The 71,921-nt window shown below is 43.4% G+C and overlaps 1 protein-coding gene across 7 annotated transcripts; it reads left to right on the top strand.

Moving 5' to 3' along the window:
* The first annotated feature begins 34,581 nt into the window (after nt 1–34,581).
* On the top strand, nt 34,582–59,476 carry PGLYRP3 (peptidoglycan recognition protein 3). 7 transcript variants are annotated; one of them, XM_045479318.1, is made up of 11 exons: nt 34,582–34,668; nt 37,097–37,251; nt 45,501–45,742; nt 45,977–46,072; nt 47,222–47,329; nt 48,157–48,358; nt 51,177–51,295; nt 52,468–52,620; nt 53,889–54,087; nt 57,274–57,392; nt 58,059–59,476. In XM_045479318.1, exons 4-11 carry the CDS (start codon nt 46,018–46,020, stop codon nt 58,235–58,237), a joined length of 1,134 nt encoding a protein of 377 aa, XP_045335274.1. In that variant the 5' UTR covers nt 34,582–34,668; nt 37,097–37,251; nt 45,501–45,742; nt 45,977–46,017; the 3' UTR covers nt 58,238–59,476. The 7 variants fall into 7 exon arrangements, with proteins under 7 accessions (XP_045335274.1, XP_045335279.1, XP_045335280.1 ...); XM_045479320.1 differs by lacking the exon at nt 34,582–34,668 and adding an exon at nt 34,728–35,767; XM_045479319.1 differs by lacking the exon at nt 34,582–34,668 and adding an exon at nt 35,823–35,930 and having other exon boundaries at nt 45,504–45,742.
* Nucleotides 59,477–71,921: the final 12,445 nt, after the last annotated feature.

Here is a 71,921-nt window from a genome sequence, read left to right as displayed (position 1 = left end):
GAGCAGGAACCCCTTGCCTCTGAATCACTGCTGCATCTATTTCCTGGTGGGAAGGTCAAGAAAAACAGCCAAAACCAATTCTCCTTCTCTGAAGGAAGAATACAGACCGCCTCTGCAGATTTCACTCTCAGATGTAGCCACTGGAGGTTTCCTTGGACAACAGCCCTCAGGCTGTTAACTGATTTCCTTAACAGCCAACTCTCCAGACAGCCAGCCTGCCAGGCAGTAAGAGTAGGAACTTAATTTAAAATAAGCCCATTCTCGGGCGCCTGGGTGGCGCAGTCGGTTAAGCGTCCGACTTCAGCCAGGTCACGATCTCGCGGTCCGTGAGTTCGAGCCCCGCGTCGGGCTCTGGGCTGATGGCTCAGAGCCTGGAGCCTGTTTCCGATTCTGTGTCTCCCTCTCTCTCTGACCCTCCCCCGTTCATGCTCTGTCTCTCTCTGTCCCAAAAATAAATAAATGTTGAAAAAAAAATTAAAAAAAAAAAAATAAGCCCATTCTCTTCTCTAATGAAGAACTTTTGTCCTTCAGGTGCTTATCTGGACTTTATTGCTTTTTTTCAAACAAGAGTCATTCAGAGCAAGAACCTCAGAAGAATATACTCTGTTTAAACTAGCACATTCTAGGATCCCTGGGGCTGTGTCTGATACACAGCTCAGGTTCAAACATAGGTCTGGAGTTCACAGTCAGTTCCTGAGCCAATTTACAGTTCTCAGTTTCTAGTATAACAGAGGAAAGCTGGCCCCTCTCTCCCTTGGGTCTTTGTGTTTAGCCAGCTAGGGTAATTGCGGGGAAGGGTAGCCAGCTGGCCTCCGTTCCCTGGCTGAGGAGCCTTCATCCTGCAGAGCAGATGGTTCATGCATGCATATCATGCTCCAGGTCCTAGTCAGGGCACAAAGAGACTTTTAAGGGAATAGTGCACCTAGGCCATGTTCTAACCACTTGACCAGTAGCCAGGAGCCCCAAACAGCCGCAGGTGAATCACTGATGCCCGTCTACTAATAGGAAGCACAAGAGACACACCCAAAGCCAGGGCTTTCTTTCTCTATCTGAAGGAAGAATGTAGGCCCCTTGCTGACAGGGCTCCCACGTGTAGCCTGTAGGGGCTCTCTTCACCAAAGCCCACAAAAGTGCACAGCTTGCTAGGAGATGGCACTAGTCACTTCATTCTCTACATCATCTCATTCTCATTCCTAATGAAGAAATCTCGCCCTCCATGGATCCATTTTCACCTCTTTGCTCTATTTTCAAACTAGATCCTCTCTGGGGTTCGTTCCACATAGTCTCTCAGATGAATATCAGCATTCAGCTGGGGATCCTATTCCAGTCCTTGTGACTGTGGGATAGGTTTGGCCACAGGACCCCTGACAAGTTGGTGTCAAAACCATGCAGGCAGTCAGAGACCTAGGGCATTGGAAGGGCCCAGAAGAGAACATTGCACTTAAGCTGGGCCAGAAGGCTGGGAAGGGAGCTGGCCTCCTTTCTTGGGCTGAGGGGACATGAAGTTACACAGTCCTTTTCCAGCTTGATCCCCTTCCCATTAGAAATATTGAACTTTGGCCCTCCTTATGGCCATTCCCTTCCCATGGCTGTATGTCTAACTATGCCCCCATTGAGACTGAGGAGCCATGGAGCGGTCAGTCACTCAGCCGATGACCAGGGATACATTTTCACACAAGCCTATGCATGTTGGAGGTGGGCATGATGCAAGGCAGCCCAGCCCCTGCTAATGGCAGCACTTGCACTTAGACTTGGATTTACCTTCCAGCTGGGACACAGAGGGGACAATGGGACCATGGGCATCAGTGGTGAGTGCAGGCCATGGCCACAAGGAGGTTTCTGGGTCAGGTGCCAAGGTATAAACATCCCTGTTCACCAGGCAGTGTCATAGCAGCTTCAGTGGCCCAGCGATGCCACTCTGTGGTCATGGAGTGGCAACCATGGCATTGGCCTGTGCAGCACTGTCCTCCTTCAGCATACCTAGCAGTAGCAACAGTGACAGTTCTGGCTGTCCATAACAGCCCCAAGGACAGTGGCAGAAGGCAGAGATTGGCAGATAGGGTAGAACCCATTCGGGAAGCACCTGGTGTTTGCCTCCTACTCAGTTCACTTCTCCCAGCCCATGTTTGGGGGATTAAAGTGCCCTCACATGTGTACCCTCACATGAAATGGTTATGCATGATGTGATGTGTCACACACACACAAAAAGCCACGAATAACCTATAATGAGAATATACTGAGTCAAGATACTGGCCAGTGTGCAATATGCCTGGAAGAAATGCAGAGGGAGGTACTAGAGCAGGGTTACCTTGTCTAGTTATATATCATTAAGGTTGCACTCATTTAAAATAAATAGACCTTGTCCTGAACAATATTCGGATATTGTAACAACGTCCAATTTTACAGTTTTTCTTATCTTTTCTGGGTGCTTGAAAACCTGAGGTATCTGAGGTTCTGTCTCTGGAAAAACAAAAACAAAAACACAGGCCTACTGTGCCAGAAATATGAGTTCTTCAAGGCTCATGCAGAGATGAACAATCATACAGGGAAAACTCTCCTGCTGAAGAGTCAGGGGCTCTTTGGCCAACATATGCCACAGTCACAAGGAATGGACCAGAATCTCCAGTTGAGGTCCGATGATGACTCTGAACAATTACATGAATGGACCCCAAGGAGGGCTTACAGTGAACATAGAGCAAAGGGCTGAAAATAGATACAGGGAGGGCCAGAGTTATGCATCAGGTATAAGAATGAGATAATGTAGAGAGTGACAGGAATAGCACAGTCTTCTTCAGCTAGCTGGCTGATACAGGAATAAGAAACACCTGTGGACTTTGACACCTGGGAGTCCTGTCAGCAAGAAGCTTACATAGATTCTTCCTTCAGAATCAGAGGGAAAGTCATGGCTTTGGATATGTGTCCTGCCCTTGCCATCAGTACATAGGGGCAGCAGTGATACAGCTGTAGCAGGGATAAACTTCGGAGGAAGGGAAAGTGGTTAGAAGCATGCCTTGGTGCAGTATTCCATCCAAAGGTACCTCCTGTGCTGACCAGGCTCTGGGGTATCTTTCTCACATGCAAACCTGCTGCTCTTTAGAGTGTAAGCATCTCCATTTGTGAGTGGAGCAAGGCCAACTGACTACCCTAGCCAGCTAAGCATCACCGTCTGCTCAGGGACAGAAAGGCCAGCTTTCCTCTGGACATCAGACCTTGTGAGCCTTCAATTTGCTCAGGAACTGACTAGGAACCAGACACCAGTCATACAACTATGGCTGTGAAACTGAAAGCACCATGGTCCTGGAATGTGAACTGAGACCTAGCTAGAAATGCAACAATGGGATGGAGATGAGTAAAAGAAGGCCCAAAGTTCTGCATCTCCAATGGTAATGGCATCTATCTGGGAAGGAGATAGATTTCTTAATTTCCTCTCACCCCAGACAGGCCAGCTTCCTCCCTAAACTGCTGGATTGACTTACACACAAATCTCTTCCACTGGGCTACTGCAGATGCCCAGGCCTGGTGATGTCCACAAATTCTGAAACCCAACCGCAAGGGGCCCTGTGCCCAAACCTCTCATGCACTCATCAGATTCCCAGATTCCCACTTAATAGCAAGATTATGAATCCAAGACACTGGATCTGAATGGAATCTGGGGAGAATCTTGTGTACAATTATTCACAATTGCACTAATAGCCTGCTAAGCACCAAGGACTCAGGGATTCAAGGACTCAACTGTTCTTGGGTGCTAAGTCCTTAGGGATTGGAATCAACTCAAAAAGGAGATGTCTTCCTTCATTTACCCTCAGGTCAGAAGGAGGCCAGCTCCTTCCCCAAATCTCTGGTCCAACTTACACTCAAACGCCCTCTGCTGCACATCTTCAAATGCTCTGGGCCTCAGGATGGTCACATACTTCTGAAACCCAATTAATTAATTGAGGGAGCTCTGTGGGAAAAATCTCTCCCACAGACACAAGACTGGACCAGACTCCCAGGTTGAAGGCAGAGGATATGACTCTGAGACACTGACTTAGATTGGATTCCAGGAAGAACCTTGTTCTAAAAATTAGCAAAGATGTTTAAAGGTGTCGAAGGAGGTCCAGATATCTTCAGAGATTGGAAGGGGGTTATATGGAGAAGGAAGTGCCCAGCACCAGCTCCTGGTAACCTGGCTCTCCAAAGAAGAACACCTGAGGGCTTAGGCAAAAGAGCCCTCTACAGTCTCCATTTGAGAACTCAGCAAGAGGGCTGCCTTCTTCCTTCAGAAGGACCTGGAAAGTCCTGGGGCTTTGTCTGTTTTTCTTGCTTTTCCCATCAGGAAATGGAGTGAGCAGTACTGAGATGTAGCTGTGAGGTGCCACCAGCTGTTGCTCAAAAGTGTGGACATTGGCCTTGGTGCCATTTTCCTGTAAAGGGCTCTTTCTGTGCTGGCCAGCTTGTGGAACCTACTGCTCCTGTGTGAACTGTCTGTTTTTCAGCATTAAGTCACCTCAATCAGGCAGGGCAATGAGGGAATCTAGCTCCACTTCACAACCCCTCACATTCCACAAAGAGCCAAGCACCAAGTTCATAGATAGGAAGGCTATTCTCCTTTGGGATATGAGATGCTGATGGCTGTCACTGAGTGTGGGACTGTGTGAAAACCTGCCACCGATCCCTTGGTGCTGGCTAAGTGTCAGCTCCATGGCTCCTAAGGGAGAACAAAGACATAGAAATACAGAAAGGGGATGGGAATGGCTACAGGTTGGACCACATTTTTTTTCACCATTTCCATTCAGTGGGAATGTGATCAATCTGGAAAGGAGATGTTTAACTTAATTTTCCCTAGGCCCAGAAACAAAGGCAGATCCCTCTAATACCTCAGGACCAGCCTCCATACAAACAGTTCTCTGCTGGACCTTTTCCAATGTCCTAGGGCTCTGCATGTCTATGTAGTCATGAAAACAAAATGCCAGGGGCCCTTGGCTCAACCTGGCCCACAGTCACAAGGGCTGGACTACTTTTGACATTTACTAGCAGAAGATATTACTCTGAAAGATTGAATATGCATGGATCCCAATAGGAACCTAGGTTGGTAATAAACAAATTTGGTGAAAATTGATACACAGATGGCCAGAGTTCTTCATTAGGGATGAGAATTGAATAATGCTGAGAATGAAATGACTAGCACAGTGTATTAGCAAGTTGGCTTGCTCAGGAATCAGAAGAACCTTTTGTGGGCTTCCTCTACAGGCTGCCTCTTTGAGCAAGAGGCCCACATTCTACCTTAAGATAGGGAAAACGTTGGCTTTATGTGTGCTTCTAACCATCGTATCAATAGAGTGGAGCAGGAGTGATTCTGAACTATGAAGTATGTGATTCCATCTGATCAAGTGGTGAGAACGAGGACTTGGGACACTATTTCTTCAAAGGAGTTTTGTGTGCTGACCAGGTCCTGGAGTGTACTGCACATGCACAGACTGTATGTTCTTCCAAATTAGGCTTTTGTCATCAGTTAGGGACTGGAGTCAATGTGGCTACCCATTCCTAAGATGACTGTAGCCTGCTAAGCACCGAGGGCTCAGGGAGAGGAGGGCCAGCTTTCCTCTGGTACATCTGACTCTGAGAGCCCTCTATTGGCTCAGGTACTGACTGGAGACTCACCAGCAATCCTTGGACTCTGGCTGTGTATGTGACAGCCCCATGGTCTTGGTGTGTGAACTGAGACCAATTTAGAAAAGCAGCAATGGGATAGGGATGACTACAAGGTGAGTCAATGTCCTGCCTTTCAAATGGGCATGGGTCAAATCTAGGAAGGAGATATCTATTTTCCCTTCCTCCTGTCCCACACAGGAGGCAAGATCCTCCCCTAACCTCTGGCCTAACCTACCCACAAGTATTCTCCCTGGGCACCTTCAGATACCCTAGGTGTTTTGGATGGCCACATAGTTCTGAAACAAAATTGAGTAGGGCCCAATGAAAAACCTATATCACCATCCCAGGGACACCACCAGACTACCAAGCTGAAAGAAGATATTACTTTTAGACACTGGCTATTCCATGCAGAACTCTTCTTCAACAAAAGGGCAAAGTTGTATAAATGGAGACACAGAGTGCCAGAGTTCCTCATCAGAGATGAGATTTGGATAATGTTGAGAATGAATTACCCAGCACAATCTCCTATCAACCTGATTGTATCAGGAATAAGAAAGGCCTGTGGGCTTAGGCAAAGGGAGCCCTGTACAGGGCTACACCTGGGATCCCTGTTGGCAAGAACCCTGCATTCTTTATTCAAAAGCCAGAAATTTCTGGGTTTGTCTGTCCCTACCACTTGTTCCATTAGTTGATGGAGGCGGCAGTAGTTGAGTTGTAGCTACTGCATTCCACTGGCTATTGCTCAGGAGTCTGGAACAAGTTCATGCCCTCTCCCTGGACAGCGCTCTTCCTGTGGTAACCCCTTCCTGTCCATACTGCCCATATGCAAACTGTCTGCTTTTCAGAATGAAGGCACCTCAATCATCCAGGTGAGTGAGTCATACTGGCTTTCCTTCACCTTCCATACCACAGCAGGCCAAGCACGAAGCACTCAGGGCCTAAAGGTCATCTTTCCTTTGGTAATAAAATATGTGTGGAACCATATATTCAACCCTTTGAAACAAGACTGAGGAGAAAGCATCTTTCAACCAATACCTTCTCTCACTACATTTGAACTGTTTGAAAACACTTGTGTGGAAGTATACAAGTTAAATGCCATATTCTCAACTCTGTGAAACTGCACTGTGGAGAAAGCCCTTTTCAACTAACATCTTCTTTCACCTAATTAAAAATGTTTCACAGTATATGTGTGGAACTGTAAGGAAAGTGCCATGTAGTCAACTCTGTGAAACAACATTGTGGAGAAAGCATCTTAAAACTATTTTCTTTCACTAAATTTGAAGTGTTTGAAAAAGGATGTGTGGAACTATAAGGAATATGCCATATACTCAATTTTGTGAAACAATACTGTGGAGCTAGGATCTTTCAACTAACGTCTTTAGCAAGTTAGAAATGTTTGCAATGTATGTGTGGAAATGAAAGGAAAGTGCCATATACTCAACATTGTGGAACAACACTGAGGAGAAAGCATCTTTCAACCAGCACCTTTTATCACTAAATTAGAATGGCTTGGAAACATGTGTGTAACTATAAGGAAAGTACCATATTCTCCACTTTGTGAAAGAGCACTGTGTAGAAAGCATTGTCAACTAACATCCCACAGTAAGTTAGAAGTGTTTGCAAATGTATGTTTGGAAATATAAGGGAAGTGCAATGTACTTAACTCTTTGAAACACTGTGTAGAAAACATCTTCCAATGAATGCCTTCTTTCAATAAGTTGGAAATGTTTTCAAAAGTGTGTGTCGAAGCCTCTGGTAAGTTCCATATACTTAATTCCTTGAAACAACACAGTACAGAAAGCATCTTTCAACTAACACCTTCTTTCAGTAAGTTAGAAGTGTTTGCAACACAACTTCATATGTGTGGAAGCATAATGGAAGTACTTATACATTACCTTGTGGTAAAACACTGTCCAGAAAGAATCTTTCAACTAACATGTTTCATCCATACATTTGTGTGGAAGCATAAGAAAAGTGACATATACTTAACCGTGTGAAAAAACACTGTGTGGAAAGCATCTTTAACTGTTTTCAGTGAGTTAGAAGTATTAGTAAATTAGTAAATTAGAAGCCTAATGAAAGTGCCATATACTTAACTCTGTGAAACAATACTGTATAGAATTCATATTGCAATTAACATCTTTTTTTTCAGTGAGTTAGAAGTGTCCTTCTTTCAAGTAACAATTTCTTTCAACAACAGAAGTGTTTGCATACTTCTGTGTAGACGTTAAGGACAGTAGCTGTATTCTTAACTCACTGGAAGTACACTGTATATAAACATTCTTATATGTAGCATTTTTCATTAAGCTACAAGGGTGGGGAAGCTTAATGTGTAGCAGCCTATGGAAAAAGCTGCTTGCATAATTGATTGAACCTACAGTGGGAATGAACTGTTTCCCAAGTAACATCTTGTTTCATTGAGATATACATTTTTGCAAACATATGAGTACAAGAATATGGAAATAGTCATATGCTTAACTCTTTGACACTACACCATGCATAAACGGTCATTTAAGTAACATGTTGTCTTTAAGATATATGCGTTTATAAAGGTACGCGAGGAAGCATATGGGAATACCCATGTGCTTAACTCTGAAACTGTGTGTGTAATGCATTTTTCATTTACCCTCTTCATTCATTAAGTTGCAAGTGTTTGTAAGTGTATGGTAGCATATTGGAGTAACTTTGTACTGAACTCAATGAAACTGGATATAATGGATCCTCGAAATAATACCTTCTCTCATTTACAAATAACAATTTGTAAATGTATATGTAGAGGCATATAGGAATAGAATTTTCTTAATTTATGAAATTTCTGTATAAGGCATTTTTCAAGTAACATCTTTCAGTGAGACATATATGTGTTTGTATCATTATGGGCAGTAGCATATGGGAATAAGCCATATGTTTAACTCTCCGACACTATGCGGAGTATTTTGAGTCCTTCAACTAACATCTGCTTTCATTTAGATATGTGTTGTGAAACACATGGGAACAAGTATATAGGAATAGCAGTATGCTTAACTTATTGCAGCTAAACTGTATAAGCCATCGTTAAGTAACATCTCCTTTCATTAAGATGTAAGTGTATGTAAAGTTATGTGCAGAAGCATATGGGAATACCCCGATGCTGAACTCTGAAACTACACTGTTTGTAAATTGTCATTCAACTAGCCTCTTTTTTCATTATGATACAGGTGTTTATAAGGTTGTGCATGGAAGCTTATGGGAGTAGCCATATGTTTAACCCAATTTACACTGGGTATGAAGACTCTTTTAGAAGACAGCTGCTTTCATTCAGATACAAGTGTTTGGAAGCATATGGAAACATTTGCTTAACTCTTTGAAACTACACTGGTTATAATGCATCCTTCAACTAACATCTTTCATTCAGATATGTGTTGGGAAATATATGGAAATGAGTGTATGGGAATAGCTGTATGCTTAACTCATTGAAATGACACTGTCCAAAAACTGTCATTCAAATAACATCTCCTTTCATTAAGATAGAAGTGTATGTAAAGTTATGTGTAGAAGCATATGGGAATACCCCTATTCTGAATTCTCTGAAACGATATGGTATGTAAACTGTCATTTAAGTAACATATGCTTTCATTAAGATATAAGTGTTTGTAAAGTTGTGTGTGGAAGCATATGGGAATAGTTATATGCCTAACTCATTGAAACTACACTATGTGTAAACCATCTTTCAATTAACTTCTTCTTTAGATACAATTGTTCATAAGGTATGTGTAGAAGCATGTTTGAATAGCCTTGTGCTTAACTCAATAAAGTTACATCAGGTATGAACCTTTTTTCAAGTAACATCTTCTTTCATGTAAGTGTATGTAAACTTGAGTGTAGAAGCAAATGGAAATAGCCATATGCTTATAGCAGCATTAACAATAGCCAAATTGTGGAAAGTACCCAAATGTCCATTGACTGATAAATGGATAAAGAAGATGTGGCACACACACACACACTGAAGAATATTATTCAGCCATAAAAAAGAATGAAATCTTGCCATTTGCAATGACTTGTTTGGAGCTGGAGTGTTTGCTAAGTGAAATAAGTCAGTTAGAGAAAGACAAATACCATACGATTTCACTCATATGTGGAATTTACAAAATGAAACATATGAACATGGGAAAAAAGAGAGACAAACCATAAAACAACTCCTAACTATAGAGAATGAAGTGAGGGTTGCTGGAGGAGAGATATGTGAAGGCATAGGTCAAATCGGTGATGGATATGAAGAAGGGTACTTGTGATGAGCACTGGGTGTTAATGTAAATTCATCAGTAAATTCTACTCGTGAAATTAATATTACAGTATGTTTTAGCTAACTGGAATTTAAATGAAAACTTGAAACTACAATAAAAAAAATAGCCGTATGCTTAACTCATTAAAATACGCAGTGTGTAAACCTTATTTCAAGTTACATGTTCCTTCATTAAGGTTTGTGTTTATAAAAGTATGTATCGATATATTATGTGACCCGGAATATGCTTCACTCATTGTCACTACACTGTGTATAATGTATCCTTCACTTAACATCTTTTATTCAGATACAAGTTTTTAATTTTTTATTTATTATTTTGAGAGAGAGAGAGAGAGAGAGAAAACACGTGAGCGGGAAAGGGGTAGAGAGTAGGGGTGGGGAGAGGATCTGAAGCGGGCTCTGTGCTGACAGCAGAGAGCCCAATGTGGGGCTCAAACTCATGAATAGAGAGATCATGACCTGAGCCAAAGCTGGATGCTTAACTGACTGAACCACTCAGGTGCCCCCACATACAAGTTTTTAGAAACTTATGAGTAGAATCCTATGGGTGTAGCCATATGCCTAACCTATTGAAACTACACTGTATATAATGCATCCTCAACTATCTTTCATTAAGGTATAAATGTTTGTAAACCTATGTTATAATCACATGGGACTCTATTCCTTCTTCATCTATTGACACTACACTGTGTATAAACCATTGTTCAAGTAATGTCTTCTTTCACTTAGGTATACGTTTTGTAAAGGTATGTATACAAGCACATGGGTATAGTCCTGTGCTTATCTCATTGAAATTTTTCTGTATATAAACCATATTTTCACATATTGAAAGTACACTATGTATAAACCTTCTTAAAGTGACAGCTTCTTTCATGAAGATAAAAGTGCTTGGAAACTTATACGGAGCTGCCTATGGGAAAGCTGCATACTTAACTCACTGAACATACAGTGTATATGAACAGCTTTCCAAATAACAGCACTTTCATTAGGATATAAGTTTTTGGAGACATATGGGTATAAGCATACGGGAATAGCCACATGCCCAACTCATTGAACTGTACTGTGTTAATGCATACTCAAGTAACATTTTCTTTCATTGAGATACAAGTTCTTTAAGGTTATGTGTAGAAGCATAGAATAGCCCTGTGCTTATCTCATAGAAACTATACTGTGTATAAACCTTCTTTCAATTATCATCTTCTTTCATTAAGATACATGTTTGAAAACATGTGTAGAAGAACCCTGTGATCACTCTTTGAAACTACACTGTGCATAAGCTGTCAAGTGACATCTCCTTTCATTAAGGTATAAGTGTTTGTAAAGTGGTGTATAGAAGCATATGGGAAAAACCATATCTTAATGCATTGACACTGCATTGTGTACAAAGGGTTTTTGAAGCCACATCCTCTTTCATTAAACATAAGCATTTGTAAATGTATGTGTACGAACATGTGGGAATGGGTATATACTTCATTCACTGAAACTACACTGTGTGTAAATTGTCCTTCAAGTAAACTCTTTCATTAAGATATATGTGTGTGTATGTATGTGTAGAAGCATAAGGGAATGGCTCTATGATTAATTCTTTGAAACTGCATTGTATTTAAACCGTCTTTCAACTAACTTTTCCATTTATTAAGATACAAATGATGGGCGCCTGGGTGGCGCAGTCGGTTAAGCGTCCGACTTCAGCCAGGTCACGATCTCGCGGTCCATGAGTTTGAGCCCCGCGTCGGGCTCTGGGCTGATGGCTCAGAGCCTGGAGCCTGTTTCCGATTCTGTGTCTCCCTCTCTCTCTGCCCCCAAAAAAATAAACGTTGAAAAAAAAATAAAAAAAAAAAGATACAAATGTTTGTAAATGTATGTGCAGAAGCATATGGGAATAGCCCTGTGCTTATTTCATTGAAACTACACTGTGTATAAACTTCATTCAAGTAATATCATTTTGATAAGTGTTTGCAAACATATGTAGAAGCGTATGGGAATAGCCATATGCTTTTTGAAACTACACTGTATATGTTTCATCCTTCAACTAGCATCTGCTTTCATTAAGATACAGGTGTCTGGAAACCTATAGGTAGAAGCTTATGGGCACACCCATATGTTTACCTCATTGAAACTGCACTGTGTATAATATGCCCTTCAACTAACATCTTCCATTAAATTATAAATGTTTTTAAACATATGTGTAGGGACATGTGGGAACAGCCATATGCTTAGCTCAATTGTACTACACTGTGTGTAAACCGTTGTTCAAGTAAATTTTCTTTCATTAAGATACAAGTGGTGGTGCCTGGGTGGCTCATTGTCAAACATCTGACTTCACCTCAGGTCATGATCTCACAGTCCGTGAGTTCAAGCCCTGTGTTGGGCTCTGTGCTGACAGCTCAGAACCTGGAGCCTGCTTTGTATTCTGTGTCTCCCTCTATTTTTGCCCCTCCCTCTCTCACACTCAGTCTCTCTCACTCTCAAAAATAAATAAACATTAAAAAAAATTTTTAAAGATACAAGTGTTTAAGGTATGTATGTATAAAAGCATTTAGGTGTAGTATTCTGCTTAACTCATTGAACTTACACTGTGTATAAACCTTCTTAAAAGTAATATCTTCTTTCATTATGATATAAGCACATGTAAACTTGTGTGTAAAGGCAAATGAAAATAGCCTTATGCTTAACTAATTGAGAGTACATGGTGTATAATCCTTATTTTATGTAACATGTTCTTTCATTAAGATATGTATTTGTGAAAGAAGGTGTGGAAGTATATATGACTAGCTGTATGCTTAACTCATTGAACCTACACTGTTTATAACCTTCCTTCAAGTAATATTTTCTTTCATTAAGATATTTGTGTTTGCAAAGGCTATTTGGGAATAGCCCTGTGTTAACCTCATTGAAATTATACTTGTATAAGCCATCTTTCAAGTAATGCCTACTTTTTTTTTTTTTAATTTTTTTTTTCAACGTTTATTTATTTTTTTTTGGGACAGAGAGAGACAGAGCATGAACGGGGGAGGGGCAGAGAGAGAGGGAGACACAGAATCGGAAACAGGCTCCAGGCTCTGAGCCATCAGCCCAGAGCCTGACGCGGGGCTCGAACTCACGGACCGCGAGATCGTGACCTGGCTGAAGTCGGAATCTTAACCGACTGCGCCACCCAGGCGCCCCAAGTAATGCCTACTTTTATTAAAAGTGTTTGTAAACCTCTGTGTAAACCAAATGGAAATAACTGTATGCTTAACTCACTGAATATACACTGTGTATTAACCTTCTTAAAATTAACATCTTTCCTTAAGAGACAAGTGTTTGGAAACTTACATGTAGCAGCCCATGGCAAAAGCTGCATTCTTTAAAAAAAATTTTTTTAAATGTTTATTTATTTTTGGGAAACAGAGAGACGGAGTGGGGGAGGGGAGAGAGAGAGGGAGACACAGAATCTGCAGTAAGCTCCAGGCTCTGAGCCATCAGCAAAAGCCCAATGTGGGGCTTGAACCCACAAAGCCCAGGATCATGACCTTGGCCAAAGTCAGATGCTCAACTGACTGAGCCACCCAGGCACCCCAAAAGCTGCATTCTTAACTCATTGAAACTAAATGGTATATGAACAGTTTTCCAGGTAACATCTTCTTTCGTTAAGATATAAGTGCTCAGCAAATACAAGTATATGGGACAAGTATATGGGAATAGCTGCATGCTTAATTAATTGAAACTACACTGTATATAATACTTCCTTCAAGTATTATTTACTTTTATTAAATTACATGTTTGTAACATTATATATAGAAGCATATGGGAATAGTCATATCCTTCAGTCATTGAAGCTAGACTCTGTAACCATCCTTAAAGTAACATATCCTTTCATTAAGATACAAGTATTTGTAAATGTATGTGTAGAATTATATGGGAATAACTCTATGCTTAAGTCTCTGAAACTACACTGTGTATATACCTTCTTTCAAGTAACATCTTTTATTAAGTCATAAATGTTTGCAAACATATGCTTCACTCATTAACACTGCACTGTGTATAAACCATTGTTCAAGTACCATTTCTTTCATTAAGGTATACGTGTTAGCAATATTGAGAAGCATATGGGAAAGTCCATATGCTTAAATCTTTGAAACTACACTATGTATAATGCATCCTTTAACAGACATCAGTTTTCATTAAGTTACAAGTGATTGGAAACCTGGAGATGGAAAATTGTTTTCTTCTGTTTTGTGAGAGTACAATTCATCTTTTTCTTGAGAACCTGCATTGCTGATGCTAAATAAATATGTACTCAATAAATGTTTCATTTCTATTTTAAAAAGTTATATATATTTGCAAACCTGTGTGTAGAAGAAAATGAAATTTGCTATAGGCTTAACTCTTTGGAAGTTATATGTGTTTTGTGTGAGGTATATATGTTGTGTGTGTGATGTACATGTCATGTTTGTGTGTTTTTTAAGTCTTGTGTGTCTTGTGTATATGGTGTGTGTGGTGAGTGTGTGGCTTATGTATTTTTTGTGTGTCGCATGTGGTGCATGTTAGTAACATATGTGGTATATATGTCATGTATGTGTGGTGAAAGTGTGTCCATGTTTGTGTGGTATATGTGTGCTATGTGTGGTTTGTATGTCCTGTGTATGGTATGCATGTGGTGTGTACAAGTTATATGTGGTGTGTCATGGTAAGGATTGGTAATTTTGAGTTATATGTGTGGTATATGTGTAATGTGTGTTTAGTGACATTGTGGTGCATGTGGTATATATGGTATATGTGTTTCATGTCTTTTGTGTGTGTGGTGTGTGTCTGAAATATGTATTTTATGTGTGATGTTGTGTGGTGTCTGTGTGGTGAAAGTTTGTATATAGTTTGTGCATGGTGCATGCTTTGCTTATGTGTGCATGTTATATGTATTTTGTTTATGGCATGTGTGTGGTACATATGTAGTGTATGTGTTGCATGTGTTGTGCATGAGTAGTGTACTTGGTAATTGTATCATCTGTGTGAATGTGGTATATGTGTAGTGTTTGAGTGGTGTTTCTGTGGTGTATGTGTGTGTGAAATAGGTAGTGTGTGTGTGTGTGTGTGTGTGTGTGTGTGTATGTTAGACTCTGGGTCTGGAGTTCTCTCATGTTCAGAAAGAAAGCAGGACACAGGATTAAAAATGCAAGGGAGGCAAAGTTCCCAGAGAAGACAAGAGCCCCTAGTAAGGGTCCTTGCTCCATTTTTATTAGGATCGGAAGGCTCACAAACGTGGTGATGGGCATGCACAAAGAGACAATGAAATTGTGAACATAACTCAGGGCGTGAGGGAAAGGAGGTCTTGAAGATATTCGGGGTTAGGGGTTTGGGTTAATACAAAACAAAATCCTGGCACTGGGCAGAAGGTTGTGTACAGCAGATGTGAGGCACCACCCGTTTACCTAAACTGGTCTAGGAGACAAGAAAGAGCATGCTACCTCAGGGTCAATAAGGCACCTTTCTTCTGCTAATTAGCTCTGCTCTGGGACGTCCTATAGCAGTCTACATCCCTATTTACCTGTTCACCTAATTTGGTGCCTCCTTCCAGTGAAAGCAGCTTTGTGCTTTGTACTAAGTTGGGGGGTTTTTCCAACCTGAATACCTAATCTTCTTTACCTCATCTTGGATGTTTTCATCCTGAGATTCCCGATTCTTATACCTTTGTCTTATACTGGGACCTTTGCCCCACTTTACCTATTCTGGGAGCTTTTGCCTTGTTTACCCAATCTTATTTACCTAATCTTGTCTATCCAAACTTGGGTGTGTACATCCTATGGCTTTTTATTTCTTTATGCCTTGTTAACCCATCAGTGTAAGCTCAGGGAATTCCTAAGCTTATTCCCCAATGTGTGTGTGTGTGTGTGTGTGTGTGTGTGTGTGTGTAGGGGCTATTTTTATGGTAGTCTGTTTTGTAGTATATGTGTAGTTTGTGTGTGGTGTATGTGTGGTTTGTGTGTGTGTATATGTGTGGTTATTGTGAAGTGTATGTGTAGCGTGTGGTATATATCTGTTGTGTGTGGTATACCTATGATCTATGTTTGGTTTATGTATATTGTGTGTAGGGCTTGTGCACATGAGCATGGTGTATGTGTGATGATGTTTCCTGTATCTGTGGTATGTGTTTGTATGTAATATTTTTGTTATGTGTGTGTGGATTCTCTGTGGTGTGTGTGGTGTATGTGTTGTGTTTATTATGTGTGTGTGTGATCGCTTCTCGGCCTTTTGGCTAAGATCAAGTGTATTATGTGTGTGTGTGGTGTATGTCTTGAGTGTGGGTTGTGATGTGTGCTGTGGGTTGCTATTATATGTGTGGTGGTTGTGTGGTGTATGTGTCATAGATATGTGCTGTGTGTGTGTAGTATATGTGTAGTCTATGAATGTTATATGTTTGGTTTGGGTGGTATATGAGTTGTGTGGGTGAAGTGTGTGTTATCTGCTTATATTTTGTGTGGTAGGTGTGTGTGGTATATGTATGGAGTGTGTGGTGTACTTATCTCCTGGATGTGTGGTATGTATGATTTTGTGTGTTGTATGTATTATGTGTATGGTTCTTGTGTGGTGTGGGTGTGTGTTTGTGGTATATGTTTGTGAAGTATGGTGTATGTTTGGAGTGTTTGTAACATGTGTGGTCTGTGTTTAATGTGTATGTGGGATGTGTACTTGTGTTTGGAATGAGTGCTAATGTATGATATATATGTGTATTATGTATTATGTATATATTATGTATATTACATATATACATATATATATATTATGTGTGTGGTATATGTGGTGTATGTGTGTATGTGTGTGTGGTATGTGTATGGGGTGTGTATTGTATGTATGTTGAGTGTGTGGTATATCTGTGGAGTGTGTGTGGAGGTTTGTCATGTTTGTGGTGTATTTGTGGTTTGTGTGTGTGATGTAGATGTGATGTGTATGAGTGTGAGTATGTTATATGTGTAGTGTGTATGAATATTACAAATATGTGGTTATTGTGTGGTGTATATGTGGTGTGTGTGTTTGTGTGGTATATATGTGTATGGTGTATAGGTGTGCTGTATTTGAGGTGTGTGAAATGTATGTGGCAAATGTATGAGGTGTGTGACATATCCATGGATACATGTGGTGAGTGTATGATGTGTGTCGTGTGTGTGATGTATGTGTGGTGTATGAGCAGAGCAGCATGTGTATTTGGTATATGTGTGGTCTTTGAGTGTGTTGAGTGTGTATGTGTGTAACATATGTATGTTTTCTATGTGACGTATATGTGATGTATTTGGTGTGTGAAGTATATGTGTGATGTCTGTGTGGTGTAAATGGTGTGTATGTGGTATAATTATTGTGTGTTGTGTGATTATTGTGTGGCATAAGTACTGTATATATGTTGTTTGTGTGCTGTATGTATAGTGTATGTGTTGTTTGTAGTATGTGCATGGTGTGTATGTGCTCCTTGTTTACTGTGTTTGTGTGGTATTTGTGTGGCATGTGCGTTGTGTGTTGTATGTGTGGTGTTTGTGTGACATGTGTGTTGTGTCTGTATGTGGTATAAGTGTGAATTATCATTGCGTGTGTTCATTGCATATGTAGTGTATGTGTGGTACACGTATTGTGTGTATGTGATATATATTCAGTGCATGTGTATTGTGTGGTGTGTATGGTTAGTATACACATGTTTTATGTGTGTTGTTTGTATGTGTGTGGAATAAATGTGTGGTGTGTATGTGGTGTAAAAGTGATGTGTGTGTGCATAATAATAATAATAAATGTGTGTGTGGTACATGTGGTGTGTGTGTTGTGTTGGTGTGGTATTTGTGTGATGTGTGGTGTGTGTGTGGTATATCTGTCCTGTGTGGTATTTTGGTGATTTTGTATAGTATATGTGTGATGTTCATGTTTATATGTATAGCATGTGCTGTGCATGTGATGTGTTTGTGTGTGGTATATGTGTGGCATGTTTGTAGAGTATGTTGGTGTGTGTATTGTGTATATGTGTTGTATGTGTATGTTTAGTGCCTGTGGTACCTTTGTGGAGTGTCTGTGGTATGAATGTGTTGGTTTTTTGGTATACTTGTGTTGTATGTGGTCATTTTGTGTGAGGAAGTATAAGTGTGAGTGTGTGGTGCGCATATGATCTATGTTGGATATGTTTGTGGTATAAACATGGTGAATGAGTATTGTATATGTGGTGTGTGTGTAATGTATGTATGATGTATATGGTGAATGTGTGGTATGAATGTGTATGTGGCACTTGTGTGGCAACTGTGGTTTGTGATATGTGAGTTTTGTATGGGGTGCATGTGTTAAATGTGTGATGAGTATGTTGTATGTGTGGTTGTATGTGCTGCATGTTTGATAGTTCTGTTAGTTTGTGTTATCTGTGGTGTGTGTGAGTGTGTGTGTGGTAGTTGCGTGTTGTGCATGGTAGTTTTGTGTTTTGTATCTGTGCTATGTTTTGGCATATGTGTGGTGTGTGTACAGTGTATGTTTGATGTCTATGTGTTGTATATGTTTATTGTGTGTTGGTATATCTGAGGTTAGTGTGCATTTGTGTGGCATAGTTTGTTACGTATAGTGTGTATATGGTCAGTGTGTGATGTGTCTGGTGAATGTGTGCTGAGTGTGCTGCATGTGTGGGGTTTGTGGGTTTTCTCTGTGTTGTATGTGTGCAGTGTGTGTTGAATATTTTGTATGTATGTGTGTGTGGTATGTGTGGTGTGTATAGGGTTTATGTATGGTGTGTGTGTGTGTGTGCGTGTGTGCATGTGTGTTGCTTTCCTTTGGTACACATGTGGTGTTTGTGCAAGTGTCATATGTGTGGTGTCTGCAGGGTATCCATGTTGTATGTTTTGGTGGTATATTTATTACGTGTGTGTTGTGTATGTTTGGTGTTTGTGCTGTATGTTCAGTGTGTATGTGAGGTGTATGTGTGTTTCTGTGTGGTGTATGTAAAGTATGTGTGTTGTTTATGTGATGTGTGAGTGTGGAGTTTGATGTATATGTGTTATACGTGTGGTTAGTGCTTGTGCATGTGTGGTGTGCATAGTATGTTGGTGGTGTGTTGTGAGTGTGTGATTACCATGTGGTGGATGGGTTTTGTTTGTGTGGTGTGTATGTAGGTAATATATGCATGGTGTACGTGTTGTGTGAAGTGACTGTGGTATGTGCCATGTATGTATGCTGTTAGTGATATACATGTATGGGTTTTGTGTAATATATGTGCAGTATTTGAGTGGTGAACGTGTGGTACATGTGTGTTGTATGTGTGGTGTGTGTTTTTGGTTTGTATAATGTGTGTGTTGTGTGTGTTTGGCATGTATATGGTGTCTGTGTAGTATAAGTGACATTCATGTGTGGTTTAAGTGCACTGTACAAGTGGTATGGATGTTGTGTATATGTGGTGTATGTGTAGTGTATGTGCGGTGTGTGTTGTATATGTGTGATCTGCATGTTGTGTTTCTGTGTTTTATTTGTGATGTGTGTATAATATATGTGTTGAGTTTCTGCAGCATATGTATGGTCTTTAAGTTGTGTATGTGTGGGTTGTGTAGTATCTTTGTGGTATGAGTGGTATACAGGTCGTGTGTTTTTGGGTGGTATAAATGTTTTGTGTGTATGGTTCATTTGGGTTATCTGTGTATATGTATATGTGTGTATATGTGTGTTGTGTCTGTGATGTGTGCAGTGTATGTGTGGTATGTGTTGTGGTATGTGTACAGTGTGTATGATGTATGTGAGGAGTTCTATGGTTTCTGTCTATGGTATCTGTGTGGTGTCTGTGTGGCATGTGTGGTATATGTGTCATGTATCTGAATGTGATGGTAGTATATGGCTGTAAGTTTTATAGCTTCTGTGTGGTGTGCTTATATGGTATATGAGGTGTGTGTGATGTGTGTTTTGTATGTGTGACATATATGTCTCATGTAGTGTAGGTGTTGTGTATATTTGGTGTGTATATGGCATGTGTAGAGTGTTTTCCTGTGTGGTATGTGTGTGCTGTATGTGTATGTGTATGGCATGTGTGCTGCACGTGTAGTATATGTGTGTGGCATGTGTGCTGCATCTCTAGTTTATGGTGTTTGCGTGTGTGTGGTTTGTGTATGTGGCATATGTGGTGTGTATGTGTGAGGTATATGTGTGGGTATATGTGTGATGTGTGTGGTGTGTGTGTTTAATTGTGGTTGAAGTGTGTTGTATATGTAGGATGTGTAGTATATTTTGGCATATGGTTTTATATATGTGTGGTGTGTTTGTGGTGTAATTATGATGCACGTGTGGCTTATTGTTGTATGTGCATTGTTTCTGTAGTTTGTGTGTGGTACATGTGTGGTGTGTGTCATATGAATTGTGCATGTGGCATATGTGTGCTATGAGTAGAATGTTTGGTTTGTGTGGCTTCTCATGTATATGTGTGGTTTGGGTGGCATATATGTGCACATTTTGTAGTGTATGTATGGTGTGTGTATGTGGTATATATGGTATGTATGATGTGTGTTTGATGTTTAAGTGGTGTGTGTGTGGTATATGTGTGGTTAATGTGTGGTGTATATGTTGTGTATGTATGGTGTGCTTATGGTGTGAGTGTAGAGTGTCTGTGTTTGGTATGTTTGTGGTGTATAAGGGGAAAACGTGTGCTGTATCTATAGATTTTTTTGATGCCTGTGAGGTTTGTGTGTGTGTGGCATATGTGTGCTAATGTGTGTGATGTGTGTCTGGTGTGTGATGTGTATAGTATAAGTGTTGTGCATGTGTGGAGTAGGTGTGATTTATGTGCAGTGTGTGACATGTGTGTGAGTGTGGTGAAATTGTGGTGTATACATAGGTGTGTGTGGTGTACATTTGTTGCATGTGACATGCCTGAGCTGTATGTGTGGTATAAGTCTGTTACAAGTGTGTTCTTTGTGTGTTGTGTGTTTGGTATTGTGTCGTGTGTTTATGATGTATCTTTGGTGTGTGGTATATATGTGATGTTCGTGTATGGTTATTTGTGGTGTTTGTGGGATATATGTGGTGTGTGTGTGATATGTATGGTGTGTGTTTGGTATGTGTGGTTGGTGTTTGTCGAAAGTGTTTTTTGTGTGGTGTATACGTGGTTTGAAGTGTGGGTGTGTGTGTGATGTGTATGTGAGTTATCTATATTATGTGTGGCGTAAGTGTGTAGCTTATGTGTTTGTGTGCGTTGAGAGAGCGGTATATCTAAGTAATATATGCTTGTCATATGTATAGTGTATGTGAGATATCTATGCATTATGTGTGGTGATTGTGTGGTATATGTGTATTTTATGTCTGGTTATTGTGATGTGTATGCTGTGCAGTGTATGTGTGCTATTTGTGTTGTGTTTGGTTTGTATATCATGTGTGTGGTGTATGTGTTGTTTGTGTTTGTGGTATATGTGTGCATGTTTTGTGACCTATGTGTCATATGTGTGTTTGTGTATGTTGTATGTGTGGCTAGTGTGTGGTGTCTGTGTTGTGTACCTCTTCTGTGTATGTTATGTATGTTTGTGTAATATACATCTTGTATGTGTGGTGTGTATATAGTGTATTTGTGGTATATGTGTAGTGTTTGTCATATATTTGTGGGATGTGGGAGGTATATCTCTAATATGTGAGTGGTATTGTGTATTGTGTGTATGTGAGGTTATGTGAGGTTTATATGCTGTGTATGTGTAGTGTGTGTTTGGCCTGTGCATGCAATGTTTTTCTCTGTGGTATATGTGAGTTGTGTGTGTGGAATGTGTGTGCTGTATCTGTTGTTTTTCAGTGTGCAATTTGTGTGTGTGTGGCAGGTGTGTTGTGTGTGTGTGGTGTATGTGTGGTATGAATTGGTGTGGGTGTGGTGTATATCTGTGGTATTTGTGTTGTGTATGGTGGTGTGTGGGTGTGATATATGTGTGTATATGAGTGGTGCTTGTGAGATGTATCTGACTCTATGTGTGTAGAATATATAATTGCTCATAATATTCTCTTATTATCGTTTGTATTTCTGTGGTGTTGGTTGTGACCTCTCTTTCATTCATGATTTTATTTGGGTCCTTTCATTTTTCTTTTTGATAAATCTGGCTAGAAGTTTATCAATTTTGTTAATTCTTTCAAAAAACCAGCTCCTGGTTTTGTAGATCTGTTTTTTTTTTTTTTAATCATTGGTTTCTGCTTTAATCTTTATGATTTCCCTTCATCTGCTGGTTTTGGGCTTTATTTGCTGTTCTATTCCTAGTTCCTTTAGGTGAAAGGTTAGGTTGTGTATTTGAGACCTTTCTTCCTTCTTTAGGAAGGCCTGGATTGCTATATACTTCTGTCTAATGACTGTCTTTGCTGCATCCCAGAGGTTTTGGACTGTTGTGTTTTCATTTTCGCTTGCTCCCATGTACTTTTTTAATTTCCTCTTTAATTTCTTAGTTAACCCATTCATTCTTTAGTAGGATGTTCTTTAATTTCCAAGTATTCATGGTCTTTCCAAGTTTTTTTCTTGTGGTTGATTTAAAGTTTCATAGTGTTATGGTCTGAAAATATACATGGTATGATCTCAATCTTTTTGTACTTGTTGAGGGCTGACTTGTGACCCAGTATGTGATCTACTCTGGTAAATATTCCATGTGTACTTGAGAAGAATGCTGTTTTAGGATGAAATTTACTGAGCATATCTTTAAGTCTATCTGGTCCAGTGTGTCATTTAAAGCCATTGTTTCCTTGTCGATTTTCTGCTTAGATGATCTCCCCATTGTTGTAAGTGGGGTGCTGAAGTCCCCTACTATTATGGTATTGCTATCAATGAGTTTCCTTATGTTTGTGATTAATTGATTTATATATTTGGGTGCTTTCAAGTTGGGAGCATAAATATTTATAAGTTAGATGTTCTTGGTGGATAGACACATTAGTTATAATAAGATGCCTTTCTTCATCTCTTGTTACAGTATTTGTGTTAAAATCTAGTTTGTCTGATATAAGTATGGGTATTCTGGCTTTCTTTTGATGTCCATTAGCATGGTAGATGGTTCTCCATACCCTTACTTTCAATCTGCAGGTGTCTTTAGGTCTGAAATGAGTCTCTTGTAGGTAGCATATAGATGGATCTTGTTTTCTTATCCATTCTGATACCTGATGTCTTTTGATTGGAGCATTTGGTCTATTTACATACAGAGTGATTATTTAAAGATATGAATTTAGTGCCATTGTGTTATCTGTAGAGTTGGTGTTTCTGATGATGGTCTCTGGTCCTTTCTAGTCTTTATTGCTTCTGATCTTTTTTGCTTTGTTTTGTCTTTTCTCCAAAGAGTCCCCCTTAGAATTTCTTGCAGGGCTGGTTTAGTGGTCACAACAAACACCTTCAGTTTTTGTGTGTTGGGGAAAGTCTTTATCTTCCTATTTTGAATGACAGCCTTGGTGGATAAAGAATTCTTGGCTGCATATTTTGCCAATTCAGCACGTTGAATATATCCTGCCACTCCCTCCTGGCCTGCCGAGTTTCTGTGGATAGGTCTGCTATGAACCTTATCTGTCTTCCCTTGTAGGTTAAGGACTACCCCGCCCCCCACCCCCGCCTTGCTGCTTTCTTAATTCATTCCTTGTCAATGTAATTTGTAAATTTGACTATGATATGTCTTGGTGAGGTAGGTTTTTGTTGAATTTAATAGGTCTTCTCTATGCTTCTTGGATTTTGATGTCTGTGTGCTACCCTTGATTAAGAAAGCTTTCTGCTATAATTTGCTCACATAAACCTTCTGCCCCATTTCTCTCTCTTCATCATCCTATGATTAAAATGTTATTCCTTTTTAATAAGTCACTGAGTTCTCTAAGTCTTGTATCATGATCTTTTGCCTTTGTTTCCATCTTTTTTCTGCTTCATTATTTTCCATAATTTTATCTTCTATCTCACTGATTTGCTGCTTTGCTTCATCCATCCTTGCTGTCAAGGCATTGATTTGATAATGCATCTCAGTTATAACATTTTTAATTTTGGCCTGACTAGACTTTCGTTCTTTTATCTCCACAGAAAGGGATTCTCTGTTGTCTTCCATGCTTTTTTCAACCCTAGCTAGTATTATTATAATCATGGTTTTAAATTCTAGTTCAGACATCTTACATATATCTGTGTTGATTAAGTCCCTGGCCATCATTTCTTCCTGTTCTTTCTTTTAGGGTGAATTCTTCCATCTTGTCACTTTGGAGGAAGAAAAAAATTAATAAAAGAAGAAATAAAAATTTAAAAATTACAAACAAAACAAAATAAAATCAAATAAAGGAAGCTATATCCCTGGTGTGTTTCAGTCTGCTTGTTGAAAGAAGCTTGATAGAATAGAGAAAAAAGAGAAAGGAAAGAAAAAGAAGTTTAAAAAAATTAAATAGTAAAGTAGAATAAAATAAAGAAAACAGAATTAAAGTTTTTAAAAAATTAAAAAAATAAAAAAGAATTTGCTCATTCTGTATCCAGGAAAGGGAAAAGAAAGGAAGAAAGAAAGAAAAAAAGAAAGAAAACAATTTAAGCAAAAACATAAGCAAAGAAAATGAACAAATGAAGGAACCAGCAAATACAATGAAACCCAAATGAGGTTATATCCAGTTTTCCCTAGAACTGAATCTTTAAAGTACAGTATAGTCCATCGATGAAGCAGGTGGAAGGATTTGTGCTGGTCTTCTGGAGGATGTGCCTGGAGGTTGCAGTTGGGCAGGGCTTGGTGTAATGGTTCTGTTCTCCACTTGGTGGTGCTGCTTAGCTTACTGGAGTGGATCCGTGTGTTTGAGTGCAAGTGGGTGTACAGGCAGGGTGTGTGCAGGGATGAAAATGCCCCCACCCAGCTCCCTAGTCTCTAGCATAGGAACTTTGCACTCTCATAGACCTGTGATCAAGCACCCCTCCTCTGTCTCAGGCCTCCGTCCATTCCAAGCTGTCCACCTGCCAGATGGTACCTCTCTCCAGAGTTTTATCTCAGATAGGTGTGTCTTCAAAACCCCACACTTCTGGGACCCCCACAGCTTGGTCCTGTGCTGATTCCCTGGGGGAGGGTCTTGCTGAGCAATGGCCAGGTACCAGCCTGCCCCAGAAATGTTTGCACAATTGTGCAGTGGCAAAGGTTCAGAGTTTATGGCAATCACAACACATACCTGGTGCCAGGTCTCACTGGACTCTTGCATCTTTGTCCTGATACCAGCAAACATGGCTACTCTCTGGGGTCTACCGACACGTTTGCCCCCAGGGATGCCATATGGCCTCTACCAAATGCACTCCAAGCAGGAGAACCACTTATTCCGATGTCGCACATGGACTCCTGAGACCATGATGCCTGCTGCTGGGGTTTCACCCTACTTCCTCACCAAAGCACCTGAGCTCTGAACCTTCAGACTCTGCACCCTACTGTTTATATACTGATGCTATTGAAATCCTCTCCTTTCTCCCCCACAATGGTTTTGGGAAACAGATTTCTTGTCTAGTCCCCTGTAAATGTTTTCACTCTTTCTCTCTCTCTTTTTTTCTAGCTACTTTTGGGGGAACTGCTTTTCTTTCATGACCTTGATGTACCACCTGCCCCGTTCTCTTTCTCTCTGTTCTCCCTCCACAAAAAGGGCTCCCTACCCTCACAGCTCTGTGGCTTTTCTCTCCCCCAATTCACCTCTCCACACCATGTACCTGCCAAGTTCTGTGGCTTAAGTTATGCAGAATGTTTCATTAATCCTCAGATCAGTTTCCTAGGTGTTCCAAATGGTTTGATGCTGATCTAGCTGTGTTTCAGTGACAAGACAAATTCAGGGTCCCCGAGCTGCTTTGCCATCTTAACTCCTACATCTATTACTCTTTAAAAGGATAAGACTTGTTGTTAATGATGAAGAGACTCATGGGGCACCTGGGTGGCTCATTCGGTTAAGCATCTGACTTTGGCTCATGTCATGATCTCACGGTCCATGGGTTTTGAGCCCCGTGTTGGGCTCTGTGCTGACAGCTCAGAGCCTGGAGCCTATTTCAGATTCTGTGTCTCCCTCTCTTTCTCTGCCCCTACCCCACTCTCACTCTGTCTCTTTCTCTCTCTCTCAAAAATAAATACACATCAAAAAATCTTTTTTTAAATAATGAAGAGACTCATTGCTTACAAAACTTTCCACAGAGTATTCAAATTCATTTATTTGGGGCCTGAAACAATTCTATATTAGTCCATTTGCTTCTTAATGAGTTTAAACAAGCTGCACTTCTTTAAAGCCAATAAAACATTAAAAAGTAAAAAAAAAAAACCCTACTAGTTCTCCAAACCATTTAGCCTTCTGGTCCCTAAGAAATGTTTACCACCAATGCAAATCTCTAAATGGAATACCATCAACTCATAAAAATTATGTGACTAAGCATATATACTAGCAGGGAAAATTTAAAAAAAATAACAAAAACCAATATAACCAATAAAGTATATTAAAATAAGAATATGAATAGTACTACTTTTATTGTGGAGTTTAAACTACAGGGAAAAATGCAAATCCTATAATCCATACAAGAATCCATCCAATATCTACTATAACTTATATAGTAGATAATGAATCTAACAGAGCTTGCTTGAAATATTTGGTGCCAACATTAGAAAGGCTCCATATATTCTAAATCTTTGGGTCACCCATTGTACAACACATCTTTGCTTTTCCTATATTTTCACAATCCCAACCTTAGTGTTCAAACACACAAGTTCACACTTAGTGTTCACATCAGGTGAGGGCAGGCCAAATGATCCAAATCTCCTTTAGCATCAGTTAACCATTGATAAGAACTATCAAGGTCAAGGGAACCTGGATGGCTTATGTGATTAAGCATGACTCTGGATCTCACCTCAGGTCATGTCCCAGGGTCCTGGGATTGAGTCCCTCTTTGAGGCAGAGCCTGCTTGGGATTCTCTCCCTATCTCTCTACTCCTCCCCTGCTCTCTCTCTCTCAAAATAAATAAATAAACACTTAAAAATAAAATAATAATAATAAATAAAAGGGAGGCAGATTGAAGAACTGTCAGCCTGCACTATTGCCATAGCACTGCTACAGACTTACTAATAAGCATCATTCTTTCCCCTCTATGTAATTCTTTGTAAAGACACAAAATTGTTTTGTATTCATGTCCACTTATCTCACTGTGTACTACAACAAATCACCCTTCTCTTGAAGTATAAAATATGACCCACCTAAGTAGTGTTTAAGCATTTTTAAGCATAACTTTAAAACTTTTCTTAAAAAAATATTCCATCCTCCTGAAAATAAAAGGACTACTTTTATGCAGCTTTGGCATAACAGATAATAAAACTTCCAGTGGGTCCAGGGGATGTGGACACTGACTGGATCACAGAAGCATGGCAGCTACTTTCCTATCTAATCAACACCTCCAAGGATGGTGTCCTTTGGAAACGGGGAAGACATACACTTTCCCTTGCCCCCACCCATAGTGGAGATGTCGAAGGGTAACAATTCTCCAGAATGGTCAGCGTCCTCTTACAGCATTCAATAACTATCATTATTTATTCTTATAATTTGGATGTAATAATATCTTGCTTTACTAACTACCATTTGTCAACTGAGAAAAGAGGCAGAACTGAAGTAAAACAGAAGCATTTATTTAGGGTCTTATAATTGCAATTTGAAGCACAGATTCAGGTAGCAACCCAAATTGTGTCTCTTTAGGGAACAAAAGTTAAGGGCTCTTAAAGACAAAAGGAAATGCTTGTATACGTTTTTTACAAATAATTGTGATTGGTATTGCTGGCAGAAAACTAATCTCAGCTAAACAGAATTAAGACCATCACTGAGCAAAAGTCCATTACGTTTGCAAGTTGCAGGTGTTTCTGAAGAATCCCTGGAGTATTCATAGTTTGGTTCTGTTCAAATGTTCATGGTCCACCCACTGAGGACATTATTAAGGCCCACCTCCTTAATGGCCTCCTGGCTCCATTTTAAAATCCCTTGACATAAATCACCCCATTTTGTTTCACCTTTCACTCATTTCAAATGATAAGAAGTCATATTTGCCACATATTTATACTTCTAATATAAAAAAGACAGGATATTTTTATTAAACAATTTTTAAAGTTTATTTATTCTGAGAGAGAAAAAGAGAGCACAGGAAAGGTAGAGAGAGAATGATAGAGAATCCCAAGCAGGGTACACGCTGTCAGCATAGAGCCTGCACTGGGCTCAAACTCATGAACTGAGAGATCATGACCTGAGCCAAAACCAAGAGTCAGACACTTAACTGACTGAGCCACCCAGGTGCCCCAAAACTTAGAATGTTTTCAGTCACTAAAATTGTATCCTATAGCTATCAGGTCACAGGCAATACTTGTTTCTTCCTAATGGTCCCTTAATGCTAAATTTTATTAACATTAGATTATTACTTATAATGCAAAAGCAGGGATGAACAGAGTAGTAGAATTTTCTATTTACTTTATCTCTTCTTTTATTGCCAATAAATTTGTATTTAGAAACCCAGTTACTATATTATCATTGCTATTTCAAAATCAGTTGACAAAAATAGAAATAGATGTTCTCTCCACACAAGTTCTATCAAAGTATCATTCTATCTTCACCATTGATTAAATCACACTTCAATCAAAATAACTAATTTCAACTAACCAAAACTGTTAGTAATTTTCTACCTTAAATTCAACTAGTGTTAGTTACCAGTATAAAGCCTAGACACCCAAGTTGGCTGTTTAAAATAACGGTAAACAAGATGGCTAACTGACACATGAAAATATGCTCAACATCACTCATCATCAGGGAAATACAAATCAAAACCACAATGAGATACCACCTCACACCTGTCAGAATGGTTAACATTAACAGCTCAGGCAACAACAGATGTTGGCGAGGATGTGGAGAAAGAGAATCTCTTTTGTGCTGCTGGTGGGAATGCAAACTGGTACAGCCACTCTGGAAAATGGAAAAGAGGTTCCTCAAAAAATTAAAAATAGAACCACCCTACAACCCAGCAATTGCACTACTGGGTATTTATCCAAGGGATACAGGTGTGCTGGTTTGAATGGGCACATGCACCCCAATGTTGCTAGCAGCGCTAGTGACAATAGCCAAAGTATGGAAAGAGCCCAAACGTCCATCGGCGGGTGAATGAATAAAGAAGATGTTGTATATATATACAATGGAGTATTACTTGGCAATCAAAAAGAATGAAATCTTGCCATTTTCAACTACATGGATGGAACTGGAGGGTATTATGCTAAGGGAAATAGAGAAAGACAAATATCATATGGCTTGGAACTGGAGGGTATTGTGCTAAGCGAAATTATCCAGAGAAAGACAAATATATGACTTCACTCTTATGAGGAATTTAAGATACAAAACAGATGAACATAAGGGACAGGAAGCAAAAGTAATATAAAAACAGGGAGAGTGAAAAAACCTAAGATACTCTTAAATACAGAGAACAAACAGATGCTTGCTGGAGGGGTTGTGGGAGGAGGGATGGTCTAAATGGTAAGGGGCATTAAGGAATCTACTCCTGAAATCATTGTAGCACCACATGCTAACTAACTTGGATGTAAATTAAACAATAAATAAATTTAAAAAAAGATTATTCCTGTTCAGATGACTCACCTAAAGAAAAATAAACAAATAAATAAAAATTAAAAATAATGGTAAACAAGTATTCCTAAAGACCTCAGTATACTTAGTGCCCATCCTACTGCCTGGCACACAGCAAGCACTGAGTAGATGGGTGTGGGTAGGCTGACAGAGAGCAAATGATGAATGGACAGAATCAGGTAAGCAGGTGAGGAGGAAGAAAAAGCAGAAGGAGGTGAGAAAGAAGACCCAAAGGGTCCTTAAATCCAAGAAGCATATGTAAAATGATACAGGTAGTAAGTATGGAGACATGCAGACGGGGCCAGTTAGGTCTAGCTAGTAAAGATATGAGAGGATATAGGAGTTCAGTCAGCCCTCTCAGACACTAAACCAGGAGAGACAAGTAGTGTGCTCCAAGAGTGTCTGCACTGTGTCAGCCAGCAGAGTTTGGCTGCTGTGCCCTCCAGGCCTGTTGGGCTCAGGCCAGTCTTCCCAACCTGTAGAACCCCCACAGTGGGCAGTGCCCACTGCCTGAAAATCTTTCTGAAATGGCACCTTTAAACTGACACAGTTACCCCCCACTTGGACTGGCTGCCTGATGGGGTCCCAGGCTTACCAGTAATCAAGGCTATCAGCTGTTACCAGAAGGTATCTCAATCCATTTCACACTGCCATGAGAAGGCAGTCCATATTCCTCCAGTTGTGTCATCAGGGGGAATATGCACATTTGTGCAGATTAGCACTTAGAATTAGGCAGTGGTCAGGTCCCCCAGGTAACTCGCTAATGGAACCTAGCCTCTCCCTACAGATGCCCTGGTTCAGATCCCAGACTCCCCTGACCTGTGCCACCCATGCATGTGTAGCATGTATTCTGTCAGCTGTCCTTTAGCTCTTGGGCCCCTCCAGGTCTGTTGGGCCGAAGCTGGTCCCCAAAACTTGCATATCATTCAGGGTGGACAGTGCTCATTTCCTAAAAATCTTCCTGAGATGGCAGCTTTAAACTGGAGACTGTCAGTATCCATTTGGACTGGCTGCCTGATGGTGTCCTGGGCTTACCTACAGTAATCAAGTCTCCCTGGTATGCCTTAATAAAGGATGACCCAGCTAACTGGCTGCGCTGATGCTGGCAATGCAGTACAATTTCTTCCATCCCAGCCTTCAGCGGTAATATGCACATGTGTGGAGAGTAGAGCTTGCAGTTAGGCACACTCTTGGCCTTGCAAGAGCTGGATCCTGAGACCTGGCCTCTATAGACCCTTGCCTATTCCAGATCCCTGCCAGCCCTAATGCCCAGTATACACTCCTTCAGCAGGTCTTGGACACTGGGGACCTCCAGGCCTGGGGAGTTGATGCCTGGCTCCAAATGACTGCATGGTCTATAGGGTGGTGGAAGCCCAGCCACCCAAATCACTCAGGCAGCAGTTGTAAATTGGTGACAGTCGGTCCTGTTAAGGTTCCAGGTGTCTCTTATTGGAGGATTCACCAATAAGAGGATTCCTGCCTCACATTAAGAAGTCCACTATCCTCCAGCTCTGCCTACAGGGGAAATGGGCACATTTGTCCATCCTAGGGCTTGTGAATGGGCGTACCCCTTGTTCCCCCAAAGCTATCTCCTGTGACCTGCAATCTGCAGACTCTTGCCCTGTTCCAGCTCCCTGGCAACCCAGACCTGCATAAACCACTATGCTCTGTTCATGTTCCTTCAGGAGGTCTTGGTTAGATAAGGTCCTCCACTCCTGTGCATCCAGGGCCTGAATCCAAACACCTGCATAGTGGTGTAGTGGGAGCTCACCTCCCAAAAATTTTTCTGAGGCAGTGAAACTGCAAATTTGCCACAGTCAGTCCCCATTTGGACCTGCAGCCTGATCTGGTCCCAGGTGTCCCTGTACCACGGCTCCCGGGTGTCAGTTATTAGAGGAAATAACAGCCAGACACCCAGTCCTGATCCGAATAGTCACTGCTAAGGTGGAAGATGCTGGGCTTCCAGGTTAGAAAAAGGTTTCACAGGTCAAGCAGGCCTATGTCTGTGCCTCATTCACATACGAAGTTTGAGCCCTGTGGTCAGAAAAAAAAGTCATCTCCCAGCCCAAGTGATGTCCATGGCTACGTCTGCCTTCTCCCAGGCCACGCAAAAGGGACCAAGGCTTGAGTGCTCATCCAAGGCTTGTCACTAACTGGCCCTGTGGCTTTGGCTGGCCCCTCAGTCTCTGTGAACCCACCACCCCTCATCTGTAGGAGGTGGCATTAGACTCAGGGGATCTCTGAGCGCCCAGCTGCCTTGCCCCTCCCTCTCCTCATTAAGTGAGCTGGACATGAACTTCACAGGGGACTTCCCTGCACCGTGACCTCTCTGTCCTACAACAGGCTGTTTCTACATGTGCATGTTTCATGCTAGGCGCTTCTGTTCCTGGGAGTTCAAAGAAGCCATCATTTTGCTCTAAGTGAACTGGGGAGTGAACTGGCTCCTGAAGGGGGAGTGTGGGATCCGGGCAGTGGCTCTGAGCAGGGCCATCATCACCTGAGGTGGTGGGGAAGCTTTCACTCTAACCCAGTGGCACCAGAGGCTCCTCAGGACGGCAGCCCCTCCCCTCAGCTCATCCTCCTGCACCTGGCCCTGCGACCACCAAGCTCTCACTGCAGCTCAAGGAGCCACCAGCAGGGCCTGACAATGGACTCACCCTGTTGCATTTTTGTCTCCAGGTGAAGTCCCCAAGGGCTCTGCCAGGTACCCCAGTCTTGTGACCCTTGCCTTCCAGGAGTCACTCAAGAGGAGAAGCCTCCAGAGGTCCTTCAGGCAGCAGGAAGGATGGGCCCGCCCCCTTGTTGTGCAGATCCCACCTGCTGAGGAGACCTGGGCCCCACTCCTCCACACCTGCTGGAGGGTCCAGGAGTCACAGGTGTGGCCTGGTGCAGGAGGGCGAAAGGCAGAGAGCCTCTCCTACAGTTAAGGACACCATCAGCCAGGGTGTGCTTGGTCCAGTCATGAGCAAAACATACATATGAATAGACACTTTTCCAAAGAAGACATCCAGAAGGCTAACAGACACATGAAAACATGCTCAACATCACTTATTATCAGGGAAATACAAATCAAAACCATGATGAGATATCACCTCACACCTGTCAGAATGGCTAAAATGAACAACACAAGAAACAACAGGTGTTGATGAGGATGCGGAGAAAGTGGAACCCTCTTGCACTGTTGGGAATGCAAACTGGTGCAGCTGCTCTGGAAAACAGTATGGAGGTTCCTCAAAAAGTTAAAAATAGAGATACCCTATGATCTGGAAAAATAGACCTATACCTATGAACTATTAGGTATTTACCCAAAGAATATAAAATTACAGATTTGAAGGGGTATATGCACCCCAATATTTATGGCAGCATTATTAACAATAGCCAAACTATGGAGAGAGCCCAAATGTCCATCGACTGATGAATGGCTAAAGAAGATGTGGTGTGTGTGTGTGTGTGTGTGTGTGTGTGTGTGTGTGTGTATAATGTAGCCATCAAAAAGAATGAAATCTTGCCAATTGTAACAAAGTGGATGGAGCTAAGTGAAATAAATCAATGAAAGACAAATACCATATGATTTCAATCATATATGGAATTTAAGAAACAAAACAGGGAAACATGGGAAGCGGGGGAAGAGAAGAAAAAGAAACAAGCCACAAGAGACTCTTAACAATAGAGAACAAACAGGGTTGATGGAAGGAGGTGTGTGGGAGATGGGATAGATGGGTGACGGGTATAAAGGAGGGCACTTGGGATGAACACTGGGAGTCCCTTTTGCTGTATGATGTAACATATTCACAGGTCCTGGGATGAGACTGGGGACCTCCTAGGCAGGGGGCATCATTCTGCCAACCACCACACTATCAACTCAGGTGACAACTAATGTTGGATGCCCCCTACCCCCAAATCTTTTTTTTTTCTAAGTTTTAAAAAAAAAATTCTTATTTATTTTTGAGAGAAACAGAGACAGGACGAGTGGAGAAGGGGCAGTAAGAGATGGAGACAGAGAATCCCAAGCAGGCTCCACACTGTCAGTATAGAGCCAGATGCTGGGTTCGAACTTACAAAACCATGAGATCATGACGTGAGCCAAAAGCAAGAGTCCAACACTTAACTAACTGGGCCAGCCAGGCGCCCTTTTCTAATTTCAGCAATTTAGTAAAAGTCAAATACACGTCAAGGCACAAGGGAGACAAAGGCAAATCAGAAACCAGAGCGCGCGGGACAGGACCATGAAATTGCCCCAGGACTAGACTCTTCCGAGTAGGTGCTGCTTTGTTTTCCAGACCTGGCTTTTCCCCACGGAAGGCGGACTTTGCTGGCGGAAATCTCCTCCAAGGGGAAGCGCGCAGCGGGGGAGGAAGGGAAGGCGGAGGCAGAGTGGGTCGCCGGGACCCCACTAACCTCTGCTGTGACCTCTGGGGGCGGGGGAGGGTCTAAGTGAGCTCAAGGCAAGTTTTCGTGGACCCTCCCTCGCCTCAACCTAGGGATCCTGGTGCGCCCCTCCTGGGCGGCCACGAGGGGGCGCCGCGGCCCCGCCCCGCGAATGCACCTGTGCAGAAGCAGGCCGCGGCAGTTCTCAGCCGGCAGGTGTGGGTTCGCGCGCCCAGAGCTGCCAGACGTTCGGTTCCCCCAGCGCGGGTGTCCAGGCACGGGGGGGCGGGGGGACTGGCTTGGGGGTTGAGCCCCTCAGGTGGAGTCATCGCATTGTGTCTCCTTCAAACCGGGCTCTGAGCAGAGAGAGAGCGCGAGGTGTGTGGGCGCTTCTCCAGCTGGGGGACGTCCTCCCTCGTGTTTCTCTCAGGCGAGCGCAGTCAGCCTGGTGCTGGGCGCCGCCTGAGCGTCCCGACGGGCGGAGGGGGCGGGGCGGGAGCTGCAGGGAGAGAGAAGACGAGCTGTAAGCAAATCAGTGTGGAAGGGAGAAGACGGAGGAGACCCGCAAGGAGAGGAAGGAGGCGGGGGGGGGGGGGCGGGAGGAGGAGGAGAAGCATCAGAGTTGAGATCCCGGTGGGAGGGGAGCTGGGGTCAGGGAGACCGGGTGTGTGGAGCTGGGTGGTGCGGAGAGGGGCGGGGAGTGAGACGGGGTGGTTGTATTCTGAGCAGGGCGTGGCCTTATGTAAATGAGGCCGCGGTGGGCGCCGTTCCGGGAGGTAGAATTCCACAGGCTGTGGAAATGCCCGAGCGATTGCTCGGCTTGTCTGAGGAAGACGTGTGTGGGGTGAGAATGGCTGAGACGAGAGTGGGTGCAGAGGGTTTGGGGGTGCGGGGAGGCAAGTGACCGTGTCTGTAGAGTGTGAGGCCTGTGAGGCTGTATTGGGGCGGGTTGAGAACACGGTACATTTTCTTGGTAAGAGATAGCGGAACGAAGGACGTGATACTTCCCAGAGTGAGGCTTTTTCACTACATTTTGGACTTCGTGATCCCTGCGTAGTTTCCTAAATATGGAACTGTCCCGACTGCATTCGCGCTCTTATGGTAATCGGTGTTCAAAATGTCGGATGCGTTTTGGTGTTTGTTTTGCCGTGTGTTTGTTTGGTTTGTTCTTTTAAGGGTTTTACCCCCCCCCCCCCCAGTGTCAGAGATCCTTAGTGAGTAAGCACCAAAATGGTCCTTCTCCTCTACTTTTGTTCACTTGTTCGCTTACTTTTAGTTTGCGATTCATTTTCAATTTCTCATTTGCTTTATGTAGAGGATAATTTAGAGTAACGTCCAGGACGGAGTTTGTATTTAAATGATTCAAGTTCGTTTCAACCTTGTCTTTGGTAAGGAGATTTTACATTTTTGCATATTTATTTTTGGGGGTAGTGGTGCTGGCTGGCCCAATGCGCGGGTGCGGGTCAGTTTTAGGGTTGGAAGTAAGGAGCCAAACGTTTGGCGGGGGTGGAGTGGGGGGGGGTGGTGGTCAGGCTGAACCACGTCTCAGGATCCCCTCCTACAGCTCCATCCCGGGGTGGAAATGTCATGGCGAAAATGTGGCTTCCACGGGGAGATCTTTCCCGTTGGTCACTGGCCCCCATCCGATCTTTCAGACATCCTTAGGGCCAGAGCCCTGGCCAGAGTTAGGATTAGGTCCCAGGAGGCCCCAGGCGCCGAACCCCCTCAGTGAAGTGGTCTCCCCGGGGGGCTGAGTGGAGGACACATGGGAGGTTGCGGGTCAGGCTTTGTCTCCGCCCTCAAGGGCCCATCTAGAGTGTGGGTCACGCGTAGGTCGGGCCTCATTTTCCTCCTGGCGCAGTCGACGACCCTGCTTTGGAAATGTCATGGAGATCTTCCCAATTCCACGCTGAATCATCCCGCGCTGGTTTTGGGGGGAAGGGGTAGGGAGAGCGACTGGGGAAGAGGGGAGGGGGAAGAGAGGCCTGTTGCGTCATGAATGGGGCGTGACCTTATGTAAATCAGGCGGTTCTGGGCGGTAGAATTCCTGGGGCTGTGGAAGTCCCAGAGCTGTTGCTTGGGTTGTCTGAGGAAGACTTGTGTGGGGTGAGGATCGTTGAGACGGGAGTGGGTGCAGAGGGTTTTGGGGTGCAGGGAGGCAAGTGACCGTGTGTGTTCAGTGTCAGGCATGTGAGGCTATGGGGGTGGGAGGAAATTGCGGTTATGCTACCCAGTCAGGACAGATACTACCCCTGGAGGTACTTTTTCTGTGCTTCTCCATTGCGTTTTGTTGTGCCAGTTATTTCCCTAAAGGTGGGCAACTTGGTTGTGTGTCTTGTGACAGAAGTGTGCTGAGTGCTGAGTTTATGCTTTTTTTTTTTTTTTTTTTTTTTTTTGGTTGTTAGGGATTTGGAGATCAAAGTTGGTTCTGGTTCTGTAAAGTTGTTGAATTTTTTTGTTCTGTTTTATTTTAATAAAAATAAAGCCTTTGGGTATATATAGCTCTTCCCCCCTTTTTTCTTTTTGTAGTTTTCTAATTACTTTTTGACAGTAAAGAAAACGGGTTCACTTTTAGGAGGAAAGTGTAACTTTGGTGAAGTTGTTGTGTGTCTCTTCCCAGAGAAGAGAAGTTAGTTGGGGTTGGCTGTTACCTGTACAACAATCCCCAGAAAACTCAAGACAAAACCCAGACTTCCCATCAGGCCACAGCATTTGTGTTGGGCCTTCCTTAAAAGACTTTCAGGAGAATACGATTTAATGAGATTGACACACCTCTAAAGAGGTATGGCAACTCTGGCCACATGGACAAAGGATGGGTTTTCACCATCAGCTCTGGGACAAAAGGTGGTGGGCCCTGTGCTTGCTTTCAGGCTTAAGTAAAAACTGTCCTTACAACCCTGCATTGATTTGTAAATATATGTTTTTTTTTTTAAATTTTTTTTTTTTTTCAACGTTTATTTATTTTCGGGACAGAGAGAGACAGAGCATGAACGGGGGAGGGGCAGAGAGAGAGGGAGACACAGAATCGGAAACAGGCTCCAGGCTCTGAGCCATCAGCCCAGAGCCCGACGCGGGGCTCGAACTCACGGACCGCGAGATCGTGACCTGGCTGAAGTCGGACGCTTAACCGGCTGCGCCACCCAGGCGCCCCTGTAAATATATGTTTTAAGGGTTTTCTGGCTTTACGTTTTCACTGGGGCTGTGGCTTTTACTCTGTAAAAGTCTCTATTGAGAATTTACATTGATGGTTTCCAACTTTGGTTTTCACTTAGGGGAACCACACCATTATGGACTCACAGAAACTGGATTTACTCTCTTGTCTATAACAACAAAACAAAACCACACAAGATATACAAAATGCAGATTTCCAAGAGACTGGGCATCAGGCAAAAGAGGACGGCAATTCCAGACACTTGGAAACACACAGGTCAGCCAAGCCCTACACAACATATGTGCTGCCTTGAGAGAGTTTCCAAGTAAGGTGCAGGGAGGGGAAACTGAAGAGGAGCCCAGTGTACTATGTGGAGTTGAGGACACTGAGCTGCGAGTCCACAGGACGATGTGGTGGGGAGGGCAGAGCTGTGAAAGTCAATTAGCAAGAGCTGTTGGGGGTCCTAAGTGTGCAGCACAGTCCTGCTCTGTGCCTCCATGGGCGCCAACTCCAGCAAGTCAGGGAGCAATCTTGTGAAAGGATTAGAGGGAACAGAGCCTGTACATCAGCACTGGAAATACAGCCTGTTGCCAACAGATAGACTGGAAAAAGTAACCCCCCTCACTCACGAGGCAGGAGGACTCAGGGAGGTCTTGCCACAGTGTTGGGAACTCCTAATTAGCCCTCTGCTGAGCACTGCTCAGGACCACTGAAAAATCATTAAACTAACACCAGACATGATCAAACTGTTTCCAAGTAACTGAAATGCATCCTTGATCAAAGCTCAGGATTATAGAAAACACAAAAATATCCAGCAACCAAACAAGGTAACTTGGCCATTCCATCCAAGATTTTGAGGTGTGCAGAGCAACAGGGGAAATGACCCTTAATGAGGAGACAGTTCAATCATCTGAAAATGACACAAAGCTGACACAGGTATGAGAATCACCAGAGGAGGACATTAAGGTGTTTCTTATAATTGTATTCCATCAGTTCAGAATGTTCAACAGGTAAATGGAAAGTGTGAAAAAGACCCAATCTCACGTTAAGCGATGAAAACCACAATGCCTGAAGAGAAGTGTACTGCAAGGGGTTGACAGCAATAGAAAATGCAGAAGAAAGACATTTCATAGGACTTGTTTTGAATCTGCAGGCCTTGTCGATTAGTATTGCCCCCTTCACTCCATTAGAAAACACAGAAGAAAAACATTTCATAGGACTTGTTTTGAATCTGTAGACCCCGTTGGTTATTATTGCCGCCTTCACTCCATAAAATCTAATCCGTGAACACAGGATGTCTTGCTATTTCTTTAGTTTTCTCTAATCTCTTACAGCAGTGTTGTATAGTTTTCACTGTAAAAGTCTTTGCTTCCTTGAATCAGTTCATTTAGAGATATTTTATTGTTTGGGGTGCTATTGTAAGTGCAATTGTTTTCTTAATTTCCTTTTCAAATTGGTCTTTGTTGGTATAGAGAAACAAAACTGATTTTTGTCTATCTTGTCCTCTGCAACTTTATAGAATTAGTTTATTGACTCTAGCATTTTTGTTTGTGAAGTACTTGGGATTTTTCTCTAGATAGGAGGATGCCTTCCACAAATAGAAATAATTTTATTTATTCCTTTCCACACTATTTTTGCTCAACTTCAATTCTGAAAGATATTTGGGCTGGGTGTGGAAGCCAACAACCACCACAGGCCACCCCTGGATTTTTGGGACCGAGATGAGCAGTGACAGGAGGTTGCCTATTTTGGGTCACCTCAGCCCGGGGTCTTGGATGAGCACACACAGCCTGGCCAGGGAAATAGAGTCCTTGTTCTTTGCAACCGCCTCAAATGAGAAGGACCAAAAGACCCCTTGAGGCTCCTACAGGGAAGGTTCCTGCCCCTCCCCGACCTGGGAATGGCCCAGAAGTGAGAAGTCAGAAAAGGGAAGGGGCTGGGGTGGCTGCTGACTCCAGGCCGTGGGGGGCCCCTGAAAGCTGTGCCTAATTCCACCTGTAGAGAGCAAAATGGGATCTCTCACTCAAGCAGGGGCCTGGGTCAAGCAATAACACAAGCAGTTAAAGATATTGCAGCTAGGAGGTACTGCTAGGACCAGCATCAGCTGACACCCCAGAACTGACAATAATTAGAAACAGAGGAGGGGGCAAGACTGATTAAATCCCTTTAAAAAGGAGAGGATTTTTACAGCAAACTGTCAGACTCTTCAGACATGACCTCTCTATGTCAGACCACTTCAAAAAGGCAGCTACTGCTGAAGGCTCTGCCCAATTGATCCTCAAGCAGAACTGCGATCCTTCACTGCTTAAACATAATAAGCAATAAGTGGCATGAACTGTCCTGGACCGGACCAAGGCCAGAGGACTGCATGCCCACAGACTGGCTTCTACACTTTCTGTCATCTTGTTTGTTGTATGGTTTGTCTTATGTTCTGCTCTCTGTGTTGGGTAAGAAGCCAAGTTTAATCACTTGGTGAAATGTCATTGAATTTGGAACCCTGAAATTGCTTTATAATAGTGATTAACTTTGCTTTATGATCGAATAAAGCTGACATCGTGGAAAGACACAATTCTGTGTGTGCGCCTTATTAGTGTGTGCATGACACTACCTCACCCTCCTGCTCCTTGGGCAGAAAGGGGAAGCCACCAAGCCCAAAAGGCAGAACCACACACACTTGCATAGAGAGCTCTTTCTCTGTTATAATTTGAATTCAAACCCAAGCTACCAAGGTTCCAAACCCCACACCAGCTATACCATGACCACTACATGCCCCCCATGACCTGCGGTGCTATAGTTGAATCTCAGCATTTGAGGTCAGTAGCAGCTAGAATTGAACCAGTCTCCCTCTCTACCTTCCTTCCTCCCTCTTTCTCTCCTCCTTCCCTCCCCCTTCACTCTGTCCTTTCTCTGTCCCTTTCTTTCCCTCCCTTGCTCTCTCCCTCTTCCTCCTACTCATGGTTGCCTACCCTCACCTTCTTTCTCCTCTTCAACTTTCCCTTTTACTCCTCTCCTTGCCACCAACACACTCAGACTGAGGCTGCTGCACTGCCGTGTTCGGAATAGGAAACCCATTGTCTTTCCAGGTGAAGCCCTCTAGACATCTATAGAACTTTTACCTGGTTCTAAACAGCTGCTAGAATAAAGGATGTTAAGAGCAGCCAATTTGAAAGACGTTTCACCTGACCCCATCCCAGGGTTCCTCTAAGACTGAAGACTTAAGAGTCCGCAGTAGAGTTCTTAGTACTCCACCCCAGGCCCCGTGGCAGAATGTATCCTTCATGGGTGCCTACCTGGTGACAAGCCCTGCTCTGGCCACTTGGTGAGTAAACCCTAGGTCATTGCACCATGAAGCCTCCATTGGAGACCTGCGGGTGGTGCAGTGGGGGCACAGCTGGTTAGTTCCTTCCCATTATGGGGCCCATGCACCCCATCTTGGGGAGACTTGCTGTGAACAAAAAATGGATGAAAGCCGACCAAGAATGGGAAATGTGTGACTTCAGCCTCAGAAGCTACTGGTCTCACCTGAAGCTCACCTGCTTGCAAGACGGTTCAGAGGGCTTGCGAGGTAGGGAGGGCCTTGGGCCCAGGATTTCAATTCACAGTCCCCAGGTCACTCCCTGCAAATGACCCTGAGGCAGCAGCTGCAAATTGGCAACAGTCAGTCCTATTTGGACTTGTTGCCTGATCAGGTCAAGTACTCTTCTGAATCAGAGAACCTAAGGGTCTCTTACTGGAAGAATCACTGCCTAGCTGACCTGTACTGCCCTGGAAATACAGTCCAGTATCTTCCAGCTTTGCCTTCAGGAAAAATATGCTCGTTTATGCAAATTATGCCTTGAGATTAGGCATATCCCTTATCACCCTAGACGCTGATCCTATGACTCAGCCTACCTCACCAGATTATTAACTCCTCGAGAGCAGGGGTTCTCATATTTACCCAGTCCTGGATGATAAGCTTTGCATTTGAGACATCTGATAAACATTTACAGAATTATACGTGCCTGCCTTGGTTTTGACGGAACGCACGCTTAGGAGATTACTTCCTGTAGTTGAGAGGTTGTGCCTCCCAGGAGAGTGCAGAAAAGGAAAGAAAAGAAGTGGGAGGTGCAGTGGACAGGGATGTGGGGAGGCCCGTTTGGAATTACTGCACAGCATGCTGCCCCCTTGTGGCCTACCAGCTACAGGTCAGCCCATGACATTCCTTGGATCCCAATTCTTACACTTTTGGCTCTCAAGACCCTTTTACACTAAAAAAAATATTGAAGATACCAAAGAGTTTTTGTTTATGTGGATTATGTGTATTAATACGTATAATATCAGAAATTTTAAAGTCAAAATACTGATTCACTTACACTAGTATACTAAACCCATATTAACACATTTTTAAATGAAAAATACTATTTTTTAAAGCAAATGGGTGGTATCACTTTTTACATTTTTGTATACCTCTTTAATGCATGAGTTAAAAGAAGACTCCTGAATTCTCATATTCATTTCTGCGTTCAATATGTTTTCTGTGTTGTTTTGGTTGAAGATATGAAGAAAATCCAACCTTACACAGATAAGTAGTTGGAAAGGGGAGGAATATATTAATAGTCTTTAAAAATCAGTTGAAAAAAAAAATTAAAAAAAAAATTTAAAAAGGGGCGCCTGGGTGGCGCAGTCGGTTAAGCGTCCGACTTCAGCCAGGTCACGATCTCACGGTCCGGGAGTTCGAGCCCCGCGTCGGGCTCTGGGCTGATGGCTCAGAGCCTGGAGCCTGTTTCCGATTCTGTGTCTCCCTCTCTCTCTCTGCCCCTCCCCCGTTCATGCTCTGTCTCTCTCTGTCCCAAAAATAAATAAACGTTGAAAAAAAAAATTTAAAAAAAATAAAAATCAGTGTGGATATTCTTCTTTGATAAGACACCAAAACTCAACAAGTAGAGGTTTCTTAAGGTTAGTTGCAATGTAGAATCTGAAACCATATCAATGAGTCCTTTGTATTCTGTTACATTGAAATCCATTGTCTATTGTGAAATTTGAATGGGTCTTTATTCAGGCATCATTTTGTAAGTTCATATATTGGTCACTGAAAAATATTGATTCACTGAGTTATCCACACTTTCCAAATGCTGACACATTTCAATCTTTAATATGTACATATATAAATCAGATAAATTAATATCATCACTGATCTTATCAGAAAAGTCTTAAAGTATTGGGAGACTGTCAAACTCATGATAGCAAACACAAATTTTCCAAAAGTCTAATTTTTGTTTGAAAGCTCCAATTTCATTATTGCTAACAAATTTCATTCGTTGTTTTCCTTGAAGTAAAAGGTACACTCTGTTCATTTTTGAGATGTCTGAGATATATACATATATGTATATATATATAGATAGATACACACACACACACCACACACACACACACACACACACACACACACACACACACATATGAATATCCATGGTTTGGCTGTTAATTGTTCTTTCAATATACTTGAAATGGTGCTACATGAAAAAAAGTGGCTAGTTCAGCTCACCATGCAGTCACACAAGAACTTTTCCCTGAGACAACTATGTTCAGAGAACATTCAGGAAAGGAGCTGCTCTGGCCAAGAGAGGTGAGTGTGGCTGGGGAGGATAACTGGACCTGAGTCATTCAGAACTTAGCATTTTAGTCCTAAATGCACAGAACCAGAGAGGGACAGCCCACATTCTTTCTCCCTCCTGATGCCATCATACAGAATGGGTCCCTTAGCCCTAAGTATTCACTGCCTGGGTGCTACTTGCTTCCTCTTGGCAGCCACTGCCTAGTATTCCCATCCCTCCTTCACCAGCCAAGATTCCAATCCCATCCCTGACGTTCTCATTTGCAGGCCCACCTGCAGAAGGGGACCAGTCTCCTCAACTGTGGAACTGGATGCCCCAGAGGTGAGCTTCTCATTGCAAGAACTTTATTACTAGTCAAGGTGGGGATATAGCAGAGGTAAGGAGAAACAGCAAGTCAGCAAAGTTTGGGAAACTGATGGGGTCCCTATAGTATTATCCCAGACTACAGCTAAAGTAGCCCCCTGCTCTCTTTCACACTGCTCCTGGGGCCTTTCTCCCCAGCCTTGGGTCTTGTCGGTTAAATGGGGAGAATGGCATTTGGAAGTGGTTTATTTGTGCGACCCCCCCTTGAGGGGGCTTTTCCAGTTCCCACAGGCCTGAGAGCAAGACTGCAGTCCCACTAAGGGCCACCCGTCTGGATTTGGGGCATTCCCTCAGAGGGGTCCTTTCTGCAGTCTCAGGAGGCTGCCCCTACCCCCTGGGAGGTGAGAGCCGTGCAGGTCCTTGCGGAGATACTCCCCTCATGGGAAGTGAGCTTGGAGTGGTTGAGGGACCAGGTGTTCTTGGTGGGGCTGGTGGATGCATGGGCCAAAATAAGTACTAGTGATGATAGCACATTGTGGGTATCCACATTGTGGATAGCACATTGTGCCTTCTGGAATGTACCTTTCTGTTCCTCTGCCTCCATCCTACCTGTGCAGGTGGCTCTGGTGGAAGGAGGGTGGGGCAGTGGCCCCCATCCACAACCTTGACACTCCTGGAGCAGGTCTGTCTTGTTGGGGATGAAAAGTTTTCCTCTGCCTTTCAAAGTTCATTAAATGGACTAAAAATTAAATTGACATGAGACAGATTAATAGGAGAAAATCAAGGAAAGCTTAAGAAATTGTATACTTCCTATATATACATGGCAGAGCCCCAGGAAAACTGAGTAACTCCCTGAAATGGCCAAAGCCATCACCTTAAATACCATCATTAACTAAAGACAAAAGATGTTGGGGGCAGGAATTCAGTTGTGGGAGGTTCCCAGGAAAAGTACAGCAAACAAGGGCAAAGTTAAGCAGATATAAGTTATTGCTTTCTCCAGTGATAGCAGCTTCTGGAGATTGACAGTCACACCTGCATCCTAGTGCTGAAGGAGACACCCTTACAAGTGGAGATTTCCCTATTCATGTAAGTGTCTCTTACAAAAGCGTGACTTCTTGGTTTTCAGAACTTCTCATGGCTCTTGTGTATTTCCTTATAAAATAACCAGCCTGGAATAACCAATATGCCAAAAAGGCATATCTTAGGGTAGCAAAGTTTGACCCACTCAAGGCCAAGAAGTTCCCAGATGTTGGGTTGGCTGGGCTTCCCAAAGGCTGGGGATGAGGAAGCAGCTCAGGGAGCCTTGGGCAATTATGCTCTTTCCCAGGGAGGCGGAACCTGGGCTTATTCACAGGGTGACGCCTTGCTCTCAGTTTGAGTCTGGTCTCTCCCAGTTACTCTGGGTGCCCTGCACGGAGCCTCCTGGAAGCCTCAGAACTCTGTCCCCTCTTCACCTTCTATTAGGAACCCAGGTGTTCTTCTATCCAGAAAGCCAGGACCCAGGTGCTCCCTTACCAGGGAGGGAGTGCCCTCTGGTGAGAGGCGTCCTGAAGGCCTGGGAGGTGGCAGCTGGAGGAGAGCAGGGCCAGAAGCCAAATCTGAAGGAAGGAACTGCCAGCCAATGAAGGGCGGGCTGCCTGTACCCTGACCTGTGGGGCTGGGACAGCACGGGACCCATAGGTATTTCTGAGTGTGAGTGTGAGTGTGTTCCTTGTTGAGAAGCCCTCTCCCTTGGAAGGGACTGGACTCTTCTATCTGGCTAAAATATTAATATGGTGGAGAAAGTTCCTTGATCTTCCCTTTTGAACTCTTCCTCCAAATAAAAAAATTCTATTTTAAATTATACTAAATGAGTTTAGTTCTACCATGCCTGGATCTTTCCTGCCAAGGTTGTGTGTCCTGGAGTTAACTCTACTCAATTTCTTTCCTTTCTGTCTAGCTCTGAATCCCTATTGATTATGTTTCACTTGGTCCTTATTCTGCTATTGCATCTTTATTTTAAGGATACAGAATGCATAGCAGTGTGAACCAAGGCAGATGAACTCTGGCACCAGGCAGGGTTGTGATTGGAGGTGGGGGTGGGAGGTGCCACTAGTCTCTGCCCTGGTGTGACGAGGGTCTGGGCTCAAGCCTTGTAATTTCAGCTGTGTGATGTGACAAGCTCAGGACGGCATTTGCCACTTAAACACTCATGGTTGGGAAAGTACCATGAGCAAGTGGCAAGTATCCAAACCTTCTGTTGACCAGAATTGATTGCTGGTTTCTAAATAGCTTTGCAAAAGGCCAACCTGTTTTCTGGGAGGCCAGCCACAGGGCTCCATATTGGACAAGCTAATCCTTACCTCTGATTTGGCTAAAGAGGAAGCCTGACACTTTCCCACATGTTTCCTACTCTCATCTGCAATTGGCTCACTTCCTCTTAAGTGACAGTTTTTCCCAAATGAATGGAATACTGGGTATTATTAACCAAGAGATTGCTGGTCCTGATCCAGGAAGTTCCTATATGCTCATGTCTTAGAACATGGTTCTAAACATTTTCCATCTGGGGACTACTGATTATAATATAAAAACTCTGGAGGACAATGATATACCTCATTTTATCTGAAACTTCCCTCTCTCATTTCTCAGTAGGATAACCAGGAGAAAAGTTGATGTTTTGTTGTCATCTTGGGGAACTGGTATTTCATTTTGATTGAGCATAAGCAAGCAATTCATTTCTGCCCAAGAGAGCCAAAAAGATTCCTGCAGCCAGAAGAGACCACAGAGATACTGGGGTTTAACTTCTTGGGCCCACGTTGAGAATCTCCAGCATCAAAAACTTGGACAGACTGTGGCGAAGTTCCAGGCAGAGGCTGTGGAGACATACCTGGGTATGAATCCTGATCTGCCACTACTGGTTGGGTAACTTTGGGCAAGAGCTGCTAGCACCCTCAACTTTACTGAGCACCTGCTGAGGGTTAGGCTCTGTGCTGAGGACCCTGAGACCTCTAGGCAGGTGCTGGCTCTCAGTTTGGTTGAGAGGCAGGCAGGGGTGCCATGCAGTGGGGTGGATACCCTGTTTGAGGAGTGAGCACAGCTGGGTTAACTGTTGACATCTCTTCCAGGGCCAAGGTCCACACTAACCCTGTTGGTACCCTGGGACCACATGAGGATGCTGCTGTGGCTTCTTATTTTCCCTGTGTGGGATTTTGGGGCTTGGGGTGAGTTTTCTTTCATTGAGTCAGAAGTGTTTTTCATACTAATTGTAAGTCATCCTCCTTATCGCTCATTGATTGTTCCTTCTGGCCAGTCCTTGGCTCCCCATTAGAGCCTAGCTCAGGTGTCCCCTGCCCTACTGAGAGTGGCGCCAGTCCTCAGTAGTCTCCTCAGTCTGCCCAGCACACCTTGGCTTTAGTTTCATGGTCATGAATTTGCTCCTTGATGATTTCACAGAAGGACAGAATGGAGGCCCTTAGTGACCTTGACTTACAGACAAGGATACGAGCTGGGCTCCATTGCAGCAGTGACTTATCCAAGGTCATCTGACAGCTTTGGAGAGGTCACCAAGTATAGTGGCAGTGAACGCAGCTTGGGTCAGACAGCCTAGGTTGGAACCAAGCCCATGGCTTAAACCCATATCATCTTAGACAAGTAACTTAACTTCTTTGAGCCTTAGTTTCTCCTCTGTGTTGAGGGAGTGGTTAATTTTCTTTGCTTATCACATATACGTGTTTTAAGCCACAGATCTGGTAAGGCTCTTGAAAGTGCTTGGTAAACTATAGAGCTGCCCTGTGGGAGGTGATGTTGGTGACACTGCTGGTTCTAGTAGGTTTTGCTCCTATGATCTCTGGTACTAAACAGGCAGAGGAGAATGAGGCATGTTGATGATGACTAATCCTCAGTTAATCCCATCTCAAAAATCTAGTTTGTGAGGACAGTCACAACAATCTGCAAATTTCTGTATTTCAAGAACCTTGTCTGGATCAATACATGCTTGATACATGTGTACATGTTACTACCAAATAATGATGACCACCTTGGTATGTGACCCTCTGATCTGAACAAAGGTATGTAGGTGAGCCAGGAGAGCTAGAGCTGCTCAGATGAGGGGGCAGGAGAGATGGCAATTCCCCTGGAATGGAGGGGATTTGGGAGGGCATGAAGGTCTCACTGGGGCAGATGTGGGAGGCAGAGGTGGGGTGAAGCCAGAAACATCTGTAGTTCTCTTTTGTGTTGTTTCCTAGAAGATGTCAGGGGACTTGGGGGAGTGGAGAGGCTGTGGACTTTGGGGTGGGGATGTCGAGTCTATTCCTCTTCACTGGTCCAGGTATTCTCCAAGGACCAGCACTAAGTGCAATGTTCCTTTGCAGGGGATTCCCCACTGTTCTCCTGGAATGAAACCCAAGCCAGAGGATTATCAGAGGGGCTTCTAGACTTTTTTGTTGGCATCTCTCAGCTCATTCACAAGGGTCAAAATGGTGAGGTGGTTTGGGGTTAGCTAGGGATCCTCAGGTAGCCAGAAGTGTTTCTCGGGACTTAATTATACTTGGGCTGGGTTGGTAGGTGGGGTTGAATCCCACAAAGCTCCCATGGATTGCCATAAATCCTCAGGCAAAGGTGGGTTCCAGGAAGGAGGGAAAACCCAGGGACTAAGAACAAGGCCCCCAGTCTCCAGCTGTCAGTAGAAGGGTAGAGACACCCTATCCCTCAGAAAGCTCCCAGATGCTTCCAACATAAAGATAGTAAGTGAGTCCTCAGGAGTCCTGGGGTCCTGTGCAGGGCTCTCAGCCCTGTCTACAGTGCATTTTCACATGGGAGAAAGACATGTACCTGATGCTCAGGGAACTTCCTAAGGGCTTGAATCTGAGGAGAGAAACAGAGCTTTCCTCAGAGAGTCACCGTTCTGAGGGGAGGCCCAGACAATAGACAGGTCAGAGACCCAGGGCAAATGCCAGTGAGGACAATGCATTCATACTGGGGTGCTTTAAGAGATGGCAGCTCAGAGTCCCATGGTTAGCACAGAGTGTCACAGGGGCTACTTTCTGGAGGTGGGAAGTGCAAAGCAGGCCAGGGTAGGGCTGAGGGGGGCTTGTCCTTTAGGATATACAATGAGGGAGTATATGAAAACCAAGACAGCTTTACTTCTGATGCTGATGTAGAGTCTGCATGGGGACTGATTTTAGCCAGAATAGGCTATGGAGATGAGAAGGGGGGCTGTGGGTGGTGGAGGCATCCAGGGGACTCTCCCAGGCCTGCAGAAGAAATAGTAGTGCTTGCTGTATGCCATCCTGTGGTCCCCTTGCAGAAGCTCCCACCATTGTCTCCCGCAAGGAGTGGGGAGCGAGATCACAGACCTGCAGGGCCCAGCTGACACAACCTGTGGCCTATGTCATCATGAACCAGATCACAGGGATGGAGTGCCAGGAGCAGGATGTTTGCAGCCAGAGGCTTCGGGGCTTTCAGTCCCATTCTGTCTACACCAAAGGCTGGTGCGATGTGGTCTACAAGTAAGCAAATGGGTGGGTCCTGGGGCCACATTCAAGTCTGCCTCTGAGGGGGCCACCCAATTTCCCTCATCTAGTTTCCCATCTTCCCATTCATGTTGCTTTTATAATGAATAAAAAATGTTAAAACAAATGAACAAAATCCAGAATCCTCAGAGGTGTTTAGGAAGGATGGCTCAGAGCCATTTATTCAAAGATGGTCTCAGACACTGGAGGATTCTGGAATAAGTAAGGGAGGTTGTGTAATAACTACAGTTGCCCATGGAGCATGTAGAATATTACAGTTTACAAAGGTCTTCACAAGCATTACCTAGGCCCTCCCATCCACTCTGAGGAATGGGTGAGAGAATGGGGGAACTTTACCACCCCCTGTGTCAAAGGTATGGATGCCATGGTCTAGAGAAGACAGAGAATTTGTTAAGTTAGGGAGTGGGACCTAGAGCTGTTTCTAGGCTGCCTACTGATCCAGCAGTCTACACAAAGACAGTGAGGAGCATTCTCCCACTGGGTTCCTTGGAGGGCCACGTCACACTGAGGTCTGATCTCACAGGGAATGGTGGTGGGGATCGAGAGGGGAGAGCCCCATGTTAAAACAAATGTGATGCATGGAGAGATCCTGAGGTTGTGTATCAAGTGTCCACTCAGGATTACCAGTGGAGGCCCAGAAACTCTTCCTTTCCCCTTAATAATGAGGATAAGAGCGCCTGGGTGGCTCATTTGGTTCAGCATCTGACTTGTTTTCAGCTCAGGTCATGATCACATGGTTTGTGAGATGGAGCGAGCTTCAGTCATTGGGCTCTGCACTGACAGTGGTGATCCTGCTTGGGACTCTCTCTCTTCCTCTCTCTCTGCCCCTCCCCACATGCACACCCACTATCTTTCTCTCAAAATAAATAAATATAAACTTAAAATTTTTTTTTATGAGGATGTGTATATAGACACACATAATCTCCAGTTTGTACGGTACAGCTGACTGTTGCCATAAGGGACAGTTCACATTGGACTAACCAAAGGCTGCTGAAGAATGGCAGAGATACTTACTGAAAGTCTGGGCAGCAAAGTCTTCCCAGATCAGTGGGCATACTGAGGCCCCACCCGATCCCCAGGCCATGTCAGTACAGGGTGGGAGGTGGGCTCACCTCCATTCAGGGTCTTTAGGCATCCTTGAGAAAGTGTTCTTTCTGTGCTCCATTCGCTATGGAAACTCACAGTCTATTAAGAGTAGAATATGGCAAGAGCTGTGAAAACATAATTTCTGAAGAGTGTAGTTGGGAAGTGGAGAGTAAGAAAGTTAGAGAGACAGAAAGGAGGCAGGAGGTAGAGCAAAATAATAGATATATTGTTTTTAAAAGAAACTGAAAAAAAGGAATATTCTAAACAAATTTCTGTGATACAAAAGAGCTTACAGGTATTCCTAAGGAGAAACTGAAGATAAAGCCAATATTAAGGGATTCCTGAACTCCAACTGTTTATTTTATTTATTTATCATTATGATTTTTTAATGTTTATTTTTGACAGAGAGAGAGAATTACAGAACATGAGATGGGGAGGGGCAGAGGGAGAGGAAGACACAGAATCTGAAGCAGGCTCCAAGCTCTGAGCTGTCAGCACAGAGCCCGATGCAGGGCTCAAACTCACAAACCACGAGATCATGACCTGAGCTGAAGTCAGACGCTCAACCGACTGAGCCACCCAGGCACCCCTCCAGTTGTTTATTTAAAATTTTTTTTTTCAACGTTTATTTTTATTTTTGGGACAGAGAGAGACAGAGCATGAACGGGGGAGGGCCAGAGAGAGAGGGAGACACAGAATCGGAAACAGGCTCCAGGCTCTGAGCCATCAGCCCAGAGCCTGACGCGGGGCTCGAACTCACGGACCGCGAGATCGTGACCCGGCTGAAGTCGGACGCTTAACCGACTGCTCCACCCAGGCGCCCCCTTTTTTTTTTTTTAATTTTTTTTCAACGTTTATTTTTATCCAGTTGTTTATTTTAAATGTTCATATGCTTTCTCCTATAATTAAAAAACAGGATGGATGAGTTTTCATTGCCCTGGAAAAGGGTTGAAATAATGTTCTCAGGTGTTTAAGAGTCACACATTTGAATTCCACTTTGAACCAACTGAATATATTTTTTTTAATTTTTTAAAAATGTTTATTTATTTTTGAGAAAGAGTGAGACAGAGCACGAACAGGGGAGGGACAGAGAAAGAGAGAGAGGGAGACACAGAATCTGAAGCACACTCCAGGCTCCGAGCTGTCAGCACAGAGCCGGATAAAGGCTCGAACCCATGAACTGGGGGATCACGACCTGAGCCGAAGCCGGATGCCTAACTGACTGAGCCACGCAGGCACCCTAGAACCAACTGAGTATTTTTTTAATTAAAAATTTTTTTACCTTTATTTATTTTTGAGAGACAGAGAGACAGAGCACAAGTGGGGAGGGGCAGAGAGAGGACACAGAATCCAAAGCAGGCTTCAGGCTCTGAGCTGTCAGCACAGAGCCCAATGCAGGGCTCGAACTCACAAACCATGAGATCATGACCTAAGCTGAAGTTGGACGTTCAACCAACTGAGCCACCCAGGCGCCCCACCAACTGAGTATTTTTAAAGTGAGGTTCTGGGACAGACAAGTAAGCTAAGTCACAACATAATTTAAAGTATATTCCCACATCTCTTGGAAATTTAAATGGGTTATCTATGTCCCACTGTTAGGTAATTAAAACATAGTACTTATTGATGAGCGTTTAAAACACTTTTCCACTCTGAGGGTGGGTGAGAGGTCTTTAATTTGCCTTTAAATCCATGTTTCCTTGCCCTGCAGCTTCCTGATTGGGGACGATGGCAGGGTGTATGAAGGTGTCGGCTGGGATGTCCAAGGCATGCATACCCAGGGCTACAACAACATCTCCCTGGGAATTGCCTTCTTTGGCAATAAGATAGGTAACGGTTGTCCCCTCGGACCTTCTGCCAGAGAGTTTTCCACACTCTCTTCCTCCACTCCCTTGTCTTAACACTCTTGTCTCTCCAGTCTACAACATACTGGTCCTCTCTAACCATCACCCTTCTCTCTCTCTCTCTCTCTCTCTGTCTCTCTTTTAAGGTTTATTTTTGAGAGAGAGAAATAGAGCATGACTGGGGGAGGGGCGGGGGGGGGGAGACACAGAATTCAAAGTAGGCTCTAGCCTCTGAGCTGCCAGCACAGACCCTGATGCAAGGCTCAAACCCACGAACTGTGAGATCGTGACCTCAGCTGAAGTCAGACACATAACCAACTGGGCCACCTAGGTGCCCCATTCCTTCTTTTGAGTTCTTTTCTCCCTTGGATTCTATGATATAGCTTTTTTGTTGTTGTTCTCTTCTTTCTCTCTGGTCTGCACTCCTGTTTGGTAGCTGAAGCCATCACTGACACCGCTTAAGCTCTCAGTTCTTACCATCACTTCTGGAGTCTGATGTTGTATGGCACTGAGTCTATACCTATGGATGGCAGAGGCAGAAAAACATGGCTTCTCTCTTGCTGGAACAGCAGAACCCAGCCAGAGCTGGCAGCAATGAGGTCTGGGAAATGTAGTTTGAGGTTTCTAGCCCCTGTGAAACAGAGGAGAGCTCAAGAAAAAAATGGAGTTAAGAGCTAGTAAGTGAATAACTGGAACCTACCAGGATCCTCATTTGCCAACTGGGGCTAGGAATAGCATTTATCTTGGAGGTTTTCAGTGAGAATTATATGAGTTAATGGATATAAAGTGCACTTGCCACATGCCTGATTGTGGGAGTTCCTAAATTCTGTTCCCTTTTCCTGCATGCTAAGGCATACCTGATTTAGTCAAGTTGGCCTTCCTTTGCATGTAGCTTTAATTGCTGCCCAGCTCTTTCACCTAGAGATGGAGTATAAATAAGGTCCTAGTTTGGCAATTGGAAGAGGTCACCAATTTGGCTTCTAGAGCTCTGTCCAAGTAGCTCCTTGTCCCTTAGGCCCCATTTTGGCTACTGGATTTGTTTCCTGTCTTCCAATCTATCAGTTATTCAGACCTAGGTGACTTCTTATCCTCTCCCAGGTCTAGATCAGGATGGAATGTCTTGCTGACAGTTCTTGGTCCCACGTTATCCTCTTTTAGGAAGCAGTCTAAGCCCTGCCGCCTTATCAGCTGCAGAGGACCTGATATCCTATGCCATCCAGAAGGGTCATCTGTCACCCAGGTATATTCAGCTACTCATCTTGAATGAAGAGGTCTGTCTGGTCCCTCAAAAGCCAGTGATGCCTAGGAAAGGTAAGACCCTCAATCTTGCCTCACCTTCCTGCCAGTTATCACTCAACCTCATTAGGGAATGCTGTGTCCTATTGGTGTTCACTGGCTTCTTGGATCAAGAACACCTCATGCTGAGATCCAAAAAATTCTGACAGGCTAGCTTCCTGGCCTCCTCTCCTTCCCACTAGTGTGATATAGCCGTGAGACCATTCTTGTTAGCAATATATATGTGCACACACTTTCATTCAAGCAACAAATATTAACTGAATACGAGGCACTATTCTAGGAATAGAGAACTGAGAACACAGCTGAGAACTGAGAACACAGCTGTGAACAAATATACAAATCTGCACATTTCACTGAAGAAAGACAGAAAATGAAGAACTCAACAAGTAAAATACATATGATGTCAGATTGCATCAAAGCTATGGAGAAAAAGGAAACATGATAATGGGATGGGGTAAACATTTATACAGTTTTGTGTATAGCAGGTGAGTACACACACATACACACACACACACACAGCATTCTAAGAGCAAAACCCAGCCATCCTGCAGCATGACCACACACTGAGAAAAATGAGTCAGCAGGTAACACTGACATCAGAGTGAATATTCCAAGAAGTAGGGTAATAAAAATCATGTGCTATTTTGGAGTGAGCAAGCAGTGACCTAAAAACAGTACAATATATCTAGCTTTCTGCTAGAGTGGACCTTTTCTTGGACTCAAGGATATTTTTATTAAGCTTTTTTTTAAACTAAGTTTTTAATAAAATGCTGCTGGCTTTCAGATGGATGCTATCTTCAATAATGATATTTTTAGCATTTGTAGAGTTTTTTATATATTTTGAATTATTTCCATATACACATGATCAGTTCAGAGTCACAGCTGATTTCTTCACATTGTCCTGTTTCATAGGTCCGCACACCTGCATAAATGTGCAATATATCAAGTAGGTAGGCAATACATCAAGCAGGTAGGCATACTTTGTCTTTTGAATAAAATGGCCATGCCTCTGTACAATCAACAGTCCTTCCCCTTATGTTCATATAATGATTTCCACAGTTGTTATCAGAAGCTATAAATTTTTGCCTCTGTCCGTTAGCTCCAGGCACATGACCCAGAAAGTTCCTGTCTGGACTTTCCTAAATTCCAAAGCTTGAGCTTACATCCGGAAGTGGCAATGGGTGCCAGAGGTTGGGGAGACTGAGAAGGAATCCAGCCTGCAGTTATGAGTTTGCCTATAAGTAGGTGTGTTCCCATGCTCTTGGTTTTTTACCTTACCACAGCTTGCCCCAACATCATTTCACGGTCAGTATGGGAAGCCAGAGAGACACACTGCCCTAAAATGAGCCTCCCAGCGAAATATGTCATCATCATCCATACCGCTGGTACAACCTGCAATGTATCCATGGATTGCCATATTCGTGTCCGAGATATACAATCCTTCCACATGGACACACAGCACTTCTGTGACATTGGATATCAGTAAGTGGGATTGAAAACATGCCCTCCTCTTGTTGGGATGAGCACTGGGTGTTGTATGGAAACCAATTTGACAATAAATTAATGTTAAAAAAGAAAAGAAAACATGCTCTTCTATTCTTCAGGACTGTAGGAGGAAGGCTGGGGAAGGAACTGATATTTATTGAACCCTTCTTTGGTAGTGGGTGCTTCACATAAAACATCACATTTTATTCAAGCAAGTCTCTGGACTGAGTATCAGTTAGATCATAGCTAAGGGTTAGTTATCTCTCCTGGGCATATTCTCTATGAGTGGTTGGGAAGACTCTGAAAAGACAGTAACAACAATAATGATAAAGCAAGACCATGAGACCCTTACGGAAGGCCATTGGAGGATTGTGCCTTTTTATGCAATCCCTTCCAACCACTCAGGGTCACAGGCCCTACTCACCTCCTACCTTACTCTGGCCCAACCTCAAACTTGCTCCCTCTGATGTTACAATCCTATAATAACTCTGGTATAGTTTACTCCATTTTATAGATACACAAACTTTTCACCTTCCTGGGCCTCTTTTGCCTCATCTCTGCAACAGGAACAATAATACCTTATCTATTTGAAGATACAGAGTGAAGTAAAAATGTTCTTTTTTGGTTCCTTTAATGCCAGATCTATAATAAAGAAACACATTAAGTTAGTGGAATGGCAGAAGCCACTTGGAAGATGACTTGGAATTTTCATGGAAAGAATTTAGGTTTAGCATATGATAAATTTCAATTACTCATCCATGACTTAGTTACAATAAAACCATAGTCTCAGATAGATATGTGTCTTTTGCATATGTGTCATTCTGGGCTGGTTGCTGTTCTCCTTTTAACTCCCATTTTAAAAATAGCCTTTGCATCTAGATGTCTTCTTTAAAGAAATGTCTGTTCATATCTCCTGCCTATTTCAAATTGGATTATTTTTTTGGTGTTGAGTTGTATAAGTTCTTTATATACTTTGGATACTAACCCTTTATTGTATATGTCATTTGCAAATATCTTCTCCCATTCCATATGTTGTCTTTTAGTTTTGTTGATTGTTTCCTTCTCTATGCAGCTTTTTATTTTGATGTAGTCCCAATAGTTTATTTTTGCTTTTGTTTTCCTTGCCTCAGGAGACATATCTAGAGAGATGTTGCTATGGCCGATATCAGAGAAATTACTGCCTATGCTCTCTTATAGTATTTTTATGGTTTCAGCTCTCACATTTAGGTATTTAATCAATTTTAAGTGGAATTTAAGAAACAAAAAAATAAACAAAAGAAAAAGAAGATAGATAAACCAAGAAACAGACTCTCAATTATTGAGAACAAACTGATGGTTTGTTACCAGAGAGGAGGTGGACGGGGGATGGGTAAAACAGGTGATGGGGATTAAGAGTACACTTATGATGGGCACTGAGTAATGTACAGAATTGTTGAATCACTATTTTGTACAACTGAAACTAATATAACACTATATGTTAAATGTACCAAAATTAAAATTAAAGACTTAATTAAAAAATTAAAAGCAGCCTTTGCAAACAGGAGGAAACAGTTGCTGCATTTTGCAGGATTTCCCACAGCCTTGCTATGATTAATTAACACAGACGAGAGAGTTGTTCATAAATTTGGAAATTCCAAATGGCAAATGCTCAGGGAATGTTAGTTTTCCCTTTTCATTCAGTCTTCAAGGACTTCATCTTCATTCCTTGATTTTACGGTATCTCCCTTTCACTCCAGCCTCATGGTGTGTTATCTCTAACATTGAATGGGCTCCAGTTAGGACCTTCTTGATCACCATTTTCTAACATTTTAACCAATATTTATTGAGTGTCTGCTATGTGCCTGGTGCTTGGTAAGATAGATATGGCTCCTTCCCTCATGGAGTACTACAGAGAAGACAGTGAATAGTAATGACAATCCTTCATGTTAGACACTGTGACAGATAAGGAACAGGATATGCAGAGGATGATCTTCTAACAAGACTTTGGTGGAGTTGGCAGTAATAGGAAAGGGCTTCCAGAGGGAGGGGTATCAAGGCTCTGATGTGGGTAAGGAATGGGGATTAGTGGGGCAAATAAGGGTGAGGAGTGCTCCAGGTAAGGGGAGCAGCGTGCTCTCTGGGGTCCAGAGAGGGCATATCCTTGAGGAACTAAAGGAGCTTAATTCATATCTAGAAATACATTTCAGCAAGAGGACTGGTGAGAGGTAAGGCTGGAGAAGCCAACAGGGACCATATCAGAAGAACTCAGACAGACTGACTCTATTTGAAAGGCAACTGGAAGTCATGCCTAATGATTGGATTTGTATTTTAGCAAAAGCACTTGAGGTGCTGTTTCAGGAATGGATTAGAAGGAGGTAAACCTCTGGGCAGGGAGCTATTGAAGTAATCCAGACAACAGGTTATGGTTACTTGGAGCAGTATGATAGCAGTTAGCATAGAGAAATGGAGGAATCAAGGTCAGAGATATAGCCACGTATCCTGATAAACCATGACCAATGATTGGATGGGACTGGGAGAGGGAGAGAGAGGGGGAGGCAGTAAGATGATGTCCACTTTTTTGGCTGAGAAAATTGCAGAAGATGGGTTCATTTGGACATGTTGATTTTTATAGATAGTAATTAAAGCCATTGGACTGGGCAACTGTCCCAGGAGAATATGCTGAGTGACAAGAGAGAAGGGGAAGGCCAGAATCCTGAGGAGCACCATATTTTAGGAAAAGGAGGTGGATGGAAGAGAGCCCTAGGTGGGGGGAGCAGCAGAGTAGAGGAAAATAGGAGGGTGTGGGCTCCTGGAAGCGCTGGGGTGAGAACATTTAAAGAAGAGTGTGGCTAATAGGGTCAATGTAACCAGAACAAAAACAAGTTTCCATTGTACTAGTATCAAGACAGTCACTGGTCACCTTGGTGGTGTCAGACTCAGTGGAGTTGTGGGAACAAAACCATGTTGGAATGGGCGGAAGTTGCTGTTATTGCTTGCGATTATCTTCACTTCTTGGGTTCAGCGATTATGGAGTTTTTGTTGTTGTTGCTGTTGTTGTTTGGTCTCATACACATTGGCAACATAAGAGACGTTCACTCTATACCTGATAAATGGAAGAAAGACTGAATTAATGATTTAAGGGGTGAATGAAGCTAATTCTCCTTCCAGGAGTGACTTTCTCTATTTTCCTTTGTCCAACCCCAGCTTCCTGGTGGGACAGGATGGTGGTGTGTATGAAGGAGTTGGCTGGAATATCCAAGGCTCTCACACCTATGGATACAATGATATTGCCTTAGGAATTGCCTTCATAGGCAACTTTGTAGGTAAGGGGTGAGCATGAAGCAGAGAACATTCTAGGGGGATGAAGTTTAATATACAATGTCTGGGAAGCATGGGGGAAAAGGCAACATTGAGGTACCTGGCAGTGTGTTTAGAACATTTCAGCTTTAAAGTGGACTCTCAATATAGGACACGGGTCCCCCAGAGTCCCTGCCAGGCAGAACTTTCCCCCAAATTCACCTGTCCCCATACTCAGCCCTATCTTTATAGCCATACGCAAGGCAAGCATGGATCAAGAGAGAACACCATCCTTTGCAAATATGGTGTTTTTCTGGCTCATTTGGCAAATGTATTCTCCTCCCTGGTGAATGTTGGGGAGCCCCACTGCCTGCTATGGCAAAGCAGTGGATGGTCCAGTGGTGCCATGTCTGCCTCACGGTGCTTGCTGAGGAGTGTTGTGTTGTACTGGAGCTCTCTTCTAGAGTAGTTTTGAACTTTCTGGAAGGAGCTTTGCAAGGAGGAATCAGAGAACAAAATGACTTTGTTTTCTCTTTGTGCTTGACTGCCACAATTAATGTGAATTTGTTGGTTATGGTAGTGGTAGGTATGGTAGGGGTGGGGACAGTGGGAGACTGGAATCTAGGAGCTTGTCCCTTCCCTAAGCATGTAACCTTAAGACCCTAAAACTGATGGGAAAATGTGTTTTGCAGAAAAGCCGCCCAATGCTGCAGCCCTGGAGGCAGCCCAGAACCTGATCCAGTGTGCAGTGGACAAGGGGTATTTAACTCCCAACTACCTGTTGGTGGGGCACAGTGATATTGTCAATACACTGTCTCCTGGGAAAGCTTTGTACAACATCATTAAGACTTGGCCTCATTTCAAACACTGAAGGAGCCCCTGCTCCTTCTGAGATTGCTTCTCCCACCGGGCTACTAGGTCTCCCCTGTCCTCACCCTCTATCCTGACTCAATACCTGGTGTTGTCCCCTCCATGTCAGCCCCATCCTGCCCCTCCTTTCTCAGGTTAGGATGATCCTCTCCTGCTAGAACCACCCGCCAGCAGCCCCAAACCCTAGAGCTGGGCATACCCAGCCTTTGAGTGAGCCCCACCTTCCTCACTGCTCATTTTCTCCTCCCCTGGGCGCCCAGCTCCTAAGCCAGGTGGGAAGATGGGCTGATCCTTGTTTGACTTCTCATTCCATCTCTGGCTGCCCCTCTGCCCCATGTACCTTCCCCTGCCATCTACCCAGCAGCCCCCAAGCTTCACACACGACCCAGGTCAAGGCCCAAAGCCCCTATCTGCTCACACACCCACTTGTCCCCATGTGGATGCAGCCCTTATTTTAGGGCTCATTGCTTACAGGTGTGGTTGTTCTCTCCACTGGATTGTGAGGCTCTCCAGGTTTATTTGCCCCCATGTCCTTGATTCCTCAGCAGTGGCTGGAGTCTTGTGTGTGCTATAGATGTTTGTTGGAGAGGTGGATGAATAAACAAATGTGTGTGTCAAGTCCCTGCTTCCCTTTCCAATCTGTTCCACCAGCCCTTCTTTTTGGAGACACCTTCTGGGACTGTCCCCCATCCTGCCATTCTCTCTCTGTTGTTGCCCCTCCCAGTCTGAGGCTCAGAGCCAGCTCTTGTCGCTTATCTATAATGGTGCCACTAGGGTACTGTGTCCTGTCCACCCCAAGTTCCCGAGGGCAGACAGTAGTCCTCTAGGCCCAACTGGGCTGTGTCTACACAAGCCACCTGTGCCTGCAGCCTTCCCTTGCCCACCTGTGCCCACTGGCCTTATGTCTACAGGGCTGTAGACTTCCCCATCTCCCCCAGAACTCATCAGGGCCTCAAATCAACAACACTGCATGGTCTGGATTACTGTCTCCTCCATATTATTGACTTTTATTGGTCTCACCCACACAATCTGAGTAAAAGCAGAGCACTCAGCTGTCAAATGCTTTTTTAAAGGCAAATTCTGAGGCAGCCCATTCTGTTCAGTTGGCTCTTCTGAGTCCTTGGTATAGAAAATTTCTTCCCAACTCCCCTTAATCATGTGAAGCGGGGTTCATAGTACCCCTCACCACATCAGAGGATTGTTGTGAGGATTAAGTGAATTAAAATGTGTTGATGTCTAAGACCTCATGGTTGGCATATGATAATGTTTTCATTAAAGTTTGTGGAGCTATGGTTATTCTTGTTGCTATTGCTGTGACTTTGTCCCAGGCAATAGCTTGTGTAGGGGTCAAGAGCAGGCTGTCCCAAAGTGTGCCTCTTGGGCATACCGATTATTTTAACTGGAAGTCACATCAGGGGCACCTGGGTGGCTTAGTCCATTAAGTGGCGACTTCCATTCAGGTCATGATCTCGAGGTTTCTCTAGTTTCTCTAGCAGAGTCCTCTCTGCTGTCAGCATGGAGCCTTCTTGGGATCCTGTTCCCCTGTTTCTCTGCCCCTCCCCCACTTGCACGCTCACTCGCGCGCTCTCTTTCTCTCTCAAAAATAAATAAACATTTAATAAAGTCACTTCAGAGACAGCCTGTGCAAGAAGGATACTCAGACCCTCCTCCGCCCCCCTGAGAGAAGGAATACATCTCCCATGTGAAAGGTACCCTCCCTGTAGCAGGAGCGAAAGAGAGGAGGCTGTATAACAACGCTTGTTACTTTTTACTAATTTACCACCCCGGCCCAAAATCTGTTTAGAATCCCTTACGAATTGAAGCTCCCAGTGTTAAGTTTTCTTTTTTTTTTTTTTTTTCAACATTTATTTATTTTTGGGACAGAGAGAGACAGAGCATGAACGGGGGAGGGGCGGAGAGAGAGGGAGACACAGAATCGGAAACAGGCTCCAGGCTCTGAGCCATCAGCCCAGAGCCCGACGCTGGGCTCGAACTCACGGACCGCGAGACCGTGACCTGGCTAAAGTCGGACGCTTAACCGACTGCGCCACCCAGGCGCCCCATGTTTTCTTGATCCTGTCAATACCTCACAGACTTATTGTCTATTTGTCTGAAAAGTGTAAAAACTGCCTGCATGGTTATTTCTTTGGTCTTAATTTCATTCCTGGACCTTTGTGCACACTTAATAAAACTTTGGTTTTTTTCCTACTGTTAATCTGTGTCCTGTAAATTTAATTGTTAGTCCAGCAAAGACCTTGAGGGTAGAGAAGAACTTTCTCTTTCCTTCAGTATCTACTAGTCCTATTTGCAGCAGGAAGGATGTGCCTTTGCAGGCACCAGCTGAGGCAGCCCCCAGGAGTCTGGCACTCCCTAGGAGAGCAGGCTGACCTGAAGCTTGGGGCGCACAGGCCTTGGCAGGTCTGACAGAGTCCATGGTGAAGGAGGGACACCTTTTTCACAGTGTCTGGCTGTCAGGTTGTGAGGGGCTCTAAAGGTCATCTTGACAGTTGTTTTCAACAACTGTAAACTGGGGGGGGGGGGGGGGGGAAGCCAAATGAAGTTTTATTTGATTCCAGAATAAAATACTAATCTGGCTAATGCCCCACATTTTATTAAAAACTGAACCCAAAAGGGCCAGACGACCTGTTCAAGTTCATTCAGTGAGTTAAAGAAAAGAAGGAGCATGGCACCATTTCCTTCATACTTCTGGTCAAAATCATTTTATGGTCCCTCCTTTCTGACAGGGTAATGTAAAAAACTCAGCATGGCAACCAGGGCTTTCTACAATCTCACTCCAAGTTACCTTTTCCCATCAAATGAGCCCAAGTGGTCAAGGTATGGGCTCGCTTCTTGGGCTTGCCCATCTTGGAGCCTTTGCCCATGCTGTCCCTGCCCTGCTCTTGACTACTGCAATTCCACCAGCTTTTAAGACACTTATCCAGGCTCGTTCTTCCAGAAGGCTTCTTGCTTCTTCAGACCAGAAGTCACATTTTCCTCCCCCAAGTGCCCATGAACTTTACCTGGGGCTTGTGGTTGCTCATCACTGCTCACCCCCTTCTCCCTCCCAAACCTGACTCTCCAGGCTGTGCCTCACCTGTCAGGGCTCAGGATCTCCAAGAGCACACTGAGGACACCTTTGTGTCTGAGCAAGAAGGGAAGGGCAGGAGCTACACCCAGGCAGGGCTGAGTGAACACAGGCAGCATTCCCAGTCTGGGAGGGCAGCTGCTTTTCCCTCACCTGGGCCTGAGATATTTGTCAGACTGGAAAATCCCCATGTCTTCACACTGACTGAAACTACCCACTGTTGCAGCCCATTAGATTTCTCACAGGTTCCTTCCATCTTCATTCCAGTCCATTCATTGCTCCCACCTTCCAGTGCCCCATCCCCACCAGTGAGAGTTGGGGAAAAACATTCTTCACCACCAAAGTTCCCTTACTACTCTTGGAGGCTTCTGTGCCCTTCTCACTGTGGAGGCCACAGCCAGGGTTGGGGGTGGCCACTCCCCTGCCTAGCCCCCACCTGTGCTCCCTGGCTCTTCCTCTGTCTCTTTGGCTTCTTTCTTCCCCACTTTGTGTTTTCCTCTCTCTTTTGTATCTGTCTTCCTCCCACCTGTGCCTGTCTCTTTTTCTCCTTCTCTCATGCTGCCTCCCCTTCTCTCCTCAGTGCTTCTCATTTTCTTTGTCTGCCCTTCTACTTCTGTGTCCGCCCTGCTTTTGCCCTTTTCTCTTTTGCTTTCTCCAGCATGCAGAATATGGCAGCATGAAAGCAACAGCCAAAAGGGGTCTGAGACTGTAGACCCCTGCCACTTCACCCCACCCTGCCCCAGGGCTGCCAGGTGGCTCTGGGGAATGCACACATTTTCCAGAGCTTAGAGCCACACAGAAGCAGAGGCGGGACAGGTGTTTCTGGCTCAGCAGGTTCTGCCTGGCAGGGCTGACTAAGGGCAAGGCCTTAATTAGAAATGCTGGCTGGGAGAGAAGGGAAGGTGTTATTATCTGGGAAGAGTGGTAGGTGGGGGTGGGAGGTCCTGTGAGGTGTGGCAGGGACTTCTGAGGGACTTTCTGCAGAGGCTAGAGTAAGAAGTGCCTCCCCATGGTAGGGAGCTGGTAGTTCCTTCTCAGGGTGTCTGGGAGCCCTTTGGTACCCAAGAGTGATGCAGCTGTCTGTATGTGCGGCAAGCTGGGAAATTTCTTAACTCATCCCCCAGGCTCAGCTTGTTGAGTTCCTTCTGCTCAGAATCCATCTCTTGAGGCCCCAAAATTAGGATTCTCCTATTCGGTTCTTCTTTGGCACTCTGTTCATTGGTAATTATTTTTTACATAATTATAAATCTGTGTGTGTACCCATGTGTATATATGCTTTATATTGTCTGACTGACCCACTAAATTATGAGTTATGAGAGTGGGGACCATGTTTCCCCCATTCATGTCTGTATCTCTTCCTAGTGCATAGTAAGTGCTTGGTAAACATTTTAGACATGCAGAATTCCAGGGGGGAACAAGTGCTGTGGTTGTTTAATGACTTGTCTTGGAGCAAGTGGCAAGTGTTTGGTCTGTCCTGGATGGGGTCCCTTCCACTGGCTCATCACACGGAGGGTGGGAGAGGGGGAAGGAGCCAGGGTGTGAAGATGGGGGGATCAGAAGGAAACTGACCTAGGGTCAAAGCAGATCACAACAGAGCCACAGAGTGGACACCCACACATGGATAATTGAGATAGCTGAGTGCCTACTAGTATTCAGTGGTCTTTTCTTTATGCAGTTGGGCACATGATATACATGATTTCATTTAATCTTCAAGACAGCTCTGTAGGGCTCTTTGACAGCTGAGGAAACTGAGGCTGGGCTTGGAGAGATTATGTCACCTTCCTGTTTTTAATTTTTTTGATTTTTGATTTTTTTAATTTTATTTTTTAAATTTACATCCAAATTAGCATATAGTGCCACAATGATTTCACGAGTAGATTCCTCAATGTCCCTTACCCACTTAGCCCATCCCCCCTTCCAGTAACCCTCTGTTTGTTCTCCATATTTAAGAGTCTCTTATATTATCCCCCTCCCTGTTTTTATATTATTTTTGCTTCCCTTCCCTTATGTTCATCTGTTTTGTATCTTAAAGTCCTCATATGAGTGAAGTCATATGATATTTGTCTTTGACTGACTAATTTCGCTTAGCATAATATCCTCTAGTTCCATCCATGTAGTTGCAAATGGCAAGATTTTATTCCTTTTGATTCCCAAGTAATACTCTATTGTATATATATACCACATCTTCTTTATCCATTCATCCATCAATGGACATTTGGGCTTTTTCCATACTTTGGCTATTGTTGGTAGTGCTGCTATAAACATTTGGGTGCATGTGTCCCTTTGAAACAGCACACCTGTGTCCCATGGATAAATGCCTAGTAGTGCAATTGTTGGGTCATAGGGTAGTTCTATTTTTAGTTTTTTGAGGAACCTCCATACTGTTTTCCAGAGTGGCTGCACCAGCTTGCATTCCCACCAGCAATGCAAAAGAGATCTATGCCACCTTCGTAAAGTCACATAGCTAGTGCATGCCAGCACTGAGGTGAGTTTCTGTTCTCCAGGTTGTTCTCTAGGTTGCTCACATTCCTTTCACAATGGGTAGAAAAAATACCCAGGGATCCCTTACTCAGACAAAGTTCACTGGACCAATTACTTCCCTTGATCCAACATATTCTTTAATTTATAAGGTGATACCTGCAAAATCCTGTGTAAATGGTGTAGTTCTGAATCCATGTTGTAATAGTGACAGCATCGGCAAAGAAACAAACAAACAGACTCATATACAGAGAACAAACTGGTAGTTGCCAGAGGGGAGGTTGGTGGGGGGGATGGGTGAAATAGATAAAGGGGATTAAAAGGTACAAACTTCCTGTTATAAATAAATAAGTCACGGAGATGAGAATACAGCATAAGGAATATAGTCAGTAATATTGTAATAACATGTGGTGACAGATGTTGACTACACTTACTGTGGAGAGCACTGAGTAATGTACAGATTGTTGAATCACTGTCTTGTACACCCAAACTCATATAGCATTGTATGTCAATTATACTTCTATAAAAATAATATTAGCAATGCATTCCAAGGCTGCCTCTTGGTTACACTGTCTGTCCCACTGGCCCAGTGGATCCTTCTATCACAACTGCCTCTAACCTACTTCTTGCCCTCACCAGGCCCATTTTTCAACCTAAGTGTGGGACTCCAGTTTGTCCTGATTTAGTGTTAAAGAAGTATTTCCTCATAGTTAAAATCTGTTGAAATCTTTTGGATTTTTATTTCATCATTGTCTATGAGTCATAGCTCCTTCTTCTTCAGCATTTTATTCAAATCCTTCATGGTCACCTCCCAGACATCCACAGGCATTGGACAACCAGATCCAGGCACTCCTACATACATTGCCCCATTTGACCTCTGCAAAAAGGTACAAGGAGGGCACTGTGCTCCCATTTCCCAGATGAATAACTGAGATGTGGTCAAGAACCTAGATTGAGGTCCCTCTCCCTGCACCACCATTGCCTTGTATAGAAATCTACCTTGAGGATGCTAATCATCTGCTAGTCACAAATCTCTGCTATTTGTTGCACAAACTACAAATATGATAGCAAGTGCTATTGATCATTTACTCCCTATAATTCTGCTAGTGCTAAAGGGAGACACAAATTGTGGCTAAAGTGTATGTGTGTGTGAGGTGTGCTGTGTGTGGTTTGTGGGGTGTGTGGGGAGTGGGTGTGTGGATGTGGATGTGTGTGATATGTGTGTGGTGCATATGTGTGTGTGGTGTCTGTGGTATATATGTGTGTGTGGTGTATGTAGGTGTGTGTGTGTGGTATATATGTGTGTATGGTGTGTGTAGTGTATGTGTGGTGTGTGTATGTGTTGTGTATATGTGTGTGTGGTATGTGTGTGGTACATATGTGTGGTGTGTGTGTGGTGTGTATATGTGTGGCGTATATGTGTGTGTGTTGTATGTGTGGTGTGTGTGGTGGTGTGTGTATGATATATATGTGTTGTGTGTGTTGTATCTGTGTGGTGTGTGGTATGTGTGTGTGGAGTATGTGTGGTGTATATGTGGGTGTGTGTGGGTATGTGTGGTGTGTGTGTGTGTGTGTGTGTGTGGTGTGACAATGCCATTTTTCATTCCTATCAATTAGTCCATTTCATTATGGAGCACCCATAGACATTTCACTTTATATCAGTATTCTTATGAACTACAGATATGGAATTTTTATTCTTGTTTTTTACTAAATTTAACTCCATTCTTAACTATTCTCCCTTCTTCTCTCATGTCATGAGATTCATGTATGCATCTTCTGGTATGTATTAGGTGTACATCTTCTGGTCTGGTGGCCATGGATCTGGATGTGGCCCCTTAACTCTTCAAGTTGTCTTTGGGCATTCCAGCCTGTTACTGATGCAGGCACACAGGGAATAGTGTATGTATATATAGTAAGCCAGATATGACAGGTCCAAGGACTTTTCTGAGTGATGTGTAGCTTGTGGAGGGTGGATAGAGCTTCATGATCTGTAGACTTCTGGTGTTTGAGGAAATTAAAGGTACGTGGCTACTTAAAATCAGAGAATCTTGGTTTGGATTCTAGCCCAGTGAAGCCAAGGATACTTGTTGAACCCTTTTGCTTTGTTATTCTGTCAAATTTAGGTAATGAAATTCTCTGGGTTGGTATTTAAAAGGGAAAAGAGGAAGAACTTGCAATGTTACAACTAAGAGGAAGTATAAAATACCACATATTCTCACGCTTGAGTAACCTAACTTATGGAAGTTTTCATCTGGAGATAGGAGGAGGGGGGATACACTAAGGAAGTGACATGAGTTGAGATAGGGTCCTACTGGTCATGGGCTGTGGTTCTCAGGGCCTTCTCTGGAATGTTCTCCCACACCCCCCTCCATTTTTTTTGCCTGGCCAATTTCTATACATTCTTTAGTTCCTGGTCTAAACATCATGTCTTCAGAGAGGAAATCTCCCACCATCCACTAACCACATACTCTTTCAGAACTTGCTACTTTCCAACACTGCTTGATTTGGAACTATATCTTTTTTTAAATTTTTTTTAATGTTTATTTATTTTTGAGAAAGAGTGAGTGAGTGCCAGTGAGGGAGGGGCAGATAGAGGGAGAGAGAGAGAGAGAGAGAAGGAGACACAGAATCCGAAGCAGGCTCCAGGCTCTTCTGAGCTGTCAGCAGAGAGCCCGACGCAGGGCTCGAATCCACGAGCTGTGAGATCATGATCTGAGCCAAAGTTGGACGCTCAACCAACAGACCCACTCAGGCGCCCCAGGAACTGTATCTTTAATTCTGCGATTTTCATTTCATAACTGTTTTCCTTACTAAGCATTAGATTTATGAGGCCAGGGACCTCCCCAGTGTATCCCTAGCTCCTGAGATGGTGTCAGGTACAGTAGCACATAATGGCAGCCCAACACATATTTGTGGAACCAATGAATATCCTTGGTATCTTCTCTGCAGCAGTGGGGTTGAATTAGGTAACCCGGGTATTTTCCCGTTATAGGGGTCCCAGTGTGTGCTCTGACTCCCTTAGAGGTTAGGGTAGAAGGTGGGTGAAGAAACAAAGCAGAAGGGAGCTGGAATCCTGCCCCAGTGTGACCAGGAGAGGGTGCAGGCGGGCTGGCTTCCTGGCCGGGCCTATGGTGGGGGTGGGGGAGTGCATGCAAGCCCTGGTGGGTGTGGAGTTGGAGCATCTGAGGCCGGAACATGGGTCCTGGCAGGCACAGGGAGGAAGGGAGAATGGTAGGAGACGCGTGCAGACCTGTTGGGGCACTTGCTGCAAGGGCGTATCACGGTGTATCGCGTGTCGGCATCTTGTACTTGTGGCCACAAAACTTCTTGGCACATCAGATGACCAGTGGCAAGGTGGCCTGTCCTGAGATGGAGGTCACAGAGGAGCCCTGCCCGCCATCCTGATAGGTTCCCAGCACTGCCCTGGGGCAAATCTGCTTGCTTTAGTTGGCTTCTGCTTCCTGGGCCCTCACAAACAGCCCCACATTCCACTTCCTTCTCCAGGCTTCCCTCCCCACCCTCTTACTCTCACCTTCCTGCAACCTTGCAAATATGCCTGCAACCCCATTCCCAACGTTCTCTTCATATCAGTCTCTGGGGGGAGAGACTTCCGTTAAGGTCCAACTTCCGTTAAGGTCCAACTTTCTACACCTTCCCTTGATTTCCTGCTGCACTCCTTTGGGATCTGCCTTTTTAACTTATCACTTTACCTCCCAAATTTACATTTATAGCCAAAACATCTATTTTGAGCAAAAGTTCCAATTCTAAATCTGTGCTTTTTTCCATTTGGATATCTAATGGCATCATAAACATTCATGCCTGAAACTGAGCTCCTGATAGAACTTCTAAAACAGCTCCTTCCAGTCTTCCCCAGCTCAGTAAAGGGAAATACCATGCTTCTAGTTGCTCAGGCCAAAGCCCTTGGGCAACCCCTTCCTTTCTCTCATTTTCTTCATCTGTCTGATTCTACCTTCAAAGTGCATTCAGCATTCAGCCACTTGTCAGCACCTCCTTTACTGCCACTCTGGTTCAGGTCACCACCATCTGTCACTTGAAATGATGCGCTGGTCTCCTAATTGATCTGCTAAATATGCTGTCCTCAGCCCTGGAACCTATTCTCAATACGTAAGCCAGAGAGATCTATTGAAATCCAAGTCAGATCACAATTCTCCTCTACTCAGAACCCTCTGATGGTTTCCCATTTTGCTCAGAGTAAGAGCCCAAGTTCTTATAGGCCTCAAAGATCTTACACAAACTGGCTCCTTGTTTTGCTTCCAGCTACCTCTGCTACTACCTCTCCTCTCTTTCACTTCACTCCAGCCTTACTGGCCTCCTCCACCGCACACACACACACACGCATGCACACACACACACACTCAGTGATGCTGTTTCATCCATTTGTAATACAGTTAGATTTAAAAATTACATTATGCATTCTATTTTGGAATTTTTCTTTCCTCCTAACTTATTTTTTTTTAATTGCATACACTTAGGATCATTCTTGCTAACATAAAGTTCAAAGGGTTTTGACAAAGCACAAGTGCAGTATCGCACAGAATAGTTTCACTTCTCTCCAAATCCTCTCTGGTTCACCTACTCAACCCTCTCCTCAAACCCTGAACCCCTGACAACCACTGATCTTTTTACTATCTCTATAGTTTTGCCTTTTTCAAAATGCCATATAATTAGAATCGTACAGTAGACAGCCCTTTCAGACTAGCTTTTTCCCCTTATCAGTATGCATTTAAGAGCCACCCAAGTCCATTTCTTTTTAACTGATGAGTAACTGATGTACCACAGGTGACGTAGCCACCTATCAAAGGGCATCTTGGTTGCTTTTGGTTTTTAGAGATTATGGATAAAACTGCTATAAGTTTTTGTCTGTACATAAGTTTTCAAATCAGTTGGATAGGTCCCTAGAAGCATGACTACTAGTTAATATGTATTTAACTGTATTTAACTTTGTGAGATTATTATCTTCCAAAAGAGTTATACTATTTTGTGTTTCCAAAGCATTCAGCAGTGAATGAAAGTGTCTGTTGCTCCTCATCCTCTCCAGCTCAGTTTTTTTTTTTCAGATTCTAGGCATCCCAATAGATATGTAGTAGTATCTCATCACTGTTTTAGTTTGCAATTCCTTAATGATAGATGGTGATCCCTTTCTGAGCTCCAGATCCATTTGTGCAATGGACTGAGCAATGACCGTCCTAGCTCTCACGTGTCCAGCAGTGAATGTACCTCGTTTCCCCCAAAGCCTTTCCAAGGTGGAAAACTCCATGGCTCTCTTTCCTCCTCCTCTTCATCCACACCAAGAATGGAAGGCAGTACTGATACTGGCTCAGGACTTATAGTTTGGAGCTGGACTGACACTGAAGCCACATCTAAGCCCCAAGGTTATTATGAGGACTGCACAAGATAATGCAGATGAAGTGCTTACAAGCAACTAGCTGTAGTCTTCTGGTTATGAGCTAAGAAATGTCTCCTGACTCTAATCTCTCCTTTCTTTTCCCATGCCTCAGTTAATTCCATCATTTCTCAGCCAAGTACTTCATTAGTCCCATTATTGCCTCTTCATTTTTCAGAGTGCTGATGATGCAACCTTTCTTAAAACAAAGAAAGCAGTCAATCAAACAAACAAAAAAGCCTGATCTGTCAGGCTCTTGTTGGGGTCTTGTTACTCATAGTATGATATGAAAACTTCTTATCTTGGGATACCGGGCATTTCATTCTCTGCTCTCAGACCTCCCTCCCTTCCTTCCTCATTCCCTTGATTCTCTCTTATCTGAGCCAACACACCTCTTCCCTGAATATACCAGACCCATTCTCAGGTCTGCCTTTGAACATGTTGTTCCATCTCCTTGGGTGTTCCTTCCCTTGCTCCTCTGCCTGATAACCTGATGGCACTTAAAAACCCAGCACAAACATCACATCTTCTATTTATCCTTCCTCCATCCTCTAAGAGAGAGGTCCTTGATTTGAGACCCTGGAAACTCTTGCTTTTCATTCTGTGTTAGGATTTTGCCTTATTTTCCAATATCACCTGTGAAGTTGTGGGCTTTGAGGAGGGTGACATTCTGTATTATTTTGAGATGATCCTCCAGTCTATAAGGGATCAATAAACATCTGTGGCATGGTTCATAAACTAATGGTATTGTTATCTATTTGCTTTCCCACTAGAAGTTGAGTTCCAGAAGGGCTAGGACCTGTGTCCATCTACCTTTGTGTCTTCATGGTCGAACCCATTCCTGAATGTGGTAGTTGCTTAATAGCTTGTGTGAGTGAGCAGGAAAGTGAGAAAATGAGCTCATGAATAAGGGCAAAAGGATGCCCTCAGGTTACAGTTGCATGGATGATCCTAGAGTATGAGGGGCTCAGGCTGAGTTAGATCCCAGCAAAAGATCTGGGAGTCTGCTGGAGGTTCCTTGAAGCAGAATTGCCTTAGTCCGTGGGAATGTCTTCCTGGTTTTTCCCTCCAAACCCTGTCCCCCATCCATTCCTCCTCTACCATGATGGGGTTTTGCTTGATCTTAAGGTGATGTTAAAATAGACAACAAAAATAATAGAAACAAAAATAAGCTTGGTGTCTTAGATTAATCTCTTGGAACCTCAGTTTCTTCATCTGCATCTATAAGATAGTTGCTGTGGGAAATTCATTCTGTTTACAACAGTGATGGAATGACAATCCTTTTAGTAGTATGAAAATGTTTGTTGGTCTTAATTGACACATTTTATTTCTCTTAATATTTTGGTATTTTCTTTAAAATGCAAGTGGCTTCAGAAAGCTGATGACCAAGTGGGTCTCAATAAATGCCAATGAGGAGTCCAAGATGGCCCAGCTACTAAAGGAACAGGCAACAAGCCCATCTGACTTCAAAGCCAGTGTACTTTTTTCTAATCTGATGTCCAGTCGAGATACAGGGGTACTCTACCACTCTCTTGCGGAACCTATGACAAAGACCAATGAGCCCTTGTCAGAAAATACCACAAGGGTACCTGTAAAGTGTTGAATGTAGGAAAACACTTGCAGGTCTAGGAAGGAAACCTCCAAACTTTGGCTCCAAATGACATAGAAGATGCAGGGCTGCTGCTTACTAGTAGGAGGCAAGAGAGTCTGTGCTCACCAGTGTGGGAGGCAGGAAGCAGGAGCACTGAGTCAGGGACTCTCAAGTAGGTTGATATCATAAAGCAGTAACAATGACTTCCATCTTGATAGGGATTTATAGCTAAGAGTGCCATGGCAGTCATGTGAGATGGACTTTATTGCCCCTATTTTATAGAGACTCAGGTTGAGTGGTCTAAGGCCAAACAGGCTTACAAACCTTGTGTCCCCACATCCAATTATTTTACTGCACATCTTGGGCTCTTTCTGGCACATTGCACTGGTAGGTCAATTTTAAACACACACACACACACACACACACACACACACACACGAATATTGTGAGACTTCCCAGCAACAGGGAAATCCCCAGCTTGAAATGCTTTCTTCAGGAGCAGAGAGAGTAAATTTTTTCAAAAACAATGATTTATTTCATTATATTTTAGGGGTTTTTGGCTTAAATTTTTCAGTTTTTAAATTTATTTAAATTTTGCTTAGCACACAGTGCAGTATTGGTTTCAGGAGTAGAATTCAGTGATTCATCCCTAACATACAACACCCAGTGTTCATCACAAGTGCCCTCCTTAATACCCATCATCCATCTAGCCTATCTCCCACCTACATACCTCCATCAACCCTTTTGTTGATGTTCTCTATTGTTAGGAGTCTATTGTGGTTTATTTCCTCCTCTTCTCTTTTTCCCCCTTCCCTTATGTTCATCTGTTTTGTTTCTTAAATTCCGTACATGAGTGAAATCTTATATTTGTCTTTCTATGATTCACTTATTTCACTTAATACATTCTAGCTCCATCCACATAGTTGCAAATGGCAAGATTTCATTCTTTTTGATGGCTGAGTAATATTCCATTATATATATATATATATATATATATATATATATTCCATTATATGGTAAGTTTGAAAGAAACTGTCCAGGTGCTGCTGCTTCTTCTGGGTCTGGCTGCAGAGTTTAGAGAAAGTTTTTGTTTATTCATTTATCAAATAAGTGCTAGTTATCTACTG

Source organism: Leopardus geoffroyi, chromosome C1 (genome assembly GCF_018350155.1).
Source record: "Leopardus geoffroyi isolate Oge1 chromosome C1, O.geoffroyi_Oge1_pat1.0, whole genome shotgun sequence".
NCBI lineage: Eukaryota > Metazoa > Chordata > Mammalia > Carnivora > Felidae > Leopardus > Leopardus geoffroyi.
This window is presented reverse-complemented; position numbering and strand designations above follow the sequence as displayed.

Coding starts and splice junctions, on each gene's coding strand:
- PGLYRP3 (XM_045479318.1), top strand. CDS start 46,018: ATGAGGATGCTGCTGTGGCTTCTTATTTTCCCTGTGTGGGATTTTGGG. Junction 47,330..48,156: donor CATTCACAAGGGTCAAAATG/GTGAGGTGGTTT, acceptor GTCCCCTTGCAG/AAGCTCCCACCATTGTCTCC. Junction 51,296..52,467: donor CTTCTTTGGCAATAAGATAG/GTAACGGTTGTC, acceptor ATCCTCTTTTAG/GAAGCAGTCTAAGCCCTGCC.